Source organism: Euleptes europaea, chromosome 3, assembly GCF_029931775.1.
Source record: "Euleptes europaea isolate rEulEur1 chromosome 3, rEulEur1.hap1, whole genome shotgun sequence".
Taxonomy (NCBI): Eukaryota; Metazoa; Chordata; class Lepidosauria; order Squamata; family Sphaerodactylidae; genus Euleptes; species Euleptes europaea.
The window spans coordinates 88,213,293-88,285,381 of NC_079314.1; the positions used below are offsets into that span (position 1 = coordinate 88,213,293).

A 72,089-nucleotide genomic window follows, 5' to 3' on the forward strand; every position below is an offset into this window, starting at 1 on the left:
CTTTTTTACTTTGAGGTTTAATTGCCTCTCAACCCTGGCAAGCCAATATTTGATAGTTTGACAAGCCTCACTCTTATTTTTCAAGAGATAAATCCATCCAAAACGGGTCCTGTCATCAACCACACATAATGCATATTTATTCTTGGACACACTGTCCGGATAGGGGCCACTCAGGTCCATGTGCACGAGCTCTAGGGGTTGGCTACTAACCCTGCTGCTGGCTTTTGCCACTGGACCCCTCCTACTCTTCACTGATTTGCAAACTGTGCAGTCCAAGAAAGAGTTGCACTTATTTACTTTCGGTTCACCCCCTAATGCCTCTAGGGTTTTCCTAAGAGTAGAATATGACGTATGGCCAAGCCTCCTGTGAAGGAGATGCTGGCAGCCATCATGTGGTTTAGGGTTTAATGCTTCCACCACATTAGACTCTTCTGAGCCACTGTGCACCACACAAACATCTTTGTTAATGTGCCCCTTTAACAACACAGCCTCATTTTTTTTAATCAGGCAGGCTTTGTCCTGAAACACCACCGTATATCCAGCCTGGGTGAGGGCTGAAACACTTAATAGATTATTCTCGAGCCCTGGGACACACAGCACAGACTTGAACGTGTGATTTAACGCAGGAAAAAACACCTCCCCCTCACATGCCACCTCCAAACGCTTCCCATCTGCCAAACTTACATGACTCTTGGCAGAACATTTCTTTGCTTTTAACATTGCAGCAGAGTTAACAAAAACCTTGGAAGCTCCACTGTCAATTAGCCAGAGGCTGCTTGCTTCTCCAGCCTCTGCCAGTGCTACAGAGGTATGTGAGGAATATTCAGTCTGTATACGCTGACGTCTCTTGGCCAGCTCATTAGGGCAGTCTCTTTTGAAGTGCTTTGTTGAGCCACAGCTGAAGCATTTCCTGACAAAGAGCACGCACTCCTCCAGTTCCTCCTTGAAGCCACCGCTCCTCTGACCAGCTCCACGCACTTGCTTCTGCTGCAAACTCTGCGCAGGGTAGACGAACGCCTCCCATCCTGGTGTCTTCGGCGATGTCATCGGCGTTGTCATCCGCGTTGCCATCGGCGTAGACTGTTTGGGATGTCCCTCTCTCGGGTGACCCTCCCACTGCTGGGCTGCTGTCTGCCGCGATGACTGATGAGCTGCTCTTATCACCGGATGCGGTCTTGCCTGGGCTGCGGCAATCTCATCCTGGCTCTCCCACCGTCTTGCTTCATCTTCAAGGATTCTCCCCGACACGTACTCTGGCGTTAAACGTGCCGTGTCCATACACTCCAGAGATGTTATCAGCACATGGTAGCTTTCATCTAGGGATCCTAGCATAATGTGCATTCGGTCTTCTGGTGTGTAATTCTTACCCTCAGCTCTAGCTGTCTGAAAATCTCCGCTAGATTCCTAAGGTGCTCGGCTGCCGGTGTGTGGGGTGATTTATGGCTTCGGTACAGCCTCCTCGTTAATGAGAGGATAGTCGCGGCTGAAGTCCAAAGATGCACCTGCTTCAAAGCCTCCCATGCTTCCCGGGCATTTGCCTTTCCTGACACGTAGATTAATTGACTGTTGTCTACTGACAGAATTATATTAGCTAGAGCCTTACTGTCCCATTTCTGCTCCATTGCAGTTACAGGCACATGCTCTACGGCTCCCCACTGAGCCTCCCTCTTGAGATAATGTTCCAATCTCACCGACCATGTAGCATAGTTGTCCTGGATCAGCTTCTCCAAGGGAATTTGAGATTGAGCCATCTCACCACTCAATCTCCCACTGCTTCTACAGCTTCTATGGCTTCTGGAATCCTGGATGCTGCTGTGCTACTCTCTCATGAGGCATAGCAAACTGGGCCCAGAGCCCTTTTGCGGGAGCTGCCAGATTGTGCGAACGCCCAGGAATAACCACCAGTACCAGTAGAGCTTGTAGAAAATGCAGTTGTTTATTCACAGTGCAATACACACACTCTTCCACCACTATCTCCCGACATTAGACTCATGGAGTCAAATACTTATATACAGATGCCATCTCCAGGCAGCAATTAGTGTTACAGGCTGAGTCACCCTCCAGGTGCAACTCATTACCTTCAGGGCTGAGTCACCCTACAGGTGCAACTCATTAACTCAGTCTCAGGCCTTTAGGGGCTTTCCAGGTTATTACATCAGCTTGTGAGGGTCTGTACGCCTTGCCTTGGGTAGGCCTTTGCCTTGTATGTTTCCCCTCCCCTGGACTCGTAAAAGCAGTCCAGGCCTCTTGATTTTCCTTGGTTCAGGCGCAGCGTCTGACGGGCCCCAGGTTGGAATGTCTCTTCCCTCTTCCCACATCCCTCCCTTGCTCTCACTGACTCCCTTCCACCACTGTGGCCTTGGTGGGTAGATAGTACTAACAAGCTCTGAGTTCTTTGATGTTTTGTACCATGCACAATTATCTCGTAGATTCCCATAACATACGTTTGACATCTGCTTCCCTGTAGGGGTTATAATTCTGTCTTTGTGAAACTGTATTGACTTGCAACTTAATGTGAGGGTTCCCAACCTTCCTGTGCAAACTCCATAAAATCACTTGCTCAGACTGTCATGCAGAAACAAGGAACTTTATTGGAAGCTTCAGGTAGTACAGGCCTTACACTGGTAAAGTTGCAAGTGAATACAGTTTCACAAAGACAGAATTATAACCCCTACAGGGAAGCAGATGTCAAACGTATGTTATGGGAATCTACGAGATAATTGTGCATGGTACAAAACATCAAAGAACTCAGAGCTTGTTAGTACTATCTACCCACCAAGGCCACAGTGGTGGAAGGGAGTCAGTGAGAGCAAGGGAGGGACGTGGGAAGAGGGAAGAGACATTCCAACCTGGGGCCCGTCAGACGCTGCACCTGAACCAAGGAAAGTCAAGAGGCCTGGACTGCTTTTACGAGTCCAGGGAGGGGGGGGGAAACATACAAGGCAAAGGCCTACCCAAGGCAAGGCGTACAGACCCTCACACAGCTTAGCTTGACACTTAGATCCCCTGAATCTAAATCCACCTGTCATAGCTAATATGAACAGACTTGCATATTCTATCATACCCCAGCCCGGGGGTCTGACTAAAAGGCAATTAATCCCGAGTTATGGGGTGCCCCTCCATCCACCCATTGGAATGAATGGGAGCAGGCTATCCTTAATGTCCATCTAGAGAGGGGTAAATCCAAGGCAAAACCTCCCATGCCAGAGAGTATGTGTGTGTGAGTCTGCTAGAATCGTATTGGATTACTCCTGAGTCCTCCCAGTCCCTGCTCCTGATAGAAGAGAAGAAGACATCCACAGTAAGTCCCATTTGGGGGCTTTTCTCTATACTTCTCTATAATTTTTTTCCTGTGAGTGTGTATGTGGGGGGAAAGATTCTCTGTGTGTGGGTGTTTGTGAGGGGGGAAGCCAAAGGGGGGTGGGTTTACCTGTTCTGCTGGGGGGTGGGCTTGATTGCCTCTGTGTGGGACTGTGCTTTCTACTGTTTTCACTGGTTGCCAACTTCGTGTGGAGTTAACTGTGGGTCAGTGAGTCTCTCTCTGGCTGGTTCCTATTGTTTCCAAGGGGCTGTGCAGCCGCTCCTGTTGTTTCAAATGGGCTAGCCTGTCATTCGTTTTAGTACATCCCCTGTAATGTATTTCAGTGGAGTCAATGCAAGTCAACTGCCATTCCCCTCTCCCATTATCTTCAATGGGCTGGGCAGCCTCTCCCATTGCTTCCAATGGGCTGACTTATCATTCATTTTAGTACATCCCTTTTAATGGCTTTATTCCAATGGGCAGATGGGGGACCCTTTCTGGGCCCCATAACTCGGGGCCCCCTGACCCAATTTTCACAAAACTTGGGGGTTCTTGCAAGAAGGGTCTCCTCAAGGTATGCTGAGATTTTGGGACCTATACCTCTAAACATGCCCCCCAGAGCCATGGAAAGGCATGAATGTGTTTTTAATGCCTTTATTCCCGTGGGCAATTTTGGGGGGACCCCTTCCAGGCCCCATATCTTGGGACCCCCTGACCCAATCTTTACAAAACTTGGGGGTTCTTGCAAGAAGGGTCCTTTCAAGCTACGCTGAAATTTTGGGGCCTCTACCTCCAAAAATGCCACGTAAAGGTGTGAATGTGTTTTTAATGGCTTTATTCGGTCAAATTTTTTCCCGAACTGGGAACTTGGCGCCGAATTCCCCAGATCCGAATCGGGGGAGTTTAGACTTCAGCATTTCCCGAATCAAAATGGGCTGAATTTTTCCGAATCCGAATTTTACCGAATTTTTTTTTCAACAGCCCTAACCCATACCCAACTCAGGAAAAAGTCACTACTAGTGAGGTCCTCAATAAGGGTCCTATGCAAGTGTAATGGAAACTCAAAATAGTGGGGGATCCATTCTTCTGTCATCATGTCTTTAGAAAAAGGGCAGTATTATTGAAACCATGATGGGTTACATTCAGCTTGGTAGATCATGTAAGATCCTTTATGCATGGGTACTTGGACTCACATTTGCCCTTGGACTGACTCAGTTGTTCCTTGGAGTAATGCATGAGTTTTCTGTCCATTAGAGATGACCTCACACTCAGCCCTGGCAAATCCAGGGTCTTCCTTTTGCTGCGAAATCCCAATTCTTCGATCTCACCTGAGATCAGCCCGGGTCAAATCATCCTCTCCAATGAATAGTCCAAAGTGCAGGAGAGTGGAGCTGTGTGTGTGTGTGTGGGGGGGAGGTACGTTTTTGTTACAGCAAGCACTACAGCCAATTACAAAGAAGTGTTTCAATGGGTGGGGACTCAAATGCTTCCTGCTTTTCCGTCTCTCAGACGGAGTTCGTTGTCACATAAAAATGGGTTTTAAAATGATGCTTGGGTCCCCCCCATTCCGTTCCTTTAAAGTAACTCCTTTTTGTGAAATGGATTTTACCATGGCACTTGGGTTTCCGTGGGGGAAGGATGGATGTTTTTCTCACAGTAAGCCCTACAGCCAATTACAAAGCAGTATTTTCAAGGGGTGGGGAGAGTCTTTCGGATTTGAACTTGGTGGCTTTTGCTGGTGCATAGGAATTTTCGTATTCGCAACAGATAAGTGTGGGTCAAGCGAGCATCGAACCCCAGGTAAAACTCCCAGGCATAAATTACCAAAGTTTTCCTTTGAGAATGGGGCAGTCTGGACATTGTGACCACCAGGACAAATTCAGGTGGGCTGATGGCTTCAAGGGCCACCTCTTCTGAGCTAGGGAGGCAAGCTAGGCAGGTGAGGAGGGCAGTGGCATGAAGAGATGGGAGGGCATGCTTGTGGTGCCTCTCTTGGCCATTGCACAACATTAACACCAGGCTGGTAGGGGTGTGGTGTGGTTGCTGGGAAGTCAAGGAAGCCATACCACAACATGTTTTTGCACATGAAAGGTTCTGAAAGGTGCTGAAAATTTGTGGATGGCATGAAGGACTGGAAACATGTCTACGAATGAACACAAAAACAGTAGTCATCCCAACTATTGTGCAGAGGCTCACATTCGGAGATTAAAGACATAGAATAGTGTCTGAGTGTTGATCAAAAACAAAGGAGAAGAGATTAAATCAAAAGAGGCAAGTAAAGACAGCTTTGTCTGAAGATGCACTTCAAAAGCTGATCAAAGATGCACTTCTGAAGTTTGATGAGGTCGTAACCAAAGAAAAGCTATAACCAGAGCTTTTTATGTTTGGCAAAAAGCTGTAACAGGTTGAAAAAGCACTAATTGATGAATACTGTATTTTTTGCTCCATAAGACACACTTTTTTCCTCCTCAAAAGTGAGGGGAAATCTCTGTGCTTCTTATGGAGCGAATGTGGGGGAATCCAGCCCTCGGGGAGAAGGGCAAAGCTGCGGAGAGGCCCGGCTGTGTTAGCCTAGCGCACAGCCGGCGCGCCCAGGAGCCAGCTAGGAAGCCGCCAGCCAGCTGGGGGTGGGAAGCCCCTGTGAACTGCCGAGCGCAGCGGGGCCAGGCCGCCCTGGGAGCCGGCCAAGACTCCAGCCAGCTGGGGGTGGGAAGCCCCTGTGAGCTGCCGAGCGCAGCGGGGCCAGGCCGCCCTGGGAGCTGGCCAAGACTCCTTCCGGGGAGGGGGAAGCAGAGCAGGAGGTTTCCAGCACCAGCAGCCATTCCAGGCGCGCGCACGCCCTCGCTCTCTCCATCTCCCTCTTTCGCTGGTGCGGCGCCTGGGCGCAGTGTCGCCCAGGCTGGGGTTGCGCTGCCGCGCCCAGGCGCCACGCCAGCGAAGGAGGGACATGGAGAGAGCGAGGGCACGCGCATGCCTGGAATGACAAAGGGCCGCTGGCGCTGGAAACCTCCTGCTCCGCTTCCCCCTCCCCGGAAGGAGTCGTGGCCGGCTCCTGGGGCGGCCCGGCCCCGCTGCACTCGGCAGCTCACAGGAGCTTCCCACCCCCAGCTGGCTGGAAACTTGGCCGGCTCCCGGGGTGGCCCCGCTGCGCTCGGCAGCTCACAGGGGCTTCCCACCCCCAGCTGGCTGGAGTCTTGGCTGGCTCCCGGGGCGGCCCGGCCCCGCTGCGCTCGGCAGCTCACAGGGGCAGGGGCTTCCCACTCCCAGCTGGCTGGAGTCGGCTCCCGGGGCGGCCCGGTCCCGCTGAGCTCGGCAGCTCACAGGGGCCTCCCCACCCCCTGCAGATAGTAGGTAGCCTTCATGGTTTTTTTAAAAAAGTATTTGCTTTACATCAGTTAAAAATAGTTGGTTGGGAAGGGAGGCGGTGGGGAAAGAGGAGGAAAAAGGAGGAAAAAGAAGAAAAATATATTTTTTTCTGCTTTTTCTTCCTCTAAAAAATAGGTGCGTCTTATGGTCAGGTGCGTCTTATAGAGCGAAAAATACGGTATATTGTGAACCACCAAGAAGAAGATAGAGTCCTAAAATGTCCAGCATACTGTTGGATAACTGTTGAGTAACAAGAGAAGCTGCCCATTTGCAAATGATGCTACAATTGTGCAATGTGTGTGTTAAAGCTACAGGTGCTTCTTTTATCATTTTGGGGTTTTTTAAACCCCCTGCTGTATTGTTCTTTTAGATTTCACATTTTCCTGCAAACCTGGGAAATTTTTCAGGATTGTAGAAAGATCTGTCTTGCCAAATCACAGCTCCAATCACTGAATTTAAGTATCCTCAGATCTGGCCAGCCTCGCTTTTAAAATAGAAGATAATTGTAACTTTTTATCTCCTCATTTTTGTTAATATTTGTTTATTTGTTAATATTTGTTTATTTACTTGATTTATACCCCACTTTTCTCCACAGTGGGGACTTGAAGTGGATTACAAGATTCTTTCTTTCTTCATTTTAGCCTCACAACAACCCTGTGAGGTAGGTTAGGCTTAGATTGTGTCTGGCCTAAGGTCACCCAGCCAAGCTTCCATGGCAGAGGGAATCTCCCAGATCCTATCCCAACACTGTAACCATTACACCACACTGGATCTCCATAAATTGAATATCAAAGAATAAATCCAATAAGAATTTCCATACCATTTATCAAAGGTAGGTTAATTGTATTGTTGTGACTTTGTAGCTTTCCTTGAGCTCCTCTACTGAGGTAACTGTGAAAATATGACATGGGCTACATGATCACGCCGTTCTGTACACCTCTGATACTAGAGCAGGGGTCCCCAAGGTGGTGCCTTAGGGCACCATGGTGCCCACCAGGTATTTCTAGAAAGTGGCTGTAGCTGCTACCCAACAAGGCTTCTGATTGGCCACTGAAGATCTGGTTGGGTTTGCAAATTAAAATAACATTGTTTCAGTAGCAGCTGCGATGACAGTCTTTGTTTTATTCTCTCTCACTTCTTTTTTTCTAGTGTAGTTTTTTTTAAATTACCCCTGTTCTTGGGCTTCCTCTGCACAAGTGGCTCCGCCTCCTGCAGCAGCCTATTTTGTGGCTGCGCCCAGCACCCAGTGTCAGAATTCCAAAGGTACCCACAGGCTCAAAAAGGTTGGGGGACCCCTGTACTAGAGTAAAGTCTTTGTTTAAGCTATCTTTATGTTATCTAAATCCCCCCAGCAGTTCTGAAATTATTTATTTCTTTGCTTCTTTGTAGATGCAACCAACTCAACAAGAAAGTTATTGATTCTAACCCTTTTCAGAATTGTTAAAGGGATTGAACAAATGTGTGCAGGTGCTTTCGGTGCAACTGGGAATTCTGCATTTTCAGGCTTCCAGTCATATGGAAAGACCTCCACATGCATACCCTTGACAGCATATAGGCTCCTTGCGTATCGAACAATGATTATGCATAACGTTGGTGGTGCTTGTGCAGTTTCTTATTTTCTTACATTGTTTCAGGCTTCTGGCCCACAACAGAAAAGTTTAAGTTGGAAAATAACTGTGCTGTTGCTCAAGATTCAGTAAGCTGTGACCTTTTGCAATTGTGATAAAATTCCAGGTGTTAGGAGGATGCCGCTTCTATCTCGACTCCCTTCTCCAAGGCCAAGAATATTGGTGCCACATTCCACCCAGTAGCAGAAAATTATGAGCCTTGTCACCTGTGAGAAATCGGAGGGCTTAGCCTGCAGATAACCCCCCACCATTCTATCTCACTCTGACCCTCTGGGTCACCTGGCTAGTAACATGGTTATGTAGTTAATTTAGATCACTCACCACAGATCTGATTGGTCAATGAGTTCAGGCCAACTGAGACGCTTTGGCCATAAAAGTTTAGCATTTCAGCTTAGTTCCTGTTCTTGGTGCCTTACCTATGATCCCTCTTGAACAGGGATGTCCAACCTTGCTGAATCTGTGGGTACTTTTAGAATTGTGAATGCAGCAAATAGTGTGTGCCATAACACAATGGCCAATGGGGGTTTGGAACGCATCACAAAATGGCTGCGATGGGGGTTGGGAGGCTCCACAAAACATTAGGAAGTTCTGAGCCAAACATCCTGCTATGATGGACGCAGCTCCCTGCAGACACAAAGGCAATGACTTCTGAACTCTTCTGAAGCACCTCTTCCTTCAGTAAAGTGGAAGAAAACTGGGAACACACAGATAGGCAGTATGGGCACTGTATTGGGGATTGCTAGTTAGAACAATTTCAGTTATTCAACAAAAACTATTTCCCCAAGAGTTTGATGTGCTGCTGTCAATTGCAATCAAACTGTGATTCAAGCAAAGGAATGGATTATAACTATGCGTTCCTTCTGCAGTTAGCATATCTTCAGTTCTAATTGACACTTTTCTGTCCATGCGGGACATGAGAAACTGAAAGGTTGACTTGATGGAGGGGAGATTCTCTTCTAAAGAATTTCGTGTGAAAAACCACTCTGATGAGTGATGAAATGTCACATCACCCCACATGTAAAATCTAATTATTTGCTCCCTAATAGAATCTAAGTTGAGATTCTAAGCAGTGTGAACACAGGCATGCTATAGGAAGGCAACTTCCCCCTTCCTGCAGTATTTGCTCCCCAAATTTGGGTTGGTTGATCCAAAGGAACAGCATTGTTAGAAACCAGTCTGGGGAATTGTGGAAGTGCGGAGGCTGCAGCTAATCCCTGCCTTCTGTCTTCCTGCCAGCAATGCAAAGGTGATCAAGCCTTACAGGCTGCTGAGGTAGCATGATCTCGTTTCTCCTTTTGCAGAACAGATCGATTGCCCACACAAGTCTTAAAGGCTAACAAGAAGGTTTTTGTTGAGCAAGAGTCCTGTAGCACCTTAAAAATTAACAAAATTTCTGACAGGGTATGAGCTTTCGTGAGTCACAGCTCAGTGCTTCAGATAAGGTTCACTGAGTACAACACGTACTGATCCCACAAAGAGAGAACGATAGCCCAGACTGGAGGACTCACTCAAAGCACGCCCAGCTCTGCCCAGAGGACACACAATGAGCCCGTTTGCTTTCTGCTATTCTTACTCCAGGACCTCATTTATGCTGACACCAAACACAGAACTCAGAGGTCTTACCAATAGGTTGGCCAGAGTGTTGAGATGACCAGTGCAGAGATTGTGCAGGAACCCATATTTTCCTCTCTTGAGCTGGTCACCAGATTATATACCCCTAATTCCAGCTTTTCTACCTATTGCTGGACTTCAGCATGGGTTATTTAGGAAAGGGGCAGTTCTACCTCTATGGGCATTTTTGAGGAGGGTTTTTTCCCCAAAATTTCTCTCATTCACCTGCCTTATCTCAAGGTTCAGGAGCTGCTCTGTCTTTGCTATCACTCTCCTTAGCACTGTCAGGCTCCAAGGAAAGAGGACTTATCGAAACAATGTATGCATTATTTCCCTATATTACTTTACCTAACATGCCCATGTCCTGGACTGATAGATAACATAAGTGTGTAGCTAAGGGTAGCGTGTCTTTTAATACTGAAGCAACCCATGGCACAGAAAGAGTAGGGCAAAATATCACAATATGGCTATACCTTGGTTCAGTGCTCTAACTCAGTCCGGAAATCTCAGACTGGAGTAACAGCATGGAGGCATCGATGGAGCTGTTCCCCAGTATGCCTACACCGAGGCTCCCTAGGGCAGGGGTGGGGAACCTTTTTCCGCCAAGGGCCATTTGGATATTTATAACATCATTCGTGGGCCATACAAAATTATCAATTTAAAAATTAGCCGACCAATTCCCAAGCAGGCAGCTGCCCCAGATGACCCCCCCTCACATGGGCAAGCAGACAGGCATCCAACCAATGGTGCACTCGCCCACCTGGTGGCACAGGATGGTCTGTTGCACCAGCCAGGTGTAGCTGTCCAGCCACACGCCAGAGTTGCTCCTGCTCCCACATGGTTGGGGCCAGATTCTACAGCTGGCTCCTGCTACCTCCGCCTGCAGGGGTGAAATGAGGACACTGAGAAATGAGAACTCCCCCCTTGCGCATTCTGGCCCTGCCCCCTTTAACCCCTCCATTGTCACCACTTCCACCCCAGCACTCTTGTAGTACCGAGGGAATACGTTTCTCCACAGCCTGGGTGGGAAAGGGTTAACACAGTTTCTTGGGTGGTCCTATCAGCTCCATAGCTAATGACTCTTCTGCAAGGGGGGGGAAAGGTTCATTTTCTCGGCAAAACAAACTCACATCCGCCTTGAGTAGAGGCTATTCCTGTCCACGGGAGGGGGCAGAGCGCCAGTCTTAAATTATTCTGAGCTAGAGATCTGCCAGGACCCACAAAGGACCAGACCAAATGATTTTGCGGGCCTCAAACGGCCCTCAGGCCTGACATTTAAGGCCCCTGCCCTAGGGTCAGGAAAACAATGTGTGTGTGGGCGGGGGAGGAATGAAGGAGCCATGGGAACTGCAAGTACATGTTTAATTGAAGTATCGGATAAGGGAATTTGTCCTAAGCTACATTCGTATGTATCAAATCCCAGAATGATCATTTCAAGTTTGGGGAGTGGGGATAGTTTACTGTGGGGACCATATTGGCAGTCATGTTCAAAGGCCTCATCTTCCATATATTCAGTATTACATTCAAGTACATTGCTATTCCTTTTTAGATATCCTACTGCTATGAAATGATTGCACATGGTCTGAAACACAGGAGAACCCTTTCCCTAACATGAGTTTGTTTCAGTTCCAAATTGCTACTGTTATGAGCATCAGTTTTATTCAAGAGTCATGCCGTTTTCACAACAAAGAAATCAGACATAATTCTCATATCAGAATTCACCCCATTTTTTTCTGCCCTGACAAGTTGCAGTCCTCAAGCCATCACAGAATAGGCATTAGATATCTGGGAAACATTATCTAGGGATGGCACAAATCTGGAAAGGGGATGGCGCGACTGTGAGAGCAAAGACCCTGCCTACTTTGGGTCTGGGATGGTTCTCAGGAATGCGGAAAGTGAAACGCTGCAGGAAGCTGGTGAAGAAGATGAAGAGCTCCATTCTAACCAGTGCTTCTCCAGGACAGGAATGGCGACCTGCAGGAAAGGGAAGCAGATTCTTTTTTCAGGACAGCAGGAGTAAGGCCCAACAGAATCCATCTCTTATTCTCTTTCAACACATGCTTGTATGATATTCAGTTCTCATATAGGGATGACTCTGACAAGTACTTTCTGAGTGACAGCTGTAGATTGCAATCAGCTCAAGTTGACCTGCAGCCGCTGCAACTCTTGCCCAACCTAACTCTGTGACCATGTGCTGGTCAGGCCATGCTCAGTTTTTGGCACACCACCATGAAGCCACATTTAACACGGCCCTCATCAGGGTCCCAAAGGATTAATTCATTTCACTGAAATGACCTCAAACTGAAATACCTCTCAGAGCTGATCCTTGAAATCCTTGAATTGGATGGACCTTTGCTGACTTCCCCTTTTTTCAGCAGCTACACATGAGCGCTGAGAAGGTGCTGCTAGGAGTTGGTGGACCCATTGTCAGAGGCTGCCTGACAACAGATTCAGACTCTGACGAAGACCAGATCCAGGGGCAGAGTCCTCCTCCCCACCCACACTGACAGAGAAAACAGCTGATGAGGATGTATTGCCAAAACAAAACCTTAAAGTCATTGGCTAAAGAGCAGCCTAAGGAAAACCAGACGCTGGCCGACCCGGGAACATCAAGGAAGCTGCCAAGGGAGCCGGGAGACCATGAGGGACAGATGTCTCCTGGGACTCGTTGGAGGAAAATGGGCCGGGTCCTGGCAGAACAATGCCGGCGTTCGGCCAGGCTGGAGCAACAAAGAAGGAACCGGGACAGCAATGGAGATACTGATTGAGTTCTTTACAGAAGCTGCCTCCGCCAGACAGCTGCAAGTATTTAGGAGAGCTGAGTCAGCAGAAGCTGTGGAAGCAACGCATGGCGAACCTGCGACACCCCACTCTGGCTGATGGTGTATCGACTCGGACTGTTTTCTCAACCTTGAATTCTTCTGGACTCCCTGTCTGACCTTGGACTGGCCTGACCTCGACTCTGCCTCTTGCTCTGACGGATTGCCTTTCACCCTGACTGACCTTTGGACTGTTACTGGACTTTGTCTACTACACCCATTCCCAATTAGTACAGCTGCCAGCTGTAGAAGCTTCGGCTTCAGAATCCCCAGCCTGTTGCCCTGCCCGCTGCAGGCCTCTTCATAGCACCGCACTGCTACAGCAGCACCCCGCCCTGGTGGGCCAGCATACCCATGTGCGACTAAAAGCCATGCAAAATGAGCAGCTGTTCAAAATCATCCCTCCTGCTTTGTGTTCATGGAGCTTCTATTGCTTGCAGAAGGCTTCTTCTGCAGCACAAAGAAAACATAGTATCCTACTTTTTATCAAATGAGAGTGGCAAGAATTTTTTTGCAAATCATTTATTTATTGTATCTATGTTATTTATACTCCACCTTTCTCACTGAGACTCAAGGCGGATTACGCAGAACTGGACATTCAATTAACAAGGTAATAAGGTTTGGATTTCAGAAATCTGAAAACATGCATAAATCTGAACATGGAGCTGGGACCAAGTTTAACATGTTAAACAACATTAAACGGAGCAGAAATTACATATTAGGATCATACTTTCAGCCCCAGACAGTATGTGCTATACATAGTAGTATAGTCCACAGTCCCTATATCGTTACCAAAGCAACTTTCTGAAACATTTTGTTACAGTATGGCCCTGATTACTTGTGTCAAAAAACCCTCCTGAATAATACATTTTTGCGTAGCCTGCAGATCTCATTCGGCAGGCCATTCCATAAAGTGGGAGGCACCTTATTTCCTGCACTTACTTCCTGCATACAATTGTTCCCAGTAGGGTTGCCAACCTCCAGGTAGTTGTGGGAAAGAATAGTACTAGGCAATCCAATTTTACAAACAACATATAATATTTAGTGACAATGTGAAAGGTGCTAGACATACATCAACATATACTGGTTACAAACTTCACTTACAGGCAACAATACAAAACCGCAAGAAAGTAGCTCTGTGTAATAGGCTATGAAATGTCACTTCAAAGAATGACTAGCAAAAGTCAAAGAATTTTTCTTAGTCCCATAGGGCTCTTATATAATCATAATTGTTTTGTAGGAAATTTCACGGAGACACAGGAGAAGATGGAAACGCCGTCCGGATGTGCTTCACGTTTTCACTGCTGCGGAGAAACATACAAGAAAACATACCTTGAAATAAGAAGAATCTTTCACTGAAAGGTTCATTTTTTTCTCTCTATGCGCTCACAAGGCTGTTCCACTCTAAACCGCACGTAACTAAAGCCACAGGTGTGCTTAAAAAAAACACGAATCTTTTAGTGAAAGATTCTTCTTATTTCAAGGTATGTTTTCTTGTATGTTTGCTGTTGCTAAATGAGAATTAGTAATATCAAGAATAAGAATGAAACCTTTGTATTAGAAAAATAGCAATTTATTGTACTTTACAGAAGCTGTGACTCTAAAAATAAACGGACGGCTGATGAAGCTGCCTCCACGGCAGTGAAAACGTGAAGCACATCCGGACGGCGTTTCCATCTTCTCCTGTGTCTCCGTGAAATTTCCTACAAAACAATTATGATTATATAAGAGCCCTATGGGACTAAGAACAGTTCTTTGACTTTTGCTAGTCATTCTTTGAAGTGACATTTCATAGCCTATTACACAGAGCTACTTTCTTGCAGTTTTGTATTGTTGCCTGTAAGTAAAGTTTGTAACCAGTATATGTTGATGTATGTCTAGCACCTTTCACATTGTCACTAAATATTAAATGTTGTTTGTAAAATTGGATTGCCTAGTACTATTCTTTCCCACAGCTTGTCTATTTAGTACCAGTGCCTAGTTTTCTTCAACCTCCAGGTAGTAGCTGGAGATCTCCTGTTATTACAACTGATCTCTAGCCGACAGAGATCAGTTAACATGGATAAAATGGTCACTTTGGCAACTGGACTCTATGGCATTGAAGTCCCTCCCCTCCCCAAACCCCACCCTCTTCGGGCTCTGCCCCCAAAAAACCCTGCCGGTGGTGAAGAGGGACCTGGCAACCCTAGCACCAAGAGGTGCAGAGCCCTACCAACATCATCTTGTGCTGTACAGCAGCTAGGGTTCTGTTGAATGCTGCCTTCCACCAAGGGAGCTCCCTTCCCTGGATCTACAACCGATAAGTGGCTGGCTTAGAGGAACTCAATTTTATCAATACAAGCCTCAAGCTGCCTGCCAGGTTTTCCAGGATTGGGCACAATGTCATGCAGAAGCTTCCAAATCCATTGGAGACATGCCACTGCCCATATAGGAAAAATCTCCATGTTGAAGCAGCCATACTTTTTCTAATTTATCTGGACAATACCTGGAAAACCACCTCTGCTTAATCACTTGCCATGAAAACCCCACTAGTTGTCTCTATAAATCAGCTGTGACTTGACGGCACTTTACACACACATACCTGGTTGCTAATTTTGGAAATTTTTAAAGAGATATTCCCCTTCAGTTATTGTATGGAGCACCAATATAGCTGTCTTGAAGTCTTCACTGATTAGAAGTAGACGAAAATAACTCGTCTTTGTTATAGATAGTCCTTTCTTCAACAGCTTCCTGGTTTATAAAGCAGCCATCAACTACTGGCTGAAAATTCTTTTTGGTGACTCTTCAGATTTCTTTCATATTGGCTAATGGAGATCCGCAATCCGATTCTTGGCAGGACTTTATATGGAGTTTAGTTATTAAACTGAGATACTTAGAAGAATACTGCTGCATGAAGTAGCCATTTAGGTTCTAAACCAAGTATACTGTATAATTTAAACAGACTATATCTCCCAGCAAGCAGTGGTTCCAATTCTGTTGTTTCAGCTACAGCTACAAACACCTTTTTATTTATTTAAAATATTTATACTCTGCCTAATTTATTTATTTGTTGATTTATTTCAAACATTTATTAGTCGCCTTTCTTCCTTATGGAGCTCATCAGTTTACACACATAGCTAAAATGCATAGAATAAAAATAAAATAAATTAAAAACATAAAACCAAAATGTCAAGACACTACTCAGGACTGCTACAAAATACAGGAAGAAGCGTCTTAATTCCTACAAAGAAGAATCCGGGAGCAGAGCAGACAATGGACCCGGAAAATGAAAAGCAAACTTCAGAAAAAGGAGAAGCCAGGAAATTGCAAAATAAGATCACAGACTGCTCAATGATGCTAGAAGGAATGACCCAACTGAGCTCTGAGATAGCTGGTTTGGCAGCTCCACTCTCGACATTTGTGCCAAACGCTCCGATGAACCTACCCGAGGATAATCATAAGAGAGCTAAGAAAAGGGGACACAATACAACAACTAAGAGCTCAAATAGCCTAGTTAACCCAGAACAGATAAGTGCACCACTAATCTCCCTCAGTTCACCTGTTGAGAATAGTAGCTTGGAACACACAGGATCCCGGAAGAGGCCCCGGACTACGTCTGACACCCTGCCATATGGCCCCCCTCCCCCAGTGATAATAGTTAATGGCAGTGCCCCCCTCGATTCCCTTGGGGCCCTAGAGGCCAACAAACAGAATTATTCTTAATGGATCAATCCCTAGCGACCGTCCGGGGGAATTCACATACAGTTCATCCAGTGGTCGCAGTGTGATCGGCTATGTAATCGTTTCTGCTGCTCTGAAAGAGCTGGTAGTTCACTTTGAGGTAATAGCTAGGTCCAAAAGTGATCACTTACCACTACTCACCAAGGTAGCTCTACGTTCCCCCTGCCTACCCACTGATAAAGCAGTCAAGTGTTATCAACCGATCAGGTGGTCTACATCCATTAGAATGAGAATTGCCAGATCGTTCTCCGAGGAATTACTGGCTCAGTCTATTATGAACGTCACTAGTGCTGGACCCCCTGCAGATGCTCCTAAAGACTTTACTGCCATCACATCCCTTTTTCATCAGGTCTGTTCGAACCCAGCTCCTTCGAGGAAGCCTACCTGCCTCACCTCTTCTACATCTTGGTTTGATGAAGAGTGCAGATATCCTAAAGCCCATCTCCGATCAATCTATAGAAGATTCCAACTTCTAAACTTGCCTGACCTGCTTAAGGATTACTTTCTGCGGAGGAGAGAATACCAACATCTAGTGATGACCAAGAAACGGCACCTACAACTCAAACAATGGGACAAATTAGCGAAAGCGATCCAAACTAAAGATCCGAGGAAGTTTTGGCATATGGTTTCCTGCGGCATGCAGCGCGATCAAATTGTGCCCCAGTCCAAAATTTCAGTTCAAACTTGGATAAGCCATTTCACAGCGCTATTATATGAACCAAATAGTCTGGAGTCTCCCCCTGGCGATTTGACTTCATTGGGACTTCCTATGTGGCCCCTGGTCGAAACTGATGAAATTAGATTCCTGATAGCCAAGCTGAAACCTAAGAAGGCCCCAGGCCCCGACAGCCTCCCAGGCTAAATATTCTTTGTATTCCCAGAGACATGGGTCCCAGTTTTGGCCGCTCTTTTCACCAAAATAGATAAAAGCGGCCAAATACCAGTGGCATGGACCACGGCCATTGTGACCCCAATTTTTAAAAAAGGGGATCCAATGAATCCTTCAAACTTCCGCACTATCAGTTTGCTCTCCGTGGCTGGCAAGCTATATGCCAGTCATTTATTGTCTAAATTGCTCATCTGGTCTCCTTCCCAGATAGGCTGGGAACAAATAGGCTTCTCCAACGGGAAATCCACGCTTGACCACTGTGCTGTTCTCTCTCACTTGGCTAGTTAGTACAGCTGCCACAAAGGGGGGGGGGTGTATTGTATGCGGCCTTTCTAGACCTAAGAAGCACGTTTGACTCAGTCCCCAGAGAGTGCCTCTGGTGCAAGTTGGCTGGTATGGGAATTGATCCTCGCCTACTCATTCTGATTAAAAACCTGTACTTCTCTAACAGCTGCCAAATTCGGTACAATAGATCTGGCCAACTTACTCCCTATATAAACTCTAACAAGGGAGTAAAGCAGGGCTGCGTTTTGGCTCCCCAAATTTATTTATTTTTAATTTATCTTTAATTTATCTTTAATAAATCTTTAATTTATCTTTACTTTATATTTAGCTAACCTTGTCTCTTATTTGAAGAAAGTTGCTGGTAATCCCCCTATTTTAAATTCCCAGGCTATCCCTATGCTTCTCTACGCAGATGATGCAGTAGTTTTATCCTGAACTAGAGTAGGCCTGAATCGCCTCTTGCAGGCGTTTGCGGATTTTTGTGAAAAAAACTCCTTAATTATTAATTTTGATAAATCAAAAATTTTGGTGTTCTCCAAGTCCCATAAGACGTAGACCTGGGCACTGAAAGGAAATAGTATTGAGCAGGTTAAAGTGTTCAAGTACCTAGGTGTCAACTTCCAGAGCAATTTAAAATGGAATAGCCAGGCCAACCAGGCTATTAATGCCATGAGACTTCAATCTGGTGCTGTCGGGAAAATTTTTTATTCCAGAGGTGGTCTATACGTGCCAGCCGCTCTTAGAATCTATAAAGCAAAGCTGCTCCCCTTGCTACTCTATGGAATCCCTATTTGGGGGGCGATCCACAACCAGAAGCTAGAGTCAGCCCAGTCTTCTTTTCTGCGACGATTACTGGGAATTCCCAACTGTGTCTTGTACCCCGCTCTTTGTTTAGAGACAGGGCTAGATCTCTTAGAAACCAGGGCCTGGCTGCTTATTTTTAAGTTGTGGTTGAGGCTCGACTATAGAGCCACCCCGTCGAGTTTGACGTGGCATATGTTATCAGACCACTTTGTCTCACCCTGAAGCAAGACCATCAGTGATAAAATTAAATCCATAGGGGTGTCCTTTGAGGCATTACTCCCCTTAAACGAGGCGCAAGCCTTTAGAATCTTAGAGCTAAGGATCACCGACATTGGGCAACAAACGCTCCTTGCTAGAGCTACAAGCTCTTGCTCACCTTTAACCTATGGTATCTATATGACGCCGAGCTCTCTACCTGGCTACTTTTACACTCTGACCTCCCCTTTCTTGAGACGCCTTTTTATGCAAGCTCGCCTAAATTTCCTCCCCACGACCTGGACCACGGGCAGATATGCCAAGGTCCCCTACGAGAAAAGGCTATGTTCCTGTGCCTCTGGACAAGTCTGGCCTCTGTGCCTCTGGCCTCTGTGCCTCTGGCCCATGTATTGCTACACTTTGAGCATGGCTCACCCTTACGGGAACAAATCATTGAACCCCTTCTGAAAGATTGCCCTGGTGGCACCGATAAGGAGCTAGTTAGATTTCTTTTAAGTGATAGCTATCCTCAGGTTACTGCACAGGTCGCTAGCTTCTTGGGATTTATTTAATACTTTTTTAAACCTCGCATATGATCTAAGGAAGAGACATGTTTAAAATTTTAAAACTTCCTTTTAACCTCAAAATGTATTTTTTTTATGCCAATAAAGGTCTGATTTGATTTGATATGACTGCTACAAAACCTAGACCACTGAATCGCCTAAAATAAGGCAGCTAACAAAGCAGCAAAAGCTGCAAAGACACAAAAAGACCATAAGTGTCTAGCAACAAATTCAAATAAATGAAAATACAAATGCAAAATACAACTTAAAAACACACATTATTAAGTGTGCACCTATGAGGATGACATAGAGAGGAGGGATGTATTTGCACTTGCTTGTGACTGGGCTACAGAAAAGTGAGAACTTACCTGTGGGGCCATTAGGGCTGCCAGGTCCCCTCTCTCCTCTGGCGGGAGGCTATGGGGCTGCAGTTGGGATTGTGTGCACACGTGTGCACGCGCACCAATGCGCGTGCATGTTACTTCTGGTTTACAACCGGAAGTGCCGCCTCACAAGGAGCCTTTTCCTCTTAGTTTGAGTGTTAAAGCGGCCCTTGCGCGCGGTGTGTGCGCACACATGCACGTTTGCCTGCTGACCCTCAAATGGTCGGCGGACAGAGGGGCGAATTGCCGGAGGTTTGCCTGCCACCACCGGTTACCTGGCAACCCTAGGGGACATGCATTCAATCTGTGCATGGATGATACTCCCTTGACAATGTTATTAACTACAAAAGGATGAGCAGGAAACCGTATAGGTCAGTTAGATAACTCTTAAAATGGAGTACAGGCTAGGAACCCCAAAAATGACATCTAATTACTTGCTTGTTTGCCTATACCACCACCAGACATTTTGCTGGAGGAAACGTTACAAAACTGTGCCCTCTTCATAAGACAACTGATCGTGAAAAGGTGAGTGATCACCTCATTTGGGGAAGATGAAGGAAAAGATGCAATCACTTTTTACCTTTTGAAATATATTGTCCCCATAGTTTACCTGTAGAGAAAGGGAGGAAGGCCTCTCTCTTGACAAACTGCCCATTGGCATCTAGGAAGTGCTCAGGGTAAAACTGGTGAGGCTTCTCCCACATGGTTTCATCCTTCAGCACAGAGGACAGGTGATTGAAGACTATGGTCCTCTAACAAGGTAGAAAAACCCCAAATTAGAAATATGTGCTAGTTTCAGATGGTACTTCTTTTCTGAACATGTAGAATGTGAATAGAGGCCTGTTTAATGTTTAGAGAGATAAAATCCATGCTCGAGTCAGTGGACAGGCAAATGTATTTGCAGAGGAATGAGGATTAGGAGCTGCATTATTCACCCTGCTGCAAAAAATAAACAAATAAAAAATGCTCTCAGAGGGATGTATGAACATCTATCTTTACAACTATCTTTACAAATGATCTTGACAGGCTGGAGAATTGGGCTAAAACCAATAAAATGCATTTCAACAGAGATAAATGAAGTTCTGCATTTAGGTAGGAAAAATCAAATGCATAACTACAGGATGGGGGAGACTTGTCTTAGTAGTAGTGTGTGCGAAAAGGATCTTGGGGTTTTAGTAGACCAAACACTGAACATGAGTCAGCAGTGTGATGCAGTAGCTAAAAAGGCAAATGCGATCTTGGGCTGCATCACCAGAAGTATAGTGTCCAGATCACGTGAAGTGATGGTATCACTTTATTCTGCTCTGGTTAGTACTGTGTTCAGTTTTGGGCACCACAATTTAAGAAAGATGTAGATAAACTGGAACGTGTCCAGAGGAGGGCAACAAAGATAGTGAGGGGTCTGGAGACCAAGTCCTATGAGGAAAGGTTGAAGGAGCTGGGTATGTTTAGCCTGAAAAGGAGAACACTGAGAGGGGATATGATAACCATCTTCAAGTACTTGAAGGGCTGTCATATAGAGAATGGTGCCAAGGTTGGACCAGAACCAGTGGGTTAAAATTAAATCAGAAGAGTTTCCATCTAGACATTAGGAAGAATTTTCTAACTGTTAGAGTGGTTCCTCAGTGGAACAGGCCTCCTCAGGAGGTGGTAACCTCTCCTTCCCTGGAGGTTTTTAAGCAGAGGCTGGATGGCCATCTGCCAGCAATGCTGATTCTATGACCTTGGGCAGTTCATGAGAGGGAGGGCATCTTGGCCATCTTCTGGGCACTGGGGATGTGTGGGGGAGGTAGGTGTGAATTTCCTGCATTGTGCAGGGGGTTGGACTACATGACCCTGGTGGTCCCTTCCAACTGTATGATTCTATCAATCTATGACAGCAAGGCTCGGCAGACTAAACTAGGCAGTCCAAGAGGCACAAGCCTTCCAGAAAAATGGAAGGATGACCTGATCTAGTAATATTATTGAATTTGTGTCCCGGACCTTGTTCCAGATTGTGTTGCAAGGTTGCCAAGTGTCCTGCTCTAGTAGAAGATCTCCCAGTGGCTGCTCCTGACCCTTGCCACTGTCTGTGGGGCACCAGGGAAAAATGTGAAAAAATTAACTGTTGCTCTGATGGCATGACATTGCCTATTGGGCAACCCCAGAAGTGATGCCCCTGAGTCGGTGTGATACTGTTGAGTTTCCGGTGAACTTTATTTTTTGGTGAACCTTAGAACATTGTGCCAAAGCGATGATGCCCTCCTATCCCTGCCTTCCCAGTCTTCCACTAGGTGCTAGCCCTGTCTGGAAACCCTACAGTGTTGTCAAGAATATGTGGGTTCCTTATTTTATGCAATTTAAAAAATGCAGGTTCATTGCCCTTCTGTACTGCTGCTCCTTTCTGCACTGAGGTCACTCTCTGCCCAGGTCAGTTACCTCACAGTCCTCTGCTACCTGACATCTTTGAGTGAGTCAGCTAAGCTGCATTTTGCAGGAATAATTTTACCCACCCATTGTATTTCATGAGATCCTTTTAAATCTATTTGTTCTACTCTTTTGCCAGATCCTTTATCTGATTCACCAAGCAATGATTTGGCAACTTTGATTTCCTTTCTGAAAAGTATCTTATCAACGGGTTGTACCTTAGGGATGACAAACTTGTCAATTTGAACATCTTGGTGTGTTGCATAAGGTACGATAGGTAGAACATCAGCACACCGCTGGATTTCGTGGATCACAGCGTTAGTGTAAGGCAGGTTTGGCTGGTCCTCCATCATGGGTGGTCTGTCCCTGCCAATCACTTTCTCAATTTCTTCCTGGACCTTTTCTGGAAATATTAATTAATTTATTATGAAAACGTTGCTGATTTATCCCACCTTTCCTCCAAAGTTCAGAATGGTGGATTTGATAGCTATTATGGCCAACTGTTAATTATATTATGAAACTTGCCTTCTGGAAAGGGGATAGGAATAGAAATAGACTCAAATTTAAAATGTCAAAGTATGTTTTCAGAAAAATGGGAAAATCCTTTATAATGCATAAACTGTAAGGACTCCTCCACCCCACCCCCACCCCATTACTTACTTTGGACCTCAGGGTGAAGGACCAAATACAGTAGCCCCCAGAGAATGGTAAAAGCAGTTGTTCCAGTGCCAGCCACAAACAGGTCAAAAATAATTTTGATAAGATTTTGCTCATTAAAACTGCTCTCTGGATTCCCTTTCACCTGAAGGAAATGAAACATTGGCAATTTATGTGGAAAGACGATACTACATCATGCTTGTGAGTGAAATGTATATAAATGAGCTATGACTGAGATTGCTAACAGTATCTTGTAAAACATGCATTAAAAAAAGACGGATAAAGCCATTGGTTCTCAGTGCCCCTAGATATAACATAGAATTAGATGGTTCACAAGACACATGGCTGGCACTCAAAGGGAAGCTACATCAGCTCCACTTCTAACAGAATTTACCATGTGTTCTGAAAACATCATACTCAATATTTCTGTACTGCAACATGATAACACTGGCTTCCATTGGCTAAAGGCAGGGAAATACTTGGTATATTGAGAGTTACAAGATAAAAGAACTGAGAGATCTTTTTATGCACAGTGATAAATGACCTTTATTGCTGTTTTGCAGGCAACGTATGCACATGCATGATTCAATAAACACTATTACTATTGGTGGCTTTAACAAGAGAAACAATTGGGGAGGGGCTGTTGCTCAGTGGCAGAGCATCTGTTTGGCATGTCTAAAGGTCCTAGGTTCAATCCCTGGCATCTCCAGTGAAAAGGGTCAGGTTCTAGGTGATGCAAAAGATCTCTGTCTGAAAACTGGCAAGCCGCTACCAGTCTGAGTAGACCGTATTGACCATGATGGACCAATGGGCTGATTCAGTATAAGGCAGCTTCATGTGTTCCTGTGTTCATGTGATGTGGGAAAGTGTTTTCCTCTGCTCAATGGATACAATGGCTGGATTTTCTTTACTGCTAACTGTTGGCCTGATAGCATGAACGTGCTTGAATCTTCCATTGCCTCCTAAAGATTCTTATATATCATTTTGAAAATCTGACATAAATACCAAACTCCAACTTCACCCTGAATTCTGCTTTGGATGGTAGTTGGTGGGAGTCCAACATTTGGTAATGATATCCTTGTAAGGGATACACTAAGGCCCTCCAGAGTCTTGCCTTAGATGTAGTGTTAGACGTTTCTTCTGTTACAGACTAGCTGAGAACTAAATTCTAAACAATAAGGCAGGATCTATGTATAAATTTCGTCTTACCTTTTCCATCTCCTCCAGAAATGCGTCAATTAAATCTCTTGCAAGTGTGGGATCCCTTGTTTTTTTATGTTCATTCACAATTTCTTTTATTATGGCACTAATATTATTATAGAGTTTCCTTATTCTCTGGTGAGGTCCAGGAACAAAGGACAACCAGGATGTTTGAACTAGAATCTGTTACAGCAGCAATAAAAGAAGACAGATAATTATTAGTTTATTCACTGAAATTGAAACTGTGCTGTTATGGAATGTTTCTTTTTCAGATACCCTTTGCCCCATCTTCATCCTTATTTCTCTGTCACACCTCTCAGTTGGTAATCTGAGGACTGAATCTGTTAAATATGTTGTCAGAGAGTTCCAACCAGCCTCCACCAGTTGGGCTGCTTTGGTTTGGTCAAAAGTTTCCCAAAACATTAAACTCCGGGTCTCCACCCCAAGTTTAATGAGTAGCTGCCACCAGCCCTTTACTAAAGATTGAGCTCCAGGGAAAAAATAAGGGCAATCCGCTCCCAACTCACTTCAAAATTTAAGTGCAACTCTTACCCTGCAAGGTAGAGGCCTTGCTGGGGAAAAGATTTACACTCCCAAAAATGTCTTAGGTTTTTGGTAGGTGGTTTCACACTCACACAAGACACTTAGATTTAGGCTGGGAATCCCAAAATCAAAAGACACAATCTATTTAAAGGCTAACAATTTATTTATAAGATTTATGCTGGTTTACAGGAAAGAAAAAATCATGAAGTTTTAAGCAAGAAAATAAAATGATTTAGCATATCTAACTTATACAATACTCCAGTTTTCCAAAATTCACAAAATTGTCAAGGCTTTTTCAAAAGCAATGTTCCAATAGTTACCAGTTTCAAGAGTTCTTTCAGCATACAAGAGTTTCAAAGGGTTGTCCAAAGGTTTCTCCAAAAAGGTCAGCTTGACCAGAGTTTCCCCCTCAAGGGCCAAAATCAAATGGTTTGTGATGCCGCACAGCCTTCTTGCTGTGCCCCTAACGAGCATGATTTGCTCAGGACTGGTCTGTCCTTATATCCATTTTCTCAGTGGCATGAGCTCATAGAAGCCAATTGAGAAAACGAAAATACTTAGCTGTTAATTAATAGCTTGGTCAGAATGCTGACTCACTAATTGATGTTCAGGTGATGAAGCCTGCAGAACTCCTGGCACCTGGACATCGTCATGATGGCTGACCGATTAATTACCATGGCAACGCACGGCCTTGCATTCCAGAAAGGGGAGAGAAGGCCTTAACGAGCACCAGCTGGGGCCTACCTTGCTCCCTCCACAAAAGCAGTTTTCAAAAGGAAACTATTTTTCTGTTCTAACATCCCAATAGCACAAACTTCATAGGCCTCCAGGCCTGAATCAAGGAAATCACGAACCCCAAGAAACTGAGGGTCCTCAGCTTCTTGACATATGTCATGGAATACTTTAACTTACCTAAGAAACAAAATTAATTAGAAAGGCCTCCTTTATCCCAAGCACACACCACACTTGTATATCACTAAAAAGATGTTTAAATACTTCAAAACTATCAATATCTTTGGAGAATAAATAACTAAGAAAATTGAGATCTTTGTTTCCCTCAGTTTACAAGTGGTGCCAGCTCTTTAATGTTTGCACAGGTCCATGAATTTGTGTAAAACTTTAACCGGGAAGTATACAAGGTACATTGCACATCCCTCAGAAATTGTTTATTTTACTGTCGCTATATCGAGGCTAGAGCCTCTGATCTCTCTCTCATCATCCATTATGGATAACAATTAAGCTGTTAAAGTCCCTGACACCAGAGAAACACAGCTGATTATGATACCAGGCTTATGATACCTAGAATCATAGAATCATAGAGTTGGAAGGGACCACCAGGGCCATCAAGTCCAACCCCCCACACAATGCAGGAAATACACAACTACCCCCTCCACACCCCCAGTGACCAGAAGATGGCCAAGATGCCCTCCCTCTCATCAGCTGCCTAAGGTCACAGAATCAGCATTGCTGAGAGGTAGCCATCTAACCTCTTCTTAAAAACCTCCAGGGAAGGAGAGCTTACCACCTCCCGAGGAAGCCTGTTCCACTGAGGAACTGCTCTAACTGTTAGAAAATTCTTCCTAATGTCTAGACGGAAACTCTTTTGATTTGATTTCAACCCATTGGTTCTGGTCCGACCTTCTTGAGCAACAAAAAACAACTCGGCACACTCCTCTATATGACAGCCCTTCAAGTACATCAACATGGTTATCATATCCCCTCTCAGTCTTCTCCTCTTCAGGCTAAACATACCCAGCTCCTTCAACCTTTCCTCATAGGACTTGGTCTCCAGACCCCTCACCATCTTTGTTGCCCTTCTCTGGACGTTCCAGCTTGTCTACATCTTTCTTAAATTGTGGTGCCCAAAACTGAACACAGTACTCTAGGTGAGGTCTAACCAGAGCAGAGTAAAGCGATACCATCACTTCGCCTGATCTGGACACTATACTTCTGTTGATGCAGCCCAAGACTGCATTTGCTTTTTTATCTACCGCATCACACTGGTGACTCATGTTCAGTGTTTGGTGTACTAAGACCCCAAGATCCTTTTCGCACACACTACTGCTCAAACAAGTCTCCCCCATCCTGTAGTTATGCATTTGATTTTTCCTACCTAAATGCAGAACTTTACATTTGTCTTTGTTGAAATGCATTTTATTAGTTCTAGCCTATTTCTCCAGCCTGACAAGATCATCCTGCATCTTGGCTCTGTCTTCTACCACATTTGCTGCCCTTCCCAATTTAGTATCATCTGCAAATTTAATAAGCATCCCTTCTATTCCTTCATCCAAACCTGTTCAACTCTTCCTCCTTTCCCCCCTTCTCTTCTATAATTTTCAGAATCAGTATGAGGGAATGTTCTTCTTTCTTTCCATTTAGGGATGCCAGCCTCCAGGTGCCCCCCTTCCCGGAATAGCTGTAATACCAGACAACATCTCCAGACTACAGAGATCAGTCCCCTGTTTTGGAGGGTGGACTCTATGGCATTGTACCCCACTGAGGTCCCTGTGTTTCTTAGGCTCCACTCCCAAATCTCCAGGAGTTTCCCAACCTGGATCTGCCAATCCTACCCACCCACCCCCCTGCCGATGGCTGGGGGCACCTGGCAACCCTATTTCCATTGCATCCGAAGAAGTAAGCCCTGACTCATGAAAGCTCATGCTGGAGTAAATGTTGTTAGTCTTCAGTTAAATAAATAAATAAATAAAATATATAATCTTTCCTCTTGGGTCAAGGCAGTTTACCGTAATAATTAAAGCATTACAGATTAAAACCAGAATAAAATGGGGAGGAATACCCAGCAAAAGCACACAGTCCATTTAAGAGCTGACCCGCCCCCTCCAAGTAAAGTGAAACAAGGCTGCGTTTTCAGGGGGAGGGACTCAGAAGCTCCGTGATTCACTGGGGATGCCTAATTGATCACAAGTTACTCCTGGAATTGGGGGAGGGGACCCTCATGCATATGATTAGGGCTGTCAAAAAAAATTTGGTACAGTTCGGATTCGGCCGAATTTGACCCTTGTGGGTTCGGTACATGCCGAAGTCCGAACTCCCCCGCTTCGGATCCCCGGTAATTCGGGGGGATCCGGAGTTCGGGGGAAAATTCGGCCCCAGCGCGCCTTCAGAGTGATTCCCTGAAGGCGCGCGGGGGCCCTTTAAACTGATCTGAGCCTCCCAGCTGGGAGGCGCAGATCAGTTTAAAGGGGAGCCCGCCCCCCTTCAGCGGGCTCCGCTGGAGAGGATCGGGCTGTCCTTTAAACTCCCGGCCGGGAGGCGCAGATCAGTTTAAATGACAGCCCGAGCCTCTCCAGCGGAGCCCGCTGAAGGCGGGTGGGCTCCTGGCCGGGAGGCGCAGATCAGTTTAAAGGGCAGCCTGCGCCTCTCCAGCGGAGCCCGCTGAAAGGTGCGGGCTGCCCTTTAAACTGACCTGCGCCTCCCAGCTGGGAGGCTCAGATCAGTTTAAAGGGCAGCCCGCGCCTCTCCAGCGGAGCCCGCTGAAAGGTGCGGGCTGCCCTTTAAACTGATCTGCGCCTCCCGGCTGGGAGGCGCAGATCAGTTTAAAGGACAGCCCGAGCCTCTCCAGCGGAGCCCACTGAAGGGGGGCGGGCTGCCCTTTAAACTGATCTGTGCCTCCCGGCCGGGAGGCACAGGTCAGTTTAAAGGGCAGCCCGCGCCTCTACAGCGGAGCCCGCTGAAAGGTGCGGGCTGCCCTTTAAACTGACCTGCGCCTCCCAGCTGGGAGGCTCAGATCAGTTTAAAGGGCAGCCCGCGCCTCTCCAGCGGAGCCCGCTGAAAGGTGCGGGCTGCCCTTTAAACTGACCTGCGCCTCCCAGCTGGGAGGCTCAGATTAGTTTAAAGGGCAGCCCGCGCCTCTCCAGCAGAGCCCGCTGAAAGGTGCGGGCTGCCCTTTAAACTGACCTGCGCCTCCTGGCCGGGAGGCACAGATCAGTTTAAATGACAGCCCGAGCCTCTCCAGCGGAGCCCGCTGAAGGGGGGCGGGCTGCCCTTTAAACTGATCTGCGCCTCCCGGCCGGGAGGCACAGGTCAGTTTAAAGGGCAGCCCATGCATCTCCAGCGGAGCCCGCTGAAAGGTGCGGGCTGCCCTTTAAACTGATTTGCAGCTCCCGGCCGGGAGGCACAGATCAGTTTAAAGGACAGCCCGAGCCTCTCCAGCGGAGCCCGCTGAAGGGGGGCGGGCTGCCCTTTAAACTGATCTGCGCCTCCCAGCTGGGAGGCTCAGATCAGTTTAAAGGGCAGCCCGCGCCTTTCAGCGGGCTCCTTTGAAGGGGGGCCGAATTTGCCGAATTTATTCGCGAACTCCCGAACTCGCTGAATTCGGCCCCCCCGGTTGCCCGCCAGTTTTGAGTTCGGATCCGTCCGAACAGAAAATCACAGAATCAGGGGAAATTCAGTTGATTTTCAGTTCGGACCGAACCGAATTGACAGCCCTACATATGATGTTGGAGAATTCGGAGCAAAAAACTTTGCAGCAAACCAAACACAAATTTCCCCTGCAAAAATGACCTAAGTGTGGGAACAGCCAGCCAGGGACAACCAGAAGACTGTAGATGATGCACAATATATGGAAGGAGATGGCTGTTCATTTATGTGGGCCTCAGGCTGTGAAAGGCTTTGACGGTCATAAGCTTCACCTTGAACTGAACTCAGAAATGAACTGGCAGCTAATGTAGTTGTTTCAAATGGCCAACAGATGTTCTTGTCGGCTAGTCCCTGACAATAGTCAGACTGCCACATTAATGGCAGTTTCTTGGTTTCCTTCAAGGGAAGCCCAATGTACAGTGTGTTATGTTAATTGAGCTGTGAGGTTATAGAGGCATGGATCAGCATGGCCCGATGGACTGAGTCTAAAAAAGAGATAGTTGACAAACCAGATGCAGCTAATAGAAGGCGCTCTTGGCCACTGCACCACCTACTTTTCAAATCCATGATCCTCAAGCTCTTAACCTGCTCTGAAAATTCTGCCACTGGACATTTGCTTTGTTTTCATAGGTATAGATTTACAAATACAACCCACCACATGGAGGATATTCTACATTATTATGTACAGATAGCTATGTTTAATGTATATATGTTAGGTGCACAGAAATTCATAACATCTTCCAGATATGATAACATGATAAATTCTGGCTGGTGAAGCTGTCCAGGGGAAGTGCTGAGACAATTTAAACCCTCATATTTTTTAAAAAAATAATAATTTTGACAAATAAATTAACTCCTGTCTACACAGTTTGGAAAATCGTGTTAGTCAGTGGCAGTTAACCTACTTTAAACTGAGAGATTTTATATCCTGAGAATATGAGAATGTAGGCGTAGATTTTGATTTTTAAAATAATGGGACATACAGCCCTTTCCTGAAGAGGGGGCAGTTAGGGAGTGGCCGGGAGCAGCGCAGCCACGCCGCCTCCACAAAGGCAGCTCGGCTGCCGAAAATAAAATAAAAGGCATTTAAATTGGGATAGAGCCCCCATTGAAAGAGTGAGGTTAAGCTACCCAAAAAGGGGGCATAGACATGGCACAGCTTGAGGGGGTGTCCCCAGGTCCAAAGGGGTTAGGAAGCTACCTAATGGCAGCTCCATTCCCAGGAACGCTCCCCCCCCCCCAGTGTGGGCTCCTGCTTCCGGGATTTTGCTGCTGCCATTGTAGCGCCAGCGGAGGGGCCCCGTGTAGCATCATGGCTTCTGGGCAACAGCATATTCGTTCCTCGCCAGCATAGGTGGTACTTTATTCTATAATAAGGTGGCACCTATGCCAGCTTCTGATGACCTTCAGGCCCCTCTTTCAGGATTGCAGCTATAGTCCATCATGTAAAATGAGGTATCATATTTTAAAGTGGGGGATGTATTGTATTTTGTTGGTGCAAGGACTATGCTGAACTCTTGAACTGCTGAACTGTTGAACTCAGCTGTGCTGAACTGTGTTGAGCTTGAGGCTGTGCTCCAGGCTCCATCATCTGTTTCTCCTATTGGACGGTGGACTTTGGCCAGAGTGGCGGCTCCGGGTGGTTGGGAACTGTATATTTCTTGGGGTGTTTTGCAGTTAAGTTAGTTCTCTCTTCCCTGTTAGCTGAATAAAGCGGTTGCTGTTGGAACTCTGTCTCTGGCCTCATGTGTAACCTACGCATATTTAATACTGGCAATGAAGGTGGGATTATTGAGCTGGTAGGCCGCCCGGCTAGTTCCACCTGAGATCACTTTCAAGGCCAAGCCTTGGATGAACTGAGATCGCAGGCGATACCACGAGGGGAGACACAACACAACCCACGATGGCTTCTCAGGGCCACATCGAGGAGTTTGATACATCCACCTTGAGAGGTGGGACAGCTACGCAACGTGACTCACATTCTACTTGAAGGTGAACAAGATCACCGACGCTGATCTAAAAAGGGCAACGTTCCTCAGCGTGTGTGGAGTCGACACATTTGAACTTGCACAGGCGTTACTGTCTCCCGCCAAACTCGAAGAGACAGTTGCAGACATCTTAGAGACTCTGCAAAAGCACTTTGCACCTCAACTGTCTGAGATTGCCAGGCGGCATGCATTTTACCAGTGGAATCAAGCCCTGGACGAGTCTGTCACTGCATACATCACAGCCCTGAGTAAGGCCGCCCGCTGTTGCAACTTTGTTGACCTCGACACCACACTCAATGACCAGCTAGTTTGCAGCCTCTACAATGAGAAGGTTCAGAGGTGCCTTTTGTCAAAAAAAAATGTCACCTTCAACTCCACCCTGGAGGAAGCCCTAGCAGCAGAGGCAGCCGACAAAATGACTCGTGAGGTGCGCCAAGCAGACTGATCTTCGCCACTATCTTCCCAAAGGCCAGTTCCTGTCCACTTCGAGGATGACAGTGAGGAGGAGGAAGTACAAAAGCTGAGTTGCGGGGGTTCCAAGCATTCTCGCCCACAGAAAATGGCGGGAAAACCATGTGCAAGTTGCAGAGAACAGCACGACTGTCAATCATGTAGGTTCCACGATGCAAAATGTAAGGCATGTGGCAAGGCCGGCCACATCGCAAGAGTCAAGGAAACCCAGGGGCAAGATTCAAGGAAACGCAAGACTCAAGGAAACCCAGGGGTATCACGAATTTTCCCGCTAGGGAAAGCAGCGAGCACAAGCCAGCTCACTCCATTGTTGCGGGGTACCATGGCAGTTGGGGAGAAACAAGCAAATGCCGGGGCACTCGTCAATGACACATCCAGAGTGTGGAACTCAACAAGATACACTCTATGGAAAAGATCCGCGTAACCATCAAAATGCAAGGTGTCCTGTGTGAAATGGAGGTTGACTTGGGGTTCGCCCTGTCCATTGTCTCCACAAAAACATTCGAACATCTTTGTGTGAACAGGGGAGAGCCTCACCTGCAACCAAGCAACCTTGTCCTCACTGATTTCCAAAAGAGAAGGTCCCTGTCAAGGGCATCACCCAAGTCAACATGTACTACAAGCAGTTCTCCAGTACACTTTGCCTTGTAGTTGTTGAGGGACAGGGCGCCAGCTTCCTGGGGCTCGAATGGCTCCAGGCCCTGGGGATCCACATGGTCGGTGTGAAGCACACTGACCACTCACAGTTCGAGGCTGTATGGAAGGAATTCTAAAGCACCTGGAATGCACCATTGGGCCATTACAAGAGCCTGCCAGTTAAACTTCCAATTGATCCGACCATCATGTCTATCCAACTCAAGCCCCATCGACTGCCGTTCGTGTTCAGGGAAAAGACTGACGCTGAACTGGACTGTGTCATTGAACAAGATGTCCTGTTGTAACGATACCCTTCTATACCCCCTGTAATATGGACACCCTTGGACTCTTGTGTCTGTACATTGGGACTGTTGCTGAATGGCAGGAGAGGCATGGAGAGAGACAGCACCACACTCCAAGACACAGGAGCATCCCAGGCACCCCATTGGACATCGCTGTATGGAGCCAGCAGGGACCTACGAATGGCACACAGCACCTAGACCCAGAAAAGGGAAAGGGACATGAACTCCATCTTGGATCTTAATGCAGAGCAGAACAGAGAAATCCAAAATCTGCTCCTGAGCCTCTCTGCCAGAGTCCCGCCCCTGGAACAGCTGCCCTCCTGGACACCTTTGCATAATCAAAGACACGGCCAGCATATCAAAATCTGCCTGACGACGTCAGACTGAGAATAGCATTTCCCCCTCTACACCTTACATTCCTTCTCAGAGCAGGCTAATCCCATCTTCTTCCCCTCCTTGCTCCCAGTTCCTGCCAGCTGTCAATAACACAATCACTGAGAGATTGACAGTCATCAATAATCCCCTCATATTCCGATCACCCTGGCCCACACCTTTTCACCACTCAACCTTTCTCCAATTTTAAAGCAATGTTACCTTTGTGCCCCACCGCTCACATGCCCTGTGAGTCAGTCTGCCCCAAGGGCAGAATTTGACTATAAAACAGAGAGACCTGGCACATTTCAGTCCCTTCTCATTTTGGATCCAGAACACAAGATGTGAGTCCTACACCTGGTGTGTAGTCCTTTTTCCCCTTCCCTCGTGCAGCTGCTATTCTGGAACCTCGCTCTGCAAGAAAGGTGACTATGAACCGCTTTACTGCTATCCCTTTTAGAACTCTTGTGTGTGTGTGTGAATATTGCGTGCAATTGCACTTGTATGATTTGTGCCCCCTTTCCCCCTAAATAAAGTACATCCTGTTTTGACTGCATTCAGTCTCTTTAGCCATTTGTTCGTTACTGGTTTTGCTCACCTTGCGTAGACACAGGAATAGACCCCATGAAAGCCTCTCGTTTGTGCTCTAAATTTGTCTCTAAACTAATTCCCCCATTAAAAGTTGGAGACCCCAGCATTCCCCGTAACACTGTAGCCAGTTCCCAATGCCAAGTGGGAAACACCTATCGTCAAGCCTCTAAAGTCCAACAGTGAAGTAAGAATATGTGCTGACTATAAGTGCACTATCAACAAAGCCCTTCAGCTGCATTCATATCCAGTGCCCATCATCAGTCACCTGCTCGTGTCCCTGGCCGGGGGCAAAGTCTTCGCCAAGCTCGACCTCGCCCAGGCATACCAACAGCTTCTAGTCAATACAGCCTCTGCCGAAGCTCAGACAATCGTCTCCCATAAGGGGGCTTTTCATGTCAAATGCCTCCATTTCGGGATCAGCACGGCACCAGGGATCTTCCAAGACCTAATCACAGATGTCCTAAAACAGGGGTGGAGAACATCAGGTCAAGGGGCCATTTAAAGCCCTCAAAATCATTTGGTCTGGCCCTTCGTGAGTCCTGGCAGGTCTCTAGCTCAGAAGGATCTAAGACTATCAATCCACCCCCTCCTGCTGAATAGCCTCTATTCAAGGCAGATGTGAGTTTGTTTTGCCGAGAAAAGGAACCTTTCCCCCCCCTTGAAGAAGAGTCATTAGCTATGGAGCTGCAAGGACCGCCCAAGAAACTGTGTTAACCCTTTCCCACCCAGGCCATGGAGAAACGTATTCCCTCTGCACTACAAGAGGGCTGGGGATGCAATAGCTTCCCGCTTGGGGCTTGGTTGCCTAATTTTTAAATTGATAATTTTGTATAGCCCGCAAATGATGTTATAAATATCCAAATGGCCCTTGGCAGAAAAAAGGTTCCCCACCCCTGTCCTAAAAGTTCTTCCAGGGGTCATTCCCTACTTCAACGCTGTCCTTATCACTCGTGAGTCCAAGGAAGAAGTCCTGAATCGTGTTTGTCAAGTCATTAGGGTCTGCCGCAAGTAGAATTTTTAGGATCTACAGGACATAGTCACTGAACTCTTTAGGACTAATTTAGAGGTTTGCCGCTTGAGAGGACTGGTCCAGACACAGTGGCAATCTCTAGTGAGGGTTCTCTGGATGTTAACGTCGGAGGATACTAATGCTCATTTAGACCTCCAGGATTTTGATCAGTTGCTGGATGATGCCCGGCTGGCAACTGAGGACTTACAAGTACTAACCGGTTTATTGGATAAGCGTATTGCCCGTGAGACTCTCTCATCCACGGCTCTAACACGTCCGGTCGCCTTGGGGAAAGGTACCATGGCGGGAGCCGCACCGGCAGATATTTCTTTGGTACCCAATGCAGCTAGCTGTCAAGCTGAAGCCAAGCGGGTCGCTATCCATACAGCTCTCCTCTTTGCGGATTGTACAAAGGATACCACGATAGCCACCCTGGCTCAACGTTTGGCCTCGACGTTTGGGGCCGATGCACCCGCGATTGCGGTCCGGGTGCAACCATTGCTAGGTGGGGAACCCGGCCCCCTACTCACACTCCTGGAAACGGAACTTTTACCGCACGTTACCGCAGCTGCAGCTCTGAGACTTGAAAGCGCAAAAGTTCTCGCGGATAAGGAAGCTGCTGAAGCGGCTAAGGCGGAAGCCGAGGCTCAAGCCGCAAGGGATAAAGAGCTACAGTTGGCTGCTGATCGGGCGCGGACCGGCGGCCGCCCCAAAAACACCGTAAGGAGCGGTCCTCCGTTGGGTCTGTCTTTTCCCCCGGTATTTGCCCCGTCGCGCACGACCCAACGCGCACGCCGCCTCGCGGAACGACGCCAAGACTCCGGGGAGTCTGAGGAAGAGGACTTATATGGGGACAGTTCTCAATGGGCCACGAGTTTTAGGACAAGTAAACCTTATCGTACGGGTGGCCCAGGAGAGGACGTTCACCTGTTACGAGCTCAAAATCGAGAGCTATCTGGCCGTGTTGATCAACTCCAGGAGCTAATGGAACGTTTGCTTCAGGACAACAGGCAGTTACAGCAGGCCCTGACAGCCCAGGCACAGCCCGTCCCACAGGGAGCCGCAGTACCGGTTCAGGGAGTGCCGGCCCAGCCACCCACTAATGTGCCTGCGCAACCTCCGGCTCCCGGAGGTCCCGTTTTACCTGCACCCAGGGCACCCGTGCAACCGGGCCAACCTATGCCCGGTCCATGGAAACAACTTAAGTTGAAAACTACTTACGATGGATCTCTCGAAACCCTACCCTGTTTCTTGCATCAGGTGGACAGCTATATGCGAGAACAAGGACAGCTCTTCCCTACAGAAGACAGCCGGGTTCGCTATGTGGCTTCCCTTTTGACAGGTAAAGCAGCCGACTGGATGGTCCTCCAGTTCGACACCCGATCCCGCTCTATCCGTTCCCTCAACAATTTCATGACTGCCTTACGGAGGAGGTTTGAGGACCCCTTTCTGGGGGAACGAGCCAAAGCGGAGCTTCTACAACTAAGGCAGGGCTCTATTCCAGTTCGAGAGTTTGCCGATGAATTTCAAAGACTAGCAAGCAAAATTGTGGGCTGGCCCGAAGCCACCCTAATTCACCATTTCAGGGAAGCCTTACACCCTGACGTTCTGAACTGGTCGTATATGCGGGGTGATCCCGACACCCTCGAGGATTGGATTCTATTAGCCGAAGAGGTGGAAAGCCGCCGGCGCTTTATTTCCCTTTTCCGCCAAAAACACAAGGAGAAAAGCGTCCAAAAGCCCCAGCCCAAGGCACCACACCCCAATCCACGGAAACCTGCGCGTCCACCCCAGGATCGCAAAACCCGATTTCAAAGAGGTGCTTGCCTCACTTGTGGGGAACTGGGCCACTTTGCAGCAGTCTGCCCATATCGCCCTGAACCCTTTCGTCCCAGCACGACAGCCCGAGCTAGAGGACGACCTCAACGCAGAGGCACCGCGGCCACCCGCAGCGCAGCGCCGGGAAGACCCACACCCTCTGCACTTCACGTTGAAGACTCATCTATCCTTCCTACATCAAATGACCCCGCCGGGTCCCGGATTACAAATGCCCCATTGGGGGACAACTTTCCCTCTTCTGACGAAGAGAACCCATGGAATTCTCCAGCTTTAAACCTGGAATCCCCCCTTGATTTGTCAAAAAACGGCTCCGGTCTGTGGTGAGTGGAGCTTCTCCACAGACCTCTGCAGATTCTCCTGCTAAACCGAAAGCTCCCACTAAAGTAAAGGAAGTAGAAACCACCGTTTATGTGGACGCAATTTTACAACACTATGAAGGTGGTCCCCAATTACCCGTTAAGGCACTCATTGACTCCGGTTGCGGTCGCACTCTCATAAATGAGGCCACATTTGCAGCACTCAAAGTCAAGTCCGAGGCTTTACCAGCCCCCGTCCAATTTGCCCAAATGGATGGGAGCCATTTCAAGGGGGGCCCAGTTGATCATCGCACTATAGGGGTGGCGATGGGAATTGGCTCCCACTGGGAGCAAATAGACTTTACCATAGCCCCTATCCGATTTGAAGTGGTCCTGGGAATTAACTGGATTAAAGGTCATAGTCCCAGTATAGACTGGGAGACGAACACGATCTCCTTTGCCAACCCCAAATGCGACCAGCACCGACAGCAAGTTGCGGTGCTGTCTCCACCCGCTTCGGCATTAATCTCCGATGTCCCTTCACCATCGTCCCTCCCTGATGTATACCAGGACTTTGCGGATGTCTTTAACATTAAAGAATGTGATGCCTTACCCCCCCCACCGGGCCACTGACTGTGCAATTGAAGTGGTGAAGGACTGCACATTAACCAAGAGTAAGATTTACCCTATGAGCACTTCCGAGCGCACTGTACTACGGGACTTTTTGGATAAAAACCTTGCCAGAGGGTTCATTTGCCCATCGAATGCTCCCAACTCAGCCCCCGCGTTTTTCGTCCGAAAAAAGGAGGGCGACCTACGCCTCTGCATTGACTTCCGAAAACTCAATGCAGTTACTCAAGCCAACGCCTATCCTATACCGCTAATTTCAGATATTTTGGGACAACTACAAGAGGGACGTATTTTCTCCAAATTGGACCTAGTAGAAGCCTACTACCGCGTCCGTATCCGCGAGGGGGACGAACCCCTCACTGCCTTCTCCAGCTGTTTTGGAATGTTTGAATTCCTTGTGATGCCCTTCGGGTTGAAAGGGGCCTCGGGGGTCTTCATGCAACTCATCAACGAAATCCTCCATGATTTACTGTACCGCGGGGTGGTAGTTTATTTGGATGACATTATTATTTATTCAAAAACCATGGACGAGCACGTCACTTTGGTCCGAGAAGTTCTGCACCGCCTACGCAATCACCAACTCTTTGCAAAGCTGGCTAAATGCGAATTTCACCAGAGCAAAATAACTTTCTTGGGATATATAATCTCCCACCATGGCCTTAGCATGGACCCGGCCAAAGTCCAATCCGTCCTCGATTGGACTCCTCCCTCCAACCGCAAGCAAGTACAACAGTTTCTGGGCTTTGCTAATTTCTACCGCGGATTTATCCCTAACTTCGCCCAAATAGCGCTGCCCATCACCGACCTTCTGAAAACCAAGGGTAAAGAAAGCTCTGCTACCTTACCCTCCGCTAAGATACTGTGGACTGATCAATGCCAAACCGCCTTTGTCGCCCTCAAACGCCTTTTCACGTCGGAACCTGTGCTACGGCATCCAGACCCAAATCGAATGTTCATTGTACAAGTTGATGCCTCCGACGTGGCTATGGGAGGGGCCCTACTCCAAAGAGGACCGGATGGTCTCCTTCACCCCTGCACTTATTTCTCAAAGAAATTTGCGCACTCCCAATTGAACTGGCCCATTTGGGAGAAAGAAGCCTCAGCCGTTCACCATGCGCTTACTCTATGGCGACAATTCCTGGAAGGGTCTAAAGTCCCCTTCGAAGTATGGACCGATCACAAGAATCTAGCCACCCTCACGGGAACCCATAAGTTGTCCGCGAAACAACAGCGTTGGGCGGAATTCTTTGCTCAGTTTCGTTTTGTCCTGAAGCATGTCCCTGGAAAGCAAAACGTTCCGCAGATGCTCTCTCCTGGTTGCCTCAATATCCGACGAAACTCGATCGGCCAACAGACTCTTTATTTACGCCCGCGCAAAGAGAAGCCCTACCCGTACTGGCTGTACAAACTCGATCCCAGACGCTGCCCCAGCAGAAGCACGCAGTAGCCGGCGCGCAAGCTCCTCCAGCCCTACCGGCCGCCCAGCTGCCCCCACCACGGAAGCTCACGATGACCGGCGCTCCAGCTCCTCCAACCCGATCGGCCGCCCAGCCGCCTGCAATCTACACACCGCCACACGTAAGCGCTTCCCCCTCGTCATCTCCCATAACTACTGCCACCGTAAACAAGGGGGGGGGTTCCCGTCTCCGAATCCTTCTTAAATTCCCTTCGGGAACAATGCCTTATGGAACGCTCTGAACAAACCCTGCCTCCTGGTGTAATCGAACAAGGAGGCTCTTGGTACAAAGACTCGAAATTATATGTGCCCAAAGCGCTCCGAAAAGACGTCTTACACTTAGCTCATGGAGTAAAAACAGCTGGACACTTTGGGTTCCTAAAGACCCTTCACCTGTTGCGCAGACAATTTTGGTGGGGGGGAATGCGTTCTGATATTGACTCTTTTATTCGCAGCTGTCCTGTTTGCGCCACAGTCAAACGATCTCAAGGCAAGCCCCCAGGACTACTGCAACCGCTAGAAATACCCAGCAAACCCTGGGAAGTGATTGCTATGGATTTTATGACGGATCTCCCTCTCAGCGGGGGGAAAACTGTATTATGGGTTATCACTGACTTATTTTCTAAGCAAATACATTTGGCTCCATGTGCGGGGATCCCCTCCGCTCAGAAGTTGGCCTGCCTCTTCATATCACATGTCTTTAGACTACATTCGTTTCCGCGCAAGATAATCTGTGACCGCGGAAGTAGTTTCGTTGCTAAGTTTTGGAAAGCTTTTCTCAAATTGGTGGGGGTGGAGGAGGGGTTGTCTAGTGCATACCATCCCCAAACGGATGGTCAAACCGAATGTGTCAATGCTGTACCTGAATGCTATTTGCGCTGCTATGTCAATTACCACCAAGATGACTGGGTAGAACTGTTGCCTTTTGCAGAATATGCCTACAATAATGCTGTACATCAGTCCACAGGTTTCAGCCCGTTTTATGCGGTGTATGGACAGGACTTCAGTCCTATCGCCCCTATAGAAGGTTTGGAGGGGGAGGGGGATGCCGACATTGCCTCTTGGGCACACATCCTCCGTACCACATGGCCCTGGCTGGTTAGCAACCTTGACCGAGCCAAGCGCAAATACAAGGCGCAAGCTGACAAGCATCGTTCCCCCGGTGGGGACCTGCAAGTGGGTAACCTAGTATACCTTTCCACCAAGAACCTGCGCTCCACCCGTCCGTGCCATAAACTCAATGCTAAATACATTGGCCCATTTCCCATCATTCGCATCATAAATCCTGTCACGGTAGAACTGTCTCTCCCCAAAACTCTGAGGCGTGTGCACCCCGTTTTCCATATCAGCCTTCTAAAGCCCCATGTTGCTTCCCCGCAATGGCATCCGGAGCCGCCTCCTGAACAGCCCGTAATGGTGGGGGGGGAAGAACATTTCGAAGTCTCCAAAATCCTGGATTCCCGCATACACCATGGGGCCTTGCAATATCTGATCCGCTGGAAACACTTCCCCCCTGCCTATGACGAATAGGTTCGCGCACGGGATGTCTCCGCCCCCAAACTCGTCAACGCCTTTCACAATACCTACCCAGACAGACCAGCCCCCTTGCCGGATGGGAGGGGGCCTTAAGGGGAGCAGGATGTCAGGCTGTTATCTCGGTTTAGATGTTTCCTTTCGTTCCTTTGCTGAACCGTCCAGACTTCAAGGACGGCTTCACATACCAAAGCCTGGGAACGCCACTCCTGGGAAATAATGCTCTGTTTATGCTTTGTAATCTCCCGCCGTTTCTCTGCCTTATATTTCCAACTATCGAGCAAGACAACTCATAGCTGTCATCTTATCCTCAATGCACTGTATTGCCTATTTGACCAGTAAAAGCCATCTGCTTGGAATCTAATTGTCTCTGTGGTGATTTCTGGTTCTTTGGGTCAAGAGCTTACACTCCTTTAATAAATGGCAAGAATACCTTTCCTATGGGAGACTGTTTTTCCTGAGTTTTCTGATTTTTGTTTGGTTTAATGGCCCTTCTGATTTCATTCTTGGAATAGCCGTTTGCTAGCAGTGCATGATTTAGATGATTAGTTTCTTCCTTGAGAAACTGTGGTTCACAGATCCATCTTGCACGGTCCATTAATGTTTTGATTATTCCTCTTTTCTGTCAGGGGTGGTGGTTGGAGTTTTTGTGTAAATAGCGATCTGTGTGAGTTGGTTTCCGGTAGACCTTGTGACCTAACTGAAAGTTTGTTTTACGGATGACAAGGGTATCAAGAAATGGGAGTTTACCCTCAATTTCTTTTTCCATGGTAAACTGAATGTTTGGATGGATATTATTAAGATAGTTTAGAAAGTCCATTAATTTTTCTTCACCAGACTAACAAAGACTACAGTCAACAATAGCCATGCAGATTAACTTTGGATTTCACATGTTAACAGATCACTTCAGGATTCAATGGTTCCATATTAACATACCACACCCTCATTAGCACATTATCTTGATACTTACAGGACAATGGTTAGCACATTACCTTTATACTTTTTGCAGGACAATGATTCAGCTCAAACCCAACCCCTTTCTGACTATATATTACTCTTCCTACACACTTGACACTGAGAGACACTGTCCTTCAGTGTTACTCCTCTGAAGATGCCTGCCACAGCTGCTGGCGAAACGTCAGGAAAGAAAATACCAAGACCACGGTTACACAGCCCGGATAACCTCAAGAACCAATGAACTCTGACCGTGAAAGCCTTCGACAATATATCTACTCCTCCATGCTTGAGACATTGCCGCCTATTCAGCAAAAGACTGCTTCCTCCCCTGAATGCTGGAGGGGGTGGCCAACAGGCCGCCTCAATGCTGAGTTTGCCCCATTTGCTGCCTGCCAGCATGAACTCTCAGTCCACAAGGGGTGCCTCCTTTGGAGAAGCAGAGTCGTCATCCCGAGCAAGCTGTGCACCAGAGTCAGGGAGGCTCTCCATGTCTGCCACCCGGGCCTCGTCAGAATGAAGGCACTGGCAAGAATTACGTATGGTGGTCAGGCATTGACGCTGCTGTGGAGGTGTGGGTTAAACGCTGCCGGATCTGCCAGGAATCATGGCCTGAGATGCTAAACACTCCACGGCAGGACCTCTCCAGGCACAGACATTTCTCATTATTGTGGACTCATACAGATCCTCAGGGATCTGTGCTGGGTCCTGTGTTGTTCAACATCTTTATAAATGATTTGGATGAAGGAATAGAGGGGATGCTTATTAAATTTGCAGATGATACTAAATTGGGATGGGTAGCAAAGACGGTAGAAGACAGAGCCAAGATGCAGGATGATCTTGACAGGCTGGAGAAATAGGCTAGAACTAATAAAATGCACTTCAACAAAGACAAATGTAAAGTTCTGCATTTAGGTAGGAAAAATCAAATGCATAATTATAGGATGGGGGAGACTTGTTTGAGCAGTAGTGTGTGCGAAAAGGATCTTGGGGTCTTAGTACACCAAACACTGAACATGAGTCAGCAGTGTGATGCTGTAACTAAAAAGGCAAATGCAGTCTTGGGCTGCATCAACAGAAGTATAGTGTCCAGATCAGGCAAAGTGATGGTATCGCTTTACTCTGCTCTGGTTAGACCTCACCTAGAGTACTGTGTTCAGTTTTGGGCACCACAATTTAAGAAAGATGTAGACAAGCTGGAACATGTCCAGAGGAAGGCAACAAAGATGGTGAGAGGTCTGGAGACCAAGTCCTATGAGGAAAGGTTGAAGGAGCTGGGCATGTTTAGCCTGAAGAGGAGAAGACTGAGAGGGGATATTATAATGATGTTCAAGTAGTTGAGGGGCTGTCATATAGAGGAGGGTGCCAAGTTGTTTTCTGTTGCCCAAGAAGGTCGGACCAGAACCAACGGGTTGAAATTAAATCAAAAGAGTTTCCATCTAGATATTAGGAAGAATTTTCTAACAGATAGAGCGGTTCCACGGTGGAACAGGCTTCCTCGGGAGGTGGTAAGCTCTCCTTCCCTGGAGGTTTTTAAGAAGAGGTTAGATGGCCACCTCTCAGCAATGCTGATTCTGTGACCTTAGGCAGCTGATGAGAGGGAGGGCATCTTGGCCATCTTCTGGTCACTAGGGGTGTGGGGGGGGGAGGTAGTTGTGAATGTCCTGCATTGTGCAGGGGGTTGGACTTGATGGCCCTGGTGGTCCCTTCCAACTCTATGATTCTATGATTCTAAGTGGCTGGAGATTGTCCCTGTCACATCCATGACTGCTCAAGTAGTCATCCGATAACTGAGGCAGGTCTTCATGACCCATGGCCTGCCTAGCATGGTCAATTCAGACAACGGGGTTCAGTTTACGTTTGCAGAGTTTCGGCAATTCATGTCCAGAAACCTGATCCTGCATGTAACATCGGTACCGTTCCACCCAGCGACCAACGGGGAAGCGGAGCGGATGGTGTGGACAACAAATGAATCCCTGGGCTGGTCCATGGAAGCTGGGACATGCGCCTGGTGGGCTTCCTACTTGCACAGATATGTCAGAGCCCAGCGGAGATACTGATGGGAGATACTGCCTGAAGACCCTCCCGGACAGCCTTCATCCAGACCTGACATCCGATCAAACTCCAGGTCTGGAGGCTCCAGTGCCCGCCAGATCCCTGGTGCAGTCGGTGTATGTCCGGAAGTATGGCTCAGGGCCACTGTGGGTGCCCACGACCCTCAGTGAGGCCACCGATCCGGTCTCATACAGCATCACCACCCCTGATGGGTTGGTCCTCTGGTGCCACATTGACCAGCTGTGGTGCCAGCTTGCGGACCCCCCAACGGATGGGGGGCCCCAGTGGCCTTACCTGAGCCTAAACTCAGGGAGTTCCCCCCAGCGGCTCCAACACCAGCATCTGGTCCAAACCCCACTCCAGTGAACATTGCGGACCGGGTGATCCTGACAGAAACCATAGGACCAACGTGTCAGCCCCACCAAGCCTACAGTGGTGGCCATCGAGGGGCTGCGCCGCACTCAAAGGACTCGGTCTCAGCTGAGCTACCTATGGGACTGTGTGTGCTGAAAGCATGTATACTCGTTCTTAGGAGAGAGAGGTGTAATGTATTTAGTTGGTGCAAGGACTATGCTGAACTACTGAACTCTTGAACTACTGAACTGTTGAACTCAGCTGTGCTGAACTGTGCTGAGCTTGAGGCTCTGCTCCAGGTTCTGTCGTCTGTTTCTCCTATTGGACAGTGGACTTTGGCTGTCCAACTACGGACTGGGAGGGTGGGTCTGGGTAGTTGGGAACTGTGTATTAGTTGGGGTGTTTTGCAGTTAAGTTAGTTCTCTCTTCCGTGTTAGCTGAATAAAGCGGTTGCTTGTGGAATTCTGTCTCTGGCCTTATAAGGAAACACTAGTTAAAATGCAAAATAAAAGAATATATATATATATATATTCTCCTTAATTTTGATTCCTTAATTTTTTTATTCTTGCTTGTGTGTATGTATAAAATGCATGAATAAATATATTACTGAAGGTCTCAGTAAATGTAAAATATTATGCTTTCAAGATGAAAGGTATTCTGGTTCATTTTGTGGAACAGAGCCTTTTACGATGTTTTAGAATGGCTATCTGCTCTGGTTGTTGCTGCTTTCCCTAGCAACAGAATACTGTTAATCAAGAAATCATTTTGCCGTAGCTATCTCCATAAGAATGACTTTGAATAAAGGTCAAAGGGACATTATCGGCAACAAGGGAAAGTGTGCATTTTGCTCCCCCTTTCACAACTTCCAAGTTTGGCCTTCCATTGGCAGTCTCCCTTGTTCTTTATTGATTTGTGAAGGTACCTGAGGCAAGTATCTGGTCAGTGTCTTCATAATATCATCAGTCAAATGCCTTAGCTGAAGGAAGGTCACATCATTGTCACCAAATATTAGGATGCAGATAATATTGCCAACTGCATTGTTCACAAGTTCACTTGGGTTAAAGGGACAGCCTGCATGATGCAACAACAAAAAGTTTAGATATGAATCATCATATATGTTCTGTGTGATGGGATGACATGTGGTCTTTGGCTGCGTATAAGTATGCAACTATATGTGTGGGGCTTACTTAGTATGTTTATTTGCCATTTTTCTCCCTGAAGGGATCCAAAGAATTTTACAACAAAATACAATAAAAATACAAAAGGAAAACCCCCACACAATTTAAATAAAACAAACAGAAAATAACCAACTATATCTCAGGCTTGGTCTTGAATCCAAGGAGCCACCTCATTCGAAGCCCCAGGGCACAACCCATCAGCTAACAGCCAAGGGCCAAGAGCCCTTTGGCTTTTGCCATTTGGCTTGCACCTCTGGCCATGCTTAACTTTTCACCTGCAGACAGGAATACAGAAATGTTCCTCCCTCTCTGCGCCTCTCCTGCTTTGCATGGGGATGTTGCATGCTTCACAAAAACCTGCAACTTTTTGCATTACTAAAATCAGCTCTCACCCAGCTAAAGCCGAGTCTGGCAGTCTGCGCTCCATTAGCCTTTAGTATACACTTTCTAAACCCTAGCAAAATTACTACATCTCAGCAGTTTGGGGCTTGAAAAGAAGATGACCAAGTACCTAGAACCGTGATTATCAAGCTTTTTTTTAACCTTCTGAGAACACTTCCCACATTAACTTGTCTGTCACAGAACACCTGAGCATTGTTGCAGATTCTGGGAAATATTTATTTATTTAAATTATGCATATCCTTCCTTGCTCTGTATAGATCCAAGGTGGCACTAGAAATGTCCTAGGGTACACACTCAGTTAGGGCTGTGCATCCGCTCTCTAGATGCACATTACGGAATGCCTGCTCCCATTCATTTCAATGGGCAGATGGGGGGACCACATATCTTGGGATCCCCTGACCCAATCTTCACAAAACTTGGGGGTTCTTGCAAGAAGGGTCCCCTCAAGCTACACTGAAAGTTTGGGACCTCTACCTCCAAAAATCCCCCCCTGGAGCCGTGGAAAGCAGCGAATGTGTTTTTCATGGCTTTACTCCAATGGGCGATTTTGGGGGGGACCCCTTCTCGGCCCTATATCTTGGGACCCCCTGACCCAATCTTTACAAAATGTGGGAGTTCTTGCAGGAAGGGTCACCTCAAGCCACACTGAAATTTTGGGATCTCTACCTCCAAAAATGCCCCCCCCAAAGCCATGGAAAGCCACAAATGTGGTTTTCATGGCTTTATTCCAATGGGCGATTTTGGGGGTGACCCCTTCCGGGCCCCATATCTTGGGTCCCCCTCACCCAATCTTTAAAAAACTTGGGGGTTCTTGCAAGCTTCACTGAAAGTTTGGGACTTCTACCTCCAAACATGCCTCCCCCCCGAAGCCGTGGAAATGCGCGGATGTATTTTTAATGGCTTTAAATGGCCGAATTTATTCATGAACTCCGAATTGTGTGCCGAATTCCATGGATCCGAATCAGGGGAGTTTGTCTTTGGCATTTCCCGATAAAAACGGGCTGAATTTTGCCGGATCCGAATTTTTCCGAATTTTTTTTCCCAACAGCCCTGGAGCTGTGGGGTGCCTCAGGGATCTGTGTTGGGACCAGTGCTTTTCAACCGGTTCATCAATGACCTGGAGTTGGGGTTAAACAGTGAAGTAGCCAAGTTTGCAGATGACACCAAATTATTTAGGGCGGTTAAAATAAAATCGGACTGTGAAGAGCTCCAGAAGGATCTCTACATACTGGAAGAATGGGTATTAAAATGGCAAATGAGATTCAATGTGAGCAAGTGTAAACTGATGCATATTGGGGCAAAAAATCCCAACTCCACATATATACTGATAGGATCTGTGCTGGCAGCGACAGACCAAGAAAGGGATCTTGGGGTGGTAGTGGATAGCTCAATGAAGATGTCAACCCAGTGTGCGGCTGCTGTACAAAAGGCAAATTCCATGCTGGCCATAATTAGACGAGGAATAGAGAATAAAACTGCTGATATCATACTGCCCTTGCACAAATCTATGGTGAGACCACACTTGGAATACTGTGTACAGTTCTGGTAACCACACCTAAAAAAGGATATTGCAGAGCTTGAGAAGGTGCAGAAAAGAGCAACCAAAATGATTAGGGGACTAGAGCAACTGTCCTATGGGGAGTGCTTAAGACGCTTAGGGCTGTTTAGCTTGGAAAGAAGGTGGCTAAGGGTAGACATAATAAAGGTCTATAAAAGTAGTCATGGTTTGGAGAGAGTGGACAGGGAGAGGTTTTTCTCCCTTTCCCATAATACTAGAACGCGGGTTCATCTGTTGAAGCTGGAGGGTGACAGATTCAAAACAGATAAAAGGAAGTATTTTTTTTCACACAATTCATAGTTAAATTGTGGAACTCCCTGCCCCAGGATATGGTAATGGCTGCCAACTTGGAAGGCTTTAAGAGGGGAGTGGACATATTCATGGAGGAAAGGGGTATTCATGACTATTAGTTAAAATGGATACTAGTCATGCTGCATACTCTCTAGTATCAGAGGAGTATGCCTATTATATTGGGTGCTGTGGAACACAGGCAGGTTGGTGCTGCTGCAGTCGTCTTGTTCCTAGAGGCACCTGGTTGGCCACTGTGTGAACAGACTGCTGGACTTGATGGGCCTTGGTCTGATCCAGCAGGGCCTTTCTTATGACCCAGTGCTTGCACAGGGGACCTTTACCTTACCTAGTCTGTTCTTTTTATTCTAGGCTTATATTGCAGACATGATCCAGCAGGGCCTTTCTTATGGCAAACTCTGCTATATTAACCAAATATCCCAACAGGAATAACATCTATGCTACACTGTTGGCTCCAGTTGCAGTAGCTTGATGGTTGCCTTAATTCCTGGACCCCAGTCTCAAGCAGGACAAGAATGGACATATTACATTAGATATGTCACCAATGTTTTCTTTTGAGTTTGATGGGATAAGTTGCATGATGCCAGTCCGAAGTCCACAAACTGATTAATGGAAGGAAATCTCAGGAATGTCACCTCTCAAAATATGAAGTTCAAATGATCAGACCTAAACAATAGTCTCCTTTGCTGTTTCACTCAGTTCCCTCTCTGCTATCAGGATAACTTCACATATTGTTCTATTGTTCACCCCATCTTCTTCTCAAGTCTACCCCTTTCTTCCTAAACAGGTCCCACACCTTCCCCATGTCCCCAAGAATGAAATGCACCTTCTTGTGATTTGAATTCAGAACATAAATATCCAGCTTCTTCAGATATCTTCTGTTCAAATGATTTCTTCCCCATCCCAAAGTTTTTCATGGTGGAGACACAGAATCTCCTCTGCTCCTTCCAGCCAGTGCTACACGTTGCCAGGAATAGTCCTGAAAGATATGAAAAGAACTCCAATCAATTCACGTTGTTCTGTACTTCCAGAAAATATTCAGAAGTTATTTATTTATTTACACAATTTGTATCCTGCCTTTCTGCCCTTATAAGGGCCACCAAGGCAGCTAACAGTTTAAAACATACATGATAAAATCACATTTTAAAACCCTTAACTTTAACCCCCCCCAAACTCCCATCATTAAAGCAGTTTAAAACAGATTTAAAATGCATATAAGACATAAAAACAGAAATTAAAACATTGCTTGAGAAGGAGGGATCATTGAGGGAATGGCAAATGAAACAAAGCAGTGTTCACCCGCTGGCAGATCATGGCAACAGAACATGGTTGTTTTATTATTATTATCCTTATTTTTTTATTTTTGCAAATATATAATTTCAATAATTTACCAATTTACCATTGGTAAATAATTTCATAGAGGTTATCCTGTGTGCTTATGTAAAAAGCCTCTGCCAGGCAGTGTCAGAGATTGAGTATTATAACAAACTTTATCATCTATCAAACAAAAAAATTAAACTTTATCTTGAGGGGGTAGGTCACATTAAACATCAATATTTATATTTGACAAGGTCACCCAGCTGTCTTCATGTGTAGGAGTGGGAAAACCACTGACAATAAACGTTTTTAGAGACATTTGTTTCTGTATTGTCAAAGGCTTTCACGGTCAGAGTTCATTGGTTCTTGTAGGTTATCCAGGCTGTGTGACCGTGGTCTTGGTATTTTCTTTCCGGACGTTTCGCCAGCAGCTGTGGCAGGCATCTTCAGAGAAGTAACACTGAAGGACAGAGTCTCTCAGTGTCAAGTGTGTAGGAAGAGTAATATATAGTCAGAATGGGGTTGGGTTTGAGCTGAGTCATTGTCCTGCAAAGTATTAAAGGTAATGTGCTAATCATTGTCCTGTAAGTATCAAGATAATGTGCTAATGTCTTATTCTGGACAGTTCTACCAATTATTTTGTCAGATTGCACAGAGAAACCATTGAAATTCATAAACATCAGCACAACTTTAACAGAAAAGAAGAGAGTTTAAGAATGAATAAGTCTTGGCTTCCTGTCCTGAAAACCTCCGGACTAACAAAGACTATAGTCCACAATAGCCATGAGGATTAGCTTTGGATTCCACATGTTAACAGATCACTTCAGGATACAAAGGTTCCACATTAACATACCACACCGTCATTAGCACATTATCTTGATACTTACAGGACAATGATTAGCACATTACCTTTAATACTTTGCAGGACAATGACTCAGCTCAAACCCAACCCTCTTCTGACTATATATTACACTTCCTACACACTTGACACTGAAAGACACTGTCCTTCAGTGTTACTCCTCTGAAGATGCCTGCCACAGCTGCTGGCGAAACGTCCGGAAAGAAAATACCAAGACCACGGTCACCCAGCCCGGATAACCTACAAGAACCATTTTTTTCCTGTGTTTGACTGTACCCCAATCCTCCCATTTTGGCTTGAAAATGATTTCGAAGCGTCAAATCAGTGTATTTTCCCCAAACGCCTATATGACAATGTATTTCCTTACCTCGTTTCAAAGACGGCAATCCGAAGGGTGCAATCAGTTGCAGACACTATTGATTTTCCCACCCCTCTTTTGGCAACATGCAATGCAAAGGCTTTCTCCCCCTATATCACCTTTCCCCTCCCCTTCCATCTGTGTCCAGCAATCATTTTATTTTCTTAAAATTTTTTTCTTAAATGCTTGTGGTCTACCCTTGGAAAGTTGGAACACTAAACAAACCCTTGTGCGGGGATCCCGATTAAACATTTTCCTGACATATTTCTTTCTTTGAAGTGTAATTTTGTAAACGGTGCAGAGGGAGGTAAGTGGCCGCAAAGCAAGAGCAAGGGGACATGGCTCACACCAGGTGGGACGGAGCTCTCCATTTGAGGGGTGGTTCTCTTGGAGGCTAGAGAAGGAAGGCCTTCGACTGGGGGAGCTGCAAATGGCAGGGAAACCTTCTGGCGCTCGCACCTGGGCCCCTGGGTGAGAGCAGCTGCCTCAGAGTGGGCCTTGCTGGTCAGCAGGAGCCCGGCCCGCGGAGGGGCCGGGAGGCGGTCTTCACTGCCGGGGGTTGGGACCCGCTCCGCCTGAACGCCGACTCGAGGGCCGGCCCACAGAGGGTCCTCTCCGACACAGCATGAGAAGCCACATCAATCTTCCAATATGCCATGCAAATGAGGTAACTTTAAATGGTGAACAAAAACCAGGAACCCAGCGCACCAATGCTGGTGTGCATGCGCCAAAAAAAAAAAAAAGGGAAGAGGAGGCAGGGGAGCATCTGCGATGTAGACATGATGCAGCGCTCCCCTGCACTCTTCCCCTAAACTGATCTCATTAACTTGGGAGGTGCGAATAGGAAATGAAACGTCCTGGAGGCAAAAAGGCAAGGTGCGATAAAGAATTACCAATATGCAGCCAAAACTCACAGACTGAACACGATTATAATATACTGTAAGTGGTGGGTGCGTTAACAGTCCCGGTTCACTAGATTACCGTCCACCACTCACCCTCAAAATCTTCATAGCTTCCCATTTCACAGACACTATGCTTTGGGGAAAAGGAATTCCCTTTATCTACCTCTCTTTTATATTTTAATCTCACCTTCCTCCAAGGAGATCAGGATGACATTCTAAATTTCATTATCAAATCCACCAAACATAGCAGTTTCCATCCTGATCCAGTCCCTAGTAGCCATAGTCAGCAGATTATGGGTGGAGAACCTGAAGCTGAATCCTGGCACGACAGAGGTGATGCTGGTTGTGAAAGCTGAGGTCTTGCTGGACATTGTCTCCTAATATTTGGAGTTCAGCTGCTTCTGTGAGATTCAGTATGCAGTCTGGCGGAGGTGTTATACTGGGCTTTGCTTTATTGCTACAAAATCAAATAATTACAGTGGAGAAAAGTGCCTTTCCCCATCTTCTGTCCCAGAAGTTCATCCCCTACATTGACTATGCTGACCTGGCCACGCCGATTCATGCCACTCTCAGCTTGATGTTAGATTACTGTAATGCTCTCTACATAGGATAATCCTTGAAGAGAATTTAGAAACTTGCATTCAAATTGCTGAGGCACATTTATTATCAAGGCAAAGGCATAATTTTGGCATTACACAAGTATCAGATTCTCCACTGGCTGCCAGTTAGTTTCGGGTTCAATTCAAGATGGTGGTTATTAACTGTAAATTCCTTCATGGCCTGGAACCTACATACCCATAAGACTGCCTCTCCCATTTTGTCCTTCTGTTGCTACCCTGCTCTGCTAACCTATATCTACAAAAGAGACCATCCTGCACGAGGGTGAAAATGGCTACTGCTCACTCCAGATTCTTTTCAGTGTTGGCCCACATGTAGTGGAACAGCTTGTCAGTTGAGGCTAGGAGGGCTTCTATTCAGCTGCTTTTTAAAAGTGCTCTATAAAACAGAACTATTTAATCAAGAATGATCAATATCATTATTGAATGATCAATAGTGACATTGCAGTTTAGTTTAGTAGCAGGGATCTGTCTTATGTTGTTTCCTTAGAGGCATGTACTGTTGAGGTTCTCTATAATGTTGTTATTTTTTTAATTATGCTTGTCATTGAGTGCATTTAATAAATCTTATTTCTTATGGCTTTTAATTGTGTAACCCACCCTGGGTTACACAACCTTTCTTCCTTGGGTGGGAGAAAGGTTGAAAAGAAACACCAGAAAATAACCAAATTAATGAATTCATGGTGCTCCCCTCTTCTATTTTATCTCCCCAACAGATTTGTGAGCTAGGCTAGGCTGAGAGTCAGCGACCAACCCAGGGTAACACAGGGAGCTTCATGGCTGAGAGGGCTCTTGAACTCAGATGCTCATTACATCAAAGGAAAATGTTTGGTCTACCTACAATATCCATTAATGAGTTTTCGGTAATAAGTATAAACGGATGTGTTGTAAGGCATATATAATTCCTTTTATCCATAATGAATGACATTATGGGAAACAACAGATGAATCCCAGTATTGCTACCCTGTCCTAACACTTCATAATAATACTGGCAGAACATAGATACACCACTGCAATGCTCACCTCCACAGTTTTTTGTATATCCTATTATACTCAACACCGGTAGGTGTGGCCTGTCAGCAAAATACTCAGCTTTCGGTCCCAGTGCTTCCTTTATCACCTTGGACCCATTCAGTATGACATATCTCTGCCATCCAGCCTGGGCTGAGAATACCATTCCGTACTTCTTTGTCCACTGTGGAAAAAAATAAAGAGCAAGGAAAGAGAAACATACACTGCTGTTCAGAAGAGAGTACTGAGGAAAAGAGCCCCTTGCTAAAGCTCCATGTAATCCCTAATCCCTCATTAAGAGCCCCGTGGCGCAGAGTGGTAAACTGCAGTACTGCAGTCCAAGCTCTGCTCACGACCTGAGTTCGATCCCGACGGAGGTTGGTTTCAGGTAGCCGGCTCAAGGTTGACTAAGCCTTCCATCCTTCTGAGGTTGGTAAAATGAGTACCCAGCTTGCTGTGGTAAAAGGAAGATGACTGGGGAAGGCACTGGCAAACCACCCCGTAAACAAAGTCTGCCTAGGAAACGTCAGGATGTGACGTCACCCCATGGGTCAGGAATGTCCCGGTGCTTGCACAGGGGACCTTTACTTTTTAATCCCTAATCAACATGTTTTGGAAAGCAGGCAGACATTTGCAGGATACAGATGCAAGCCTATTTGTATTTAGGAGGCTGAAGAGCTTCATGTGTGTGTAAAGTGCTGTCAAGTCACAGCTGTTTTATGGCGACCCTTCCAAGGGGCTTTCAAGACAAGTGAGAAACAGAGGTGGTTTGCCATGGCCTTCCTCTGGAGAGCCTTCCTTGGTAGTCCCTTTCCAAGAACCAATTCTGCTTAGCTTCTGAGATCTGAGGAGATCTATACCATGCTGCTTTCCCTCCCTGAAGAGCTTCATAGGAAGCACAATTTTGCTGTAATCTCCCCTATCCGTGTTGTGCCATTCAAAAGAACAGGGGGTTCTCAGGGCCTTCCCTTTTTGTGTTACCATTCTGTATCACTATGAGTCATCTAAAGTTGGTCTGGCTGGTACTTACACGTTGTAAAGTGGTCTGTGGATTACTGAAATCCACTGTCAGCAAGTTCCCAAGAAAAGGCAGAGGGGTGGGTCCAGGTGGACAGTGACTGCTTCTCTTCCTGTACATCACATAATCAAACAACAGGGCCAGGAGTAGGAGAGAGATGAGCAGTGGTGTGATGTTGTTCCAGCAGGATGAGGCCTGGGCCCTCAGCCAAGAGATGGAAGCTGGAATCACAGTCATCGGAGTCTCCATCTTCCCTCCACTTGGACTCCTCCAGACTACTTCTTGCCCCTGCAAAGCTCAGGTGTTCCAGGTCCCTCTGCTCATGCAAATTCTCCTTCTTCTTCACAGTATGAGATCTCTAGAAGAATGCAGTCCACTATTTACACCTCTACAGCGGCAAAATACTTTCCCACTCGCATTAAGAAGTTACACAAGGGCTCAGATTAAAAGAAATTAAGAAGCTGTGTTGTAGTGATCTGTGAACCTGATCTATTGATGCTGCGATGTGAGGGAAGGGGGGGTTCTTTTTTCTTTTTTGTTTTTTAAAAACTTTCCTTCATGCAGTAGTCCTTCTCTACAGGCCAATCTAGATGTGATTTTTTTTCTGAGTTGGGTTTAGGTTTCCCTTTCCTGACTCTTGTCCCCCTCTGTCAGTTGTCACCAGCTGAGATCTAATTTCCCAAGTGCTACTGAATTCAAATCAGATTGAGACTGTGGCTAAGGGTGAGAAGGGGCCTCCCTACTATGTGGTTTCCGGACCAGAAGTGGCCCCAGTGGCATTATTTGCCCTGTTGGAGAGCTGCATGTGATCAGGTGAGGAAAATGACATGGGGGGTGGCTGAAGACCCTTCTCCCACCACGGTTCCTCCCTTTTTGAATATGGCTGCTACAATTCCCAGCAGCTGACATCTGAGGGAAATGAGAGTTGGCTTAGAGAGGAAACCACACCCAACTCAGGAAAAAGTCACTACTAGTGAGCTCCTCAATCAGGGTCCTATGCAACTGTAATGGAAACTAAAAATACTGGGGGATCCATTCACTAATCTTCTGTGATCATGTCTTTACAAAAGGGGCAGTATTGTTTGAACCCATGGTGGGTTACATTTAGCTTGGTAGATCATGAAAGGTCCTTTATGCATGGGCACTTGGAATCACATTTGCCCCTGAACTGACTCAGTTGTTCTTTGGAGTAATGCATGAGTTTTCTGTCCATTAGAGATGACCTCACAACCAGCCCTGGCAAATCCTGGGTCTTCCTTTTGCTGTGAATTCTTTGATCATTCCTGAGATCAGCCCAAGTCAAATCATCCTCTCCTTGCATAATCCAAAGTGCAGGAGAGTGGAGTTGTGTGTGGGGGGTACATTTTTGTTACAGTAAGCACTACAGCCAATCACAAAGCAGTGTTTCAATGGGCGAGACTCAAATGCTTCCTGCTTTTCCGTCTCCCAGCCAGAGTTCGTTGTCACATAAAAATGGGTTTTAAAATGACATTCGGGTTTCCTCCATTCCATTCTTTTAAAATAACTCCTTTTTGTGAAATGGGTTTTACCACAACACTTGGGTTTCTGGAGGGGGGGGACATTTTTCTCGCAGTAAGCTCTACAGCCAATTACAAAGCAGTATTTTCAAGGGGCAGGGAGACTCTTCCAGATTTGAGCTTGGTGACTTTTCCTAGTGGCTCGAGGGGCAAGTGTAATAGATCATATTATGGTTATCAACTCTTTATATGTACGATCAGTGGGTTTTGATATCCTCAATAGGTTAGAAAGTGATCATCTCCCTATATCGATATCCATTTTCCCCTTGGCTGGATATGGGTGCCCCCCACTCTCTAAACATAATACCCCAAAACTAATTATGAAAAGGATCCAATGGAGTGAACAAGAAGATTTCAATGTTAAACATTGCCTATTTTCAGACGACCTAATGCTGTTATGATCCCAACTAACGACAGGAGACGCATATGCTATTGATACTTTTAATGACATTGTTGACTGGCTGACACCATGGCTAAGAACTCAAAGGCCAGCAAAGATAGGCATAACAAAAAACACTGTTTCGACCACGAATGTAGGGAAATGAGGAAATCCCTCAGATACTTACAAGGTAGAGTCAGAATGGACAAATCTCCCTATGACATTGAAAGGCTGGCAAAATTTTGCTATAAATATAAAAACGTTTTGAAGCAAAAAAAATTTATAGTATAATAGAGCCCAGTAGGAAGAACTAGCCCTATCCATCGCTAACAAAAATGATAAAAAAATTGGGAGCTGATTGCCCGTGGCACAAGACCTAGTAACTATGTGATGGCAAATATTACACAGGATAGGTGGCATAACCACTTCCTCTCCCTTTATGGCACCCCCAGGGATATTTCTCCCGTTGAAGTTATGTCTTCATTGCCCACATAGGACCCGGTGTCACCAAAGGAATGTGCCCAGCTGATCAAGGGGCTACTTGGGGGGAAAGCCCCGGGAGAAGATTATATCCCTCCAGAATTATTTAAATCTAAGATCCGTTGGTGGGCTCCAGTGTTAGCAGCTCTATTTACAACAATAAACAACCTATGCATGAAACCAGCCAGATGGAAACAAAGCATCATTGTCCCTATCTTCAAGAAGGGGGAAAACTCAGGCCCTGCCAATTATCGATCTATCAGTCTCTTAGATGTTGCCTCTAAGCTATATACTCGCCACCTGTTAAATAAGTTGGTAAATTGGGCAGACCAGGTAAACAACCAGGAACAAGCCGGTTTCCGTAAGGAACATAGCACAATTGATCATTGTCTAGTTCTTAAAGCCCTGATTGAAAAATATTTGGTAAAATTAAAATGCCAACTTTTTATAGCCTTTGTTGACCTGTCCTCAGCTTTCGATTCAATTGACCGACATAGGCTTTGGCAGAAGTTGGCGGATACCTCTATTGACCAGAGGCTTTTTAGATTGATAAGGGAATTGCATATAGACCTCACAGCTAGAGTCAGAGTGGAAGGAACTGGAAGTTTAACAGAACCGATCCCCCTAACGAAAGGAGTGAAACAGGGTTGCCTTCTAGCCCCTCTCCTCTTCAATTTTTATACTAATGATATAGTACAAAAGATGAATGCGCTAACGCATTTCTCCCCCGTTTTGGCTGGAAAGAAAATAACAACCTTATTATATGCCGACGATATGGCTATTTTGGCCGTCACGAAAACTGGGCTAAAGGAAAGGCTGAAAACTCTGGTTGAATACTGCAACAGGGAATCCCTAAAGATTAACAACAAAACTAAAATAGTTGTTTTCGGCAACCATAGGATTGCTCACAGTTGGACAATAGCAAACCAAAAAGTAGAACAGGACCAGTTTTTTAAATATTTAGGCATAATTTTCCAACCCACATTGTCATGGCAAATGCAATGTAAATCTGCTATTCTGGCAGCACGTCGAACTACGAGTGCCATTTTAAAATTCTACTATTCCAGAGGAGGCTGTATGGTTGCCCCAGCAATTAAAGCTTTTGTGGGGAAAGTAATACCGCAGCTGCTATATGGAATTGAGATCTGGGGGCAAAAACTGAAAATGTTGCACGAATTGCAGAAAATCCAAAATAGCTTTATTAGGAAGATCTTGAGTTTGCCCTAAGGGGTGCCTGCAGCATACCTTAGAGTGGAGGCAGGCTTACCGTCAGTTGCCATGAGAGCCCATTTAAGAATTTTGCTCTCCTACCTAAAACTGAGAAAATCGACCAACTCAAAATTGGTGTATGTAGCTATATGTACTATTCAAAGGAAAGCCATTGAGACAAGGTCCTTATGCCCATCCTACCATTGTATAATTTGCCTTTGCTAGAAATCTTAAACACATGGGACCCAAAAGATATCAAAAAATGGATTGCTGATAAAGAAACTGATAATGATATGTGCCTAATACAAAAGTCCACGTTCTCTCCATGGTATCCGTTATTCAAATCGAATAAGTTCTTTTCAAACTACCTAATGGAACTTTCGGACCCAGGGTTAAGGAGAGCATTTACTACGGCACGATTCCAAACAATGCCTTCAGCATTCACACATGGTAGATATAAAAAAAATCCTCATAACCTAAGACTATACCCCTACTCGTCAGGCTTAATAGAGGATCTCCCTCACATTTTGTTTAGTTGCTCATTTTATAACTCTATTCGTTTTAAATTAACCCAGCACATCCCAGATGTTTTAGACACAGTTGAGGGCCGAGTTAGTTTTTTAATGGCAGACGTTAATCCAAAGATCACGCTTAGTGTGGCCTTTTATATCATGTTAACTTTTAAGCTAGGGAAGAAATTTGTTGAAAATTAGAAATTAGACCCCAAAGCTGACACAGAAAGAATAATTTTAGGAAAACTATAACATCCAATTCAGTAACAAATATGTATATATGTAGCTGTCTGTAACATTTTAAAAATTTTATTCATGTAGCTCTGGGTGTTGTGGCTTTTACATTGTGTATGGTTTTAATCTGAACATTGTTAAGGTCTGTGATTAAAACATTAATAAATTGGATTGGACTTTTCCTAGTGCATAGCAATTTTCAAATTCCCAATAGAAAAGTGTGGGTCAAGCGAGCATCGAACCCCATGTAAAACTCCTGGGCATAAATGACCAAAGTTTCCCTTTGAGAATGGGGCAGTCTGGACATTGTGACCACCAGGATAAATTCAGGTGGGCTGATGGCTTCAAGGGCCACCTCTTCTGAGCTAGGGGGGTCAAGCTAGGCAGGTGAGGAGGGCAGTGCCATCAAGAGATGGGACGGCACGCCTGTGGTGCCTGGCTTGGCCATTGCACAACATTAACACCAGGCTGGTGGGGTGTGGTGTGGTCACTGGGAAGTCGAGGAGGCCATGCCACAACATGAAAGGCTTTGAAAGGTGCTGAAAGTTTGGAGATGGCATGAAGGACTGAAAACATGTCTACTAATGAACTGTGCAGAGGAAGGCAATGGCAAACCACCTCTCTTAGTCTCTTGCCATGAAAACTCCCAAAAAGGGTCACCATAAGTCGGCTGTGACTTGACGGCACTTTACACACACACAATGAACACAAAAACAGTAGTCATCACAACTATTGTGCAGAGGCTCACATTATGAGTGTTAATCAAAAACAAAGAAGAAGAGATTAAATCAAAGAGGCAAGTAAAGACAATTTTGTCTGAAGATGCACTTCAAAAGATGATCAAAATATTTCTGAAGTTTGATGAGGGAGTAACCAAAGACAAGTAGTAACCAGAGCTTTTATGACTGGCAAAAAGCTGTAACAGGTTGAAAAATCACTAATTGATGAGTATTTTGTGAACCACCAAGAAGATAAGCGTCCTAAAACTTCCAGCATTATACTGTTGAATAACGGTTAAGTGGAGTAACAAGAGAAGCTGCATATATGCAAATGATGCTACAATTGTGCATTGTGTGTGCTAAAGCTACAGGTGCTTCTTTTATCAGTTTGGGATTTTTTAAACCCCCTGCAGTATTGTTCTTTTAGATTTCACATTTTTTTCTGCAAACCTGGGGAATTTTTCAGGTTTGTAGAAAGATCTGTCCTGCCAAATCACAGCTCCAGTCACTGAATTTAAGTATCCTCAGATCCGGCCAGCATCGCTTTTAAAATAGAAGATAATTGTAACTTTTTATCTCCTCCTTTTTGTTAATATTTGTTTATTTACTTGATTTATACCCCACTTTTCTCCCCAATGGGAACCTGAAGTGGCTTACAAGATTCTTTCTCCATTTTAGCCTCACAACAACCCTGTGAGGAAGGTTAAGACTGCGACGACAGTCTTTGTTTTATTCTCTCTCACTCCTCTTTTCCAGTGTAGCTTTTAAATTACCCCTGTTCTTGGGCTTCCTCTACACTGGTGGTTCCGCCTCCTGCACCAGCCTATTTTGTGGCTGCGCCCAGCGCCCAGTGTCAGAATTCCAAAGGTACCCACTGCACTGGTTACCACCTCCAGCAGGGGAAAGAAATCATTAGTATATTCTCCATGGACATAAGGTCAAAAACGTTTTTAAAAAATATATACTTATAAAACCACAATTCAAATTACCTTCTGGTATAGTGAAGCTCCCTGTATGTTTATTTATTTCTTATATACTAGAACGTGGCTTCCATGTCTCACCTGCATTAAATATATATATGTTATTAGTCTAAAAACCTTTAGTTGTGTAGTCCATGACTATATCTTTCCCATATAGCTTGAAAGGGAGCTTCACTATACTCGAAGGTAATTTGAATCGTGGTTTTATAAGTTTTTTTTTTAATGTTTTTGACCTTATGTCTATGGAGAATATACTAATGATTTCAGCTTAGTTCCTGTTCTTGGTGCCTTACCCATGATTCCAACTTTGGACCTCTTGATTTTGTTGCCTGCTTTATAGTCAAACAGCATGTCTGACTCTTCAAAGAGTGGACTTTGAATGCCGGAGGATTTCAGCTAGAATGGTAACATCTGGTAATCTGAACTAATGTTATTACTGTGTAGTTATTCCTTTTCATCTAATTTTGTTATTTTAAATGCTCACTGTTCTTTTTAGAAATATTCTTGCACAATTTTAATAAATTACTTTAATTATATCTTGTGGTGTTTTATCTTCCAGCGGCTTCAGTCTAATTCCAGTTGCCCCAGTGGTTTCACCTACCAGGTTGTTTTGTGAAAATCACTCTGCAAGTAGTCAACCTTGCAGGGGTGACTTTCTTGACTTTAATCCAAGGAAGGTTGGATGTTTGCCCCTTGGCTTCTGGCTGTTTGGGTAGTGAAAAGGGGCTGGTCGCAGCTTCTAAGACTGAGCTGTGAGCAATTGTACCCCAGGGTTTTCTAATTTTGTGTTTTGCTGATCCCTTAGACTAGGGGTTCTCAACAGTGCTTATGGACATGATCCCTCTCCCCCATAAGCATTCGTTTTAACCCCTTAGAATAATCAGAAGGGGTCCTTGTTGTCCTTGTTCTTTCTTGTTATGGAGCTCACCATTCTTACATCTCTTTTTTATTCAGCAGAGACACTGCTTCACCCATGTAACTAATCAATCCTGTCCAATTTCTCCCTCTTTGTCTCAAGTCTTAGAGAAGCACGCACGCTCTAGAGCAGGGGTGTCAAACATCTGGCCTGCGGGCCAGATCCGGTCCCTTGAGAGCTCTTAACCGGCCTGCGAGCCAGCCAAGGCAGCCACCCTCCCAGTCCAGATCTGGGCTAGTGAGCCCACTGAGGGCATGCCACCTACTTCAGTCCTCATCTGGGCTGGTGAGCCAGCTGCGTGATCGCCAGCTGAGTCAGCCACCCCCACCTGCTCCCGATCTGGGCTGGCGAGGCATGGCCCAGCCTGACCAAGTGATATTTATGTAACAATTAAAAGAACACCTGTATACTAAATATACAACCAACACAGCCAGTATAGGATTCCCAAAAAGGAACTGTGAATGTCTTGTATTCAGACAATATTTACATATATAACACTGTAGCAATAGTACAATAATAGCCAAGTAGTCCTATGTCCACAACTAGTAGACAGTGTCCAAACATGATGATACAAACACAATCAACTACATCTGACATAAATTCATTCTTGGGTGGAACTTGTTATTATGCGAGGCAGTGTTCAGCTTCAAGGCAATTCTCAGCACAGATACTCTTTCCAGAAAGATCTGCACCTCCCAGCTGGGAGGCGCAGATCTGTTTAAAGGGCCCCCCCGCGCGCCTTCAGGGAAGCCCCGTGAAGGCGCGCGGGGGGGGGAGCCGAACCCCGAATTTGCCAAATTTATTTCCGAATACCCCGAAGTCGGGGAATTCGGCTCCCCCTGTTTCCCGCCTTTTTTGAATTTGGTTCATCCCAAACCGGAAACCGCCGAATCGGGGGAAATTCAGTGGTTTTTCGGTTCGGAACGAACCAAATCGACAGCCCTAATCTCCCCTACTCCCCCTGTACATCTTGACACACATAGAAATCTTGAGTGCTGTTTTATTTTTAATTGGTCATGGAACTGATCTGGTTGGACTTGTCATGTTGCGACATCCTCCTGCATCGTCTCTCACCTTTCTTTCTACACTGGGGAGGTGAGTCATACTGATGAGCAAGTTCTGTGCAATTCCCTTGCATGTTCACAGTCCTAAACCACAAGAGCTACTGTTCTTCACCCTTTTATGAGCTCAGAGATTACGCAGTCAGTAGGCCACAGGCAAAGATGGTGAAACACTTGCATTCTTTTTTGGCTTATTGTCATTATCCTCATAATCATGAAAGTAATGCCTTTAATCCAGTCTCGTAAACAGCAAAGTGAGTGAATGCCAGGGATGGTATTTGGAATATTTGCATCTCAGCACATGCATTCTAGTATCTGGCACAGCTGTAGTCGCCTGAAATTATCACAGCTTTTTCAGTGCATCGTTAATTCCCCTCAAAACTCATGTATCTTGCCATATCAATGGTCTCAGTATTTCTTCCAAACTTGTTAAGAGCATCATCACTATGTCAGACCAGGCCTTCCTTGCAGTTTATATTGGTTACTGCTCAGGTTCAGCATGTTCCTTTAAGCCAGTTAAGGAAATTTACACGTAGCCCATCAATAGGGTAAATAGCAAATCCCTGTTGTTAGAAGTTGGGAGGATGAAGTTGGGAGGATGAAGTTGGGATGTGAATCAGGACCCTTGCATCTGGGAGCTGAAGCTTCAGCCTCGAACTCCTGGTGAATATCTGATTGAAAGCACTCAAGGATGCACCTGGGGAAAATGTATGATGTGGTTATGCACTCAGGCAAAAGACTGAAGAACAAATTTCTCTAGTGAGTTCCATTATCAGTAAACACTCTGGAACATAATAGATCTAGGAGACCAGAATGTTCTTCCAAGTAGAATGGATAGAGTCTATATACATAGAAGAATTAATTTTATTTAAATATGTCTAAATATTAAATATTAGAAGCCCCATGGTGCAGAGCGGTAAGCTGCAGTACTGCAGTCCAAGCTCTGCTCACCACCTGAGTTCGATCCCAATGGAAGTTGGTTTCAGGTAGCCGGCTCAAGGTTGACTCAGCCTTCCATCCTTCCGAGGTCGGTAAAATGAGGACCCAGCTTGCTGGGGGTAAAGGGAAGATGACTGGGAAAGGCAATGGCAAACCACCCCGTAAACAAAGTCTGCCTAGTAAATGTCAGGATATGACGTCATCCCATGGGTCAGGAATGACCCTGTGCTTGCACAGGGGACCACCTTTACCTTTACCTTTTTAAATATGTCTAAGAGTATGCTCTCAGAGATTTTGAGGAGCAGGAGAAAGATGATGTCTTTCGTTGGCTCTCTATCTGGCTAAGAAAAGTCATTTGAACAGGATGAATCAGTGCTCTGGGATGTAGATACAGCATAGAAAGCTGAAAACAAATTGGTAAAATATCTCCTCTCTGTCATAAGGAAAAGTTATACACAAGGGAAACAGGATTGCATATATTAATTTTTAATTCATCTGATGCTCAATAATTGGTAGACTTCTTTTGCACCCTGCATATTTCTTCTTTCTGTAATCACAAAAATCTCCCTGCAGATTTAGACTGCATGTTTTTATGCCAGGCATAAAGTGATGTAATATAGAATCAACCACTAGAGGGAGAAAAAACACTTCCAAATCCCCTAAGCAACAGGAACACACAAGCGAGGAAAACGAGGATGTGGAAAAGCCCAGTAACTTGGGAGCTGCATTTTGAACCAGCTTGAGTTTCTGTGACTTTTTTCAAAGGCTGCCCTATGTTCAGTGCATTACAGTAATCTAACCTGGATGTAATCAGAGCATAGATCACTATGCTCATAGATATCATAGAAACATAGAGTTTGAAGGGACCTCCAGTGTCATCTAGTCCAACCCCCTGCACAATGCAGGAAATTCACAACTACCTCTCCCCCCACACACCCCAGTGACCCCTACTCCATGACCAAAAGATGGCAAAAAAGAAATCTTCCAAAATCCCTGACCAATCTGGCCTGGAGGAAAATTGCTTCCTTACCCCAAAGTGGTGGTTGGCATTTCCCTGGGCATGTAAGAAAGTGCCACAAGAGCCAAGCACTGGCTCAACCCTTCCTGCTCTCTCTCTCATGATCTGCCCAAGTTCACAGAATCAGCACTGCTGATGGCCATCTAGCCTCTGCTTTACCATCACTTTGCGTTATCTGGACACTATACTTCTTTTGATACAAGCCAAAACTGCATTTGCCTTTTTAGCTACCACTTCACATTGCTGACTCATGTTCAGTGCATGGTCTTCTAAGACCCCTAGATCCTTTTCGCACATACTACTGCCAAGATAAGTCTCCCCTATCCTATAATTATGCATTTAATTTTTCCTACCTAAATGCAGAACTTTACATTTATCTCCATTGAAATTCATTTTATTACTTTTAGCCCAGTTTTCCAGCCTGTCAAGATCATCCTCTATCCTGACTCTGCTACCATATTTGCTACCCCTCCCAATTTAGTATTGTTGTGCTCCCCAATTCTCTGAGCATTCAACGAAGACTATGAGGGAAGGAGGTTGGTTTGAACGACAGCTCAATTTATTGGTCAAGATTTCGTAGCTGGGTGAAGCAGAATCGAGACTTACAGCGCCGCGATCCTGTCACACACTGAGGCGGGGCAAATGCAAGAGGTTTTATAGACTTTTGACATTCCAATACAATAAAGATACATTTTCTGAACATCCGATTCTAGCTTGTCAATGTAACGTAATTAGCTTCTAGAGCGCATGTGCGCACCTTGCTACATTTATGAATGGAGCCTGTTTCATTTAGAAGTTCATAGTGTTCTTTTTGCAGAGCGAAGCAAAAGTAGCGAAGGGGAGGGGGGAATCGCCGGAGTGATCGTTATGCAAGGGGAAAGTTTTACCAGCCATTGGAATGTGTGTGTGTGCGTGCTTGGTGCTACTTGTTACAAAAGAGAAAGGGAGAGGGCGGGTTGTTTGTGTGCTCGGGGATCTTCGTTGCAAGAAAGAAAGGGGGGCTACTGGGAAGTGGCTTATGTGGTTTTGTGGCTTCTGTCAGCTAGGTTTTGTGTGTAGCTTGCGTGTATGCTTTGAGTGTATGTCTGAAAGTGATGCAGGTATGATTACTCAGGCGCAACATTCCTCCCTTTTTCTTTTACCCTCGAATTCTTTCAAAGGGAGAGAGGTGCATGTAAGATTAGGGTTCCAATAGGCTGGTAAGTTCTTTAGGAAAGGTACAAAATACCATTACCCCCCCAGGGGGCCCATGAGGGGGATTTTCAACAGGCATCCCGACCAAGTGTGAGCTGTCAATGACAGACCTTATCAAGCGCACGAAACACAGAATACAACAGGGAAGAAGAAGAATGCTTGCTAATGCACAACCGATAAACCACATTGCTTTCTTCCACCATCCCACACTGAACATATTATTCCACCACTCCGGGTCTAATACACTTTTCCAGGTTTGAACTGGGACACTCGAAATCTTTCTGATCTCAGAGGCAATATTTAGTACTGCCTCCCCATTGTTATCTATGTTCAGTCAACAATTTGTAAAATTGAACTTTGCACATACACCACCTTCATGAGCAAGCATAGTCCAAAGCCAGACAGTTTTGATAAATAGCAGCTCGCATCTGTGTTTGCTGATGAGCTAATAACTCAAAGGCAGCTGTGGTTTGATTAGTAATCAAACCTCTAAGACAGATTGAAGTCTGATTATACGGTTTAGCATATATACAGGAGTTCTGTAGCCATACATGCATTCATGTGCCCAAGAGGCTGGGTCATAGTATTCGATGATGTGTTTGGCTGGCCACTTGTCACCCCACTGGTATCCCCCTATATCAATGGCCCTGTGGCTCTCCGAAGGTCATAATATAATGGTACCCCTAGAGAATCTCCGGAGTCTGCAGGCAGCAGGAAAAATCCTGGCTGGATCGTGCCCAGTGTGGATGTCCCAGTGCAATTTTTTGGCAACTGAGAGTAGGATGACTTTCTGCACAACCAGAACAATCCAGCAGGGGCTGTCCACAGAAGGGAGAAATTGGCAGGGTGTTTCCATGGGAGTTGTAGAGATAGGAACGCCTGAAAGGCTAATCCCAACAAGAAAAAGCCTGATAATAGGACTTAAGCCACATATATATAAACAATAATGCTAATACAAAGAAAGAAGAAAAATCCAGTCTCTCCTTACCACAAACAAGAACAGAAGCTGACTGGGGTACAGAACATAAATTGCTAATATCAAAAATCAAATAAAGCTGAAGGAAACACCAAAACATTTATAGCACCAAAATACAATCTAAGCAATATTCTTGAAGAAAATGGAAAGAACAGATTTGCATTACTGATTTGCATTTGTTCTTTTCCATGGAAAAAACAGATTTGCATTACTGAGGTCAAGTGAATGTAAACCTAGAAGAACTATGGGTGGAGACTAGAGATATTATCACGGAAAAGAATATGTAAAAACTATTCCTTTAGTCAAAAGAAATAAAAACCTCAATAGATGACTGAAGAACTCTTAAAATTTCCAAAGATAGACAAAAAGCAAAAATAGAAGGTGACAGAAACATACCTAAAAGTCCAAGTTCAACATTACAGTGATTTTCCCACTAAGGGAACTGTCATAATATCCAATGTAAAGAAATAGCACTAGTAGGCATGCTAACTGATCAACATGGGAATACATTAACTAAACAGGACAAAATTTAAGAAAGGGTAAAAAAATATACTAAAAAACTATACAGGAGCAAATGGCGTATCACTGAAACAATGCTAAGGCTGTTACCACACTAGGTATTCCCAGAGATGTATTAAGGGTTTGGAAATATTATAAAAAATATTGTTCGCAGTTTCTATGTATTCCCACCGATGTATTAAGAGTTTGAAATTGTTATAAAAAATACTGTTTGCACTTTGTTTGGCCCCTTTAGCTGTGAAGACATTTTCCAACCATTTTTTAGCCATGGCATCCAAACCCCCTTTTAAAGCGATGTTTTTTATAACATTTCCAAACTCTTGATACATCGCTGGGAATACCTAGTGCGGTAACAGCCTGAGTCACAAAGACGGAGTTCATCAAATTTTTAACAAGAATATGCCAGCAGATATGGAAAACAAAACAAAACCCACAGACTGGAAACAATTCATTTACATTCTAATCCCCCCCTAAAAAAGTCAGAAAACTGCAGCAGTTATTGGACCATCACATTAATTTCACACATAGGTAAAGTGATCCTCAAATTCTTACAACTGGATTCAGAAAGGAAGGGGCACTAAAGATCATATTGCAAATATACATTGGTTGTTGGAGCATACAAATGAAAATAGCAAAGACTTGCAGGTTATTGGTTTAAGTCATTTTAACTGAAAGTTAAAAAGAAAGAAATCGCCAAAGCAGGACTGCAGCTAGACATCAAGAAACAACAGTGATACCTACAGAAAAATTACACAACTTTAAGGTTGACAATAAGGAAACTGAAATTGTTAAAGACTTTCTATTCCCTGTCTCCATCCTCAACCAAAAGGAGACTGCAGCCAAGAAATCAGAAACAGATTAGGACTGGAAAGGGCATGAAAGAGCTAGAAAACATCCTAAAATGTAAGGATGTGTCACTTGCCACCAGGATCAAGTTAATTCATGCCATCATTTTCCCTATTACTATGTATACGTGTGAAAACTGGACATTGAAAAAAAAGCTGATAGAAAGAAGATTCCTTTGAAATATAGCATTGGAGCAGAGTGTTATGGATACCATGGACTGCAAAAATTTAGTGGGTTATAGACCAAATCAAGTCTGAACTGACCCTAGAAACTAAAATGATTAAATTGAGACTTCCATAATGTGACCACATTATAAGAAGACAAGAGTCACTGAAAAAACAAGCATGCTGAGAAAAGTTCTCAGGGTGGGGTGGAAGGAAGACCCAACAAAAATGAATTGACTCACTAACAGGCAGCCACAGCCCTTAATTTTCAAGATCTGAGCAAGGCTATCAAAGATAGAACATTTACTCCTAGAGTCACCATGAGTCAGAAGCGACTTGGTGGCCTATGAAGACAGATGACCTATGAATGATAGAATTCAATAACTAGGAATATTGCCAATCCCATGAACACATTTTTAAGCATTGTTTTAAGCCATTCATCAATAATTGGAAGAAAGGAGAAAAACTTTTTTTTTTGCTCACCCAAAAGTATACAACTCCTGATTGCTGTGCTGTTATTAAAGAGCCACTTGTGAGATGGATCGGATCTCTTGTTGTAAGTCAGCAATCTCTCCTGTTATGTTTACATCGCTTCCACCCCCCCAATTCTCAAACTCCAAGCAATTAAGCAGACTTTGCACTATTTACTTTGAAAGTTTCAAAAGTCTCTTTTCTCTCTTTCAGATCCCCTAATGATTATCTATTGAGTAAACAATAGCTCCTCTCCTCTCACTGGTTTTTGCAGCTAACCGAGAGGAGTCTGGGTGGGGGTGTAGGCAGCCCAGGCAGATCTCTATCAGTTACTGTGACTGTTTTTTAAAAAAAGTAATCTTAGCCAATTTAACTCTAATATACCTATTAGTATTCTCTGTAATCTTTAATCACTCATGCTAAACTAGATGTTCCTGCAACTATGCATTTTTATGCTTCAAACTAGAGCAAACAGTGCCTCTCTCCTTTGCATTTGCTATTTTTCCCCTTGGATCAGAATCCAGACACAGTCAATACACAGGACAAACAAAAGACAAGACAGATAGAACATTTTACATTTTAACCACACACACACACACACACACACCAAAAACAACAACCTCAGAGTACTCTTATCGCTCTTATAGCATTATTACTATTCATCTGACATTATTTTGTGCACAATTTCTAGAGGCTTGCCTCATACCACTTTAAAAGAACACGCACACAAAAGAAAGGCTGCAGACAAAAAGAAGAAAACGACTGAACAAACTATAGGTTGCCCATAGCTGGACCTAGACCCACAATTGGGTTTTTTCATCTTAAGCATTTATGAAACTCATATCTTTGCAGGGATTTCCAAGAAGAGAGAGAGAGAGAGAGAGAGAGAATGGCTCTATCGCCATTCCTGCAAGAACCTCCGAGGCCTCGTCATATGATGTGATTTCTTTTATGGACGGATCACAGATCAGTCGAACAAAGGCAGCTAATAGCAAGCAGTTTATTCAGGATACATGACTGCAGTTCATGGAGAGAAAGCACAGGGTGCTGTCTCTGAAGTCTGTGACGCAGCACAGCTCAATTTATAGTCCCGATGCAGTATGTTCCCTCTCTCCCTCTTTGGCCAATGACAGGCCACGCAAAGAGGTTACATTCTACCTATCACGACGCTTGTTCAGTTTTTCTGCCTGGATACAGGATGGCTCCATTTCACTTATATGTAAACTTCACAACTCAAAATGGCGTTGCCTTGTTAAACTTATCTAACATAACATGGTGGCGTTTTTACAGCCAATACACATAACTTTCTATGTAATTTCAAAATGTCATTTCTTCCATATCAATCCCCCATTTCTTTTATTTATACCAGTTTTGAAATTACACTTTACTTCCTTTCACACAAATTTAACCATATTATCCTATTTTCATCAAACAACTAATACTGCTGAGTGTCTACACTCCTTTCCCAGGGTTTCTTACCTCTCTTTTCATTTTCAGAGGAATCAGTGGTGTCTCCGAGTAAGGGGTTGTAGGGATTGATACACTTAACACACCACTGGTTATGCCAAAAGATAGGACTATTTTCACTTCCCAGGGGATGTTCCTCTGAGACTGTCAGAGACCCTTGATAATGTCTCCAAATTCAAACTATTGGATCTAGCAATCTTTTCTGAAAATAATATTTAACTTTATTCATCTGATACTTGAAAGGATCCCTATAGATAAAAGCTACCTTTCCCCAAAAGCTATTTTCATCTAGTTGATATTTCCAGATCTGCCCATGGTAAAAGTAACACAAGGGACCCTCCCACTTTAACTGGGCCCCGTAGGGGTGTTGCAAAGGATCTTCGAACTGGGCTGCAAACTTTTGATATCTTTCCCTCCCATCCCAGGCAGGGTCATCATCTTGATTATAATTCTGTAACTGTAAAGCAAACATAGAGTCCTTATCACCGACGCAGGGTAGGTTTTAGAGGGTTGTCAAGGCTTCCTTCAGCTCTCCAGAATCTCTGGTCCAGTTCCAGTGGAGCCGGGATCACCTTGACCATTGTATGGTGAGTCCTCCTTCAGCTGTGCGGACAGCAGTTTCTGTGGTTAGGAGAACTTGGAATGGCCCATCCCAACTTGGCTGGAGGGGTTCGACCTTCCACCTTTTCAGGAGTACCCAGTCGCCGGGTTGGATAGAGGGAACTGTCACTTCGAGTGGTGGAGTCTGATGTAACAGACCTTGTTTTCTGCGGGTAAATAGAATAGAGAAAAGCGACAGCACATACCTTCTCAAAAAGACATGTTTTAGCTCATGTATGCCCTCTTGTGGCCTTTCAGGGGCAATATCTCAAATAGAACAACCATATAACATTTCAAATGGTGACAAACGGATTCCTGTCCTGAATTTGGTTCTAACACTAAACAAAGCTAAGGGGAGAACTTTTGTCTATGGGAGGTGGCTATCAATCATAAGTTTCTGTAGTGTTCCTTTAAGGGTTTGATTCATTCTCTCCACCTGCCCTGAACTCTGTGGGTGCTATGGGGTTTCCGGCCATCTGGTCAGTTGATCAACTAAGACTAAGCAATATTTTAACCTTCCCACCTGTGGGAGCTCTATAAAGTCTACTTGTAAACTTTGAAAAGGCCTGGTGGCGAGGGGGTGACCTCCAGTCGGGGTGTAGTTTCCTCCTCTCTTATTTACCTTCTGGCAAGTGACACAGCTTGAAGTGATTTGTCTTGCTATAGTCCATACCCCAGACCCTACATACTTAACAAGAAATGCTTCCACCAATGCTTCAGCTCCCCAGTGACCTCCCTCATGCAGCAATTTAAACACTTCCCTCACCAGTCCTTTAGGCAGCCAGCATCTCCCATCAGGTAGAACTAGCTGGCCATCCTTTTCTACTGCCCCCTGCTGGGTTGCTTTTTCTAATTCTCTCTGCGTATATTTAAATGGGGGTTCAGGGTGTGCTGCCAAAGGGATCATGGCTGCAACCGTATTTCCAGCTTCTAGAGAACTGAGGACGGCTGGTTTAGCCTGTTCATCCGCCCTTCGATTACCCATAGCTTCTTTTGAGGATCCTGATTGATGCCCTTTTACATGAATTACTGCCACCTGGCCTGGTTTCTGTAAAGCCTCTAAGACTTCTTGGACTTAGTGTGAGCTACTGATTTTCCCCTAGAAGATAGCAGTCCTCTCTCCATCCAGATTTTTCCAAACACATGTACCACCCCACAAGCGTATTTTGAGTCAGTATAGATATTTACATTTTGATTAGAGTAGAGTTCTAAAGCCCTTTTTAAAGCATAAAGTTCAGCTGTTTGTGCTGACATTGACGGAGGGAGAGCTCCTGATTCTATTTCTTCTACCACTGCATATCCACTACATCTTCTTCCCTGGATTACCCTGGATGAACCATCAATAAAAACATTAACAGCACCCTCCATTGGTACCTCTCCTAAATCTTCCCTAATTTTTGTTTGCAAGGCTACTACTTCAACACATGGACGATCAATTTCAAGGTCTCTTTTCATTGCAGGGGAAAGTCCCAATACAGGACTAGAGCCTTCATGAGTAGTGAGGACCAAATCAGGCCGCTCCAAAAGCACAGCCTCAATTTGTAATAGTCTGGCGTCTGTCATCCACTGCCTGGCAGTGTGAGTCAAGATTGCTCGAATTTGGAAGACCCAAGGCTGGAGCTGACACTAGGTCCTGCTTTATTCCCTGAAAGGCTGCTTTCTCTTCCTTGGTCCATTCTAATCGATCAGGCTCAGAATCTCTAAGTTTGTTTGTAAGGGGGGCTGTTCGAGTAGCGAAACCCTCAATCCAAAGTCTACAAAAATTAACAGTTCCCAAAAACCCTCTTAATTCCTTTTTTGTTTGGGGTAGAGGTATATCTTGAATACCTTGCACCCTTTCCATATCAATTAACTTTTTGCCCTCCTTCAGAATGTGCCCTACATACTTAACCTGATTCTGGCAAAATTGAATCTTTTTCTTTGATACCCGGAGCCCTTTGCCAGCTAGAAAGTTAAGCAGGCTTATGGAGGCCTCTTGGACTGATTTTCCTTCCTCCCCACTTAGCAGCAAATCATCAACGTACTGCAGGAGCTGGACACCTGTTGGAGGTACCACTCCATCAGGAGAGACTGGAGGATCTCCCCAAATATTGTGGGAGATTCTGTGAACCCCTGGGGAAGAACGCACCACTGGAAACGAGTCACCTGACCAGTGTCAGGGTGGGGCCATTGGAATCCGAAGGGTCCCCGGCTCTCTTTTGCCAATGGGACACTAAAGAAAGCTGATTTAAGATCAATAACAGTGTAAATCTGGTGGTTAGGAGGGATTTGGTTCAAAATTGTATATGGATCAGGTACTATAGGGGCCCGGGGAACAACAGCTTCATTAATCTTTCTAAGGTCTTGCACCATCCTATAAGTTCCATCTGGCTTCTTAACAGGTAAGATAGGAGTATTGTAAGGAGATACAGAAGGTTCTATCAACCGGTCATCTAGGAGTTCTTTTATTACTGGCCTTAATCCATCCTTAGATTCCTGGGGGACTGGATACTGCCTAACTTGAACTGGCCGGTCGTGCTTAAGGGTAATTTGCACAGGAGTTACATCCAGAAGACCTGGATTGCCTGGCCTAGCCCATACGGTCAGATCAATTAACGGTTCATCTTCCTCCCTGAGGGCCCCCTGAAGTACACTACATCCTTTCCTTGTCAAATGTATTTGAAGTCCTATTTACACTGCAGATCCCTCCCCAATAAATTCAAACCACTTGCTGGCATCCACAGAAAGTCATGCCACTCTTTTTGATCTTTTCCCTGAACTGTAACTAATAATGGGCCTAATACAGGGACAGTGGTAGGGGTCCCACTAACCCCTGTCACTTTTACACTTCCTTCAGTAAGTGACATACCAGGGACCTTTTGGCAGAGAGTGGAGCGGGTGGCTCCAGTATCCATTAAAAAGTCAACAAGTTCCTTATTGGGGCCCACCTCCAAAGTTAACATGGGCTCTGTTGAGGACGGGCCATTGTACAAGAGCCCATGACCCCCCTAATCCTCTTCATACTGAAGTGCCTGCAGATAAGTAGCCTCCCGGCCTGAACCATTCCTATTAGGGCACTCTTTCTTCCAGTGACCAGTCTCCTTGCAAATGGCACACATATCA

At 45.5% G+C, this 72,089-nt stretch overlaps 1 protein-coding gene across 1 annotated transcript; it reads right to left on the reverse strand.

Moving 5' to 3' along the window:
• Positions 1-11,701: 11,701 nt before the first annotated feature.
• On the reverse strand, positions 11,702-53,014 carry LOC130474336 (cytochrome P450 2D19-like). The gene is made up of 9 exons (XM_056845901.1): positions 52,778-53,014; positions 51,760-51,931; positions 47,510-47,662; positions 44,159-44,307; positions 23,837-24,010; positions 22,631-22,772; positions 22,189-22,373; positions 20,175-20,316; positions 11,702-11,880 (listed from the first exon to the last, which is right to left on the reverse strand). The coding sequence occupies exons 1-9, from the start codon at positions 53,012-53,014 to the stop codon at positions 11,702-11,704; spliced, it is 1,533 nt and encodes a 510-aa protein (XP_056701879.1).
• Positions 53,015-72,089: the final 19,075 nt, after the last annotated feature.

Bases quoted from the DNA above. Each gene is read 5' to 3' on its own strand.
- LOC130474336 (XM_056845901.1), bottom strand. From the start codon at position 53,014: ATGGAGACTCCGATGACTGTGATTCCAGCTTCCATCTCTTGGCTGAGG. The intron at 22,773-23,836 runs GTAAGACGAAAT...CATTTCCTTCAG, and splicing joins TTCTGGAGGAGATGGAAAAG to GTGAAAGGGAATCCAGAGAG. The intron at 11,881-20,174 runs GTAAACTATGGG...CCTTTCCTGCAG, and splicing joins CTTCCTCCCTTTCTCTACAG to GTCGCCATTCCTGTCCTGGA.